At 35.2% G+C, this 72,089-nt stretch overlaps 1 long non-coding RNA gene across 1 annotated transcript; it reads right to left on the bottom strand.

The window, feature by feature from the left end:
• Positions 1 to 19,274: 19,274 nt before the first annotated feature.
• Positions 19,275 to 54,134, bottom strand: LOC129533243 (uncharacterized). Its single transcript, XR_008679315.2, has 3 exons — positions 54,027 to 54,134; positions 20,326 to 20,555; positions 19,275 to 19,515 (listed from the first exon to the last, which is right to left on the bottom strand). It is a non-coding gene; the product is annotated as an uncharacterized lncRNA (long non-coding RNA).
• Between the last annotated feature and the right edge of the window lie 17,955 nt (positions 54,135 to 72,089).

Below are 72,089 nucleotides of genomic sequence, written 5' to 3' on the forward strand. Positions count from 1 at the left end.
TAGTATGTAATGGGAGCTATTGTTAAATCACAAACATATAGCTAAACTGAAAGTAACTAATTGCCACAATTGGGTAGTTGGACTCTTCAAAGGATATTGTCATATCAGAGGTTGAGCATTGGTTTTTGTTGATGGTAGGTTGGATCATGGTGACTGGGAGCTTATGTTCTAGGGTTTATGCAGAGACTTCATCTTCGCCTTTAAGTCTACACTGTTTATGAACCATTTGCCAGCACTAGAATGGCCAACGCCAGAGGCTGGCTGATGTGACTTGTATGGGTCATTCTTTCACTTGGTTATTGAGCATCTTCTATGGTCAATACTTTATGGTAGACATTCATGTCCTGGCTACACTATGCTTTACGTTCACTCCCACAGGTTAATCAATAAGCCTCTTTTCCAGAATTTCCAATTATCCACATAGTGGAATAATGTCAGAGTGTCCAGAATGTTCAGGTCCCCTGGGAATATATTATGACAGAAGTAAAAAAGGGTTAGTATCACCCTCAAGCAAAGCTACAAATATGTATTATTGTACACCCCACATGAAAGCAAACTATCTCTGACCTAGCATCTGTTGGATGAATACAGGCATATAGGGAATGTCTGTAGTCTAGTAATTTCCTGTAGAAGAGATACCATATCTATCCCAGGAGTTGTAGTTAGGACTGTTATCCTGGTTAAATTCATTATAATCTACAGCCACCCACCAAAACCCATCTGAATTTTGTAGGAGCCAAATTGGTAAATCTAAATGGTAGAAGCCATGATCCTGAATTCTTTTACTCTTTAGTTGTCTTTTCATTATTATAATCATTGAGTTTTGAGAATTCTTTATATACTTTGGGTATAATTTATTTGTGAGATAACTGTGACTTGTCTTTTTATTTTAACAGTATATATCAAAGAATAAAAGTTTTACATTTTGATGAAAAAACAGTAGTAGCCCTAATCTTTGTTCTATCCTCATAGATAAGAATGATTTTTTACTTAATGCCTTAGCTGGGACTTTTAATTGCCATTTACCAATAATACAGCTTTCACCTCACAGACCATGGAATTGATACAAGGATCATGGTAATTGTCAAGTGTTTACATTCTAATTGTACGTTTATGTACTGAAGAAAAGTCATTGGGTATGTCCGTAAATCCAATAGATTCATGGTGAACAACAACAGAGACAGGAATCAATTACATGACTCCCAGACCTTTCTCCACTGCACCTGCACCAATCTAACAAGTGGGCTAAGAAGTATCATCTTCTAATTAGAAGATATAGTGATTCAAGTATACAGCCATCACTAAAGTCTTAGGTCCTGTGTCCAATAGCCCTCAAAATGTCGGGGGAGATCTCATGCTCCAGTGTATGGCTTTTCTAATAAGTTGCCAAATATCTCTGTGCAGAATGACTTGGGGAATAGTTACTGCCTAGACTCATTGTGGCATTAATATGTCCTCCCTTATGGGGACTTAGTCTCTCCCTTGCTCAATGTTCATTTCCCACAAATGAACCACTTTTTACAACCAGACCCATTGTCTTGCAAAGCAGAGGCCTCTATACTATCTTCAAGTGATGAGGGAGTTGGGAAGTGGAATGAAGAGTAGGGAGTGTTAGACTTTAACTTGGAGAAGCCAGCCATTTCAAGGCCTCAAGACTCCTGAAATACATTTCCTGTTTGAAGAAAAGACTTTTAAAATCTGAATTTTTCTCAATAAGCACCAACATTTGTGAATAGAAGATCTATTGAGTTGAGAATTCAAGTTTGGAATTTCACTATACTTAGAATTAAATACTGTGTCTAATCCTAAATTCATTAGCCCAATGGTTATAGGAGAGGAAAATCACTTTATATGTTGCCAAGTGCTCTGATTTTACATTTAACATTAAAATGGTGGTTAAGCACCCTAGACTTTACTGGCTTTCTTCAATGAATCTACAGCACTCAGCAATAGGCATTCGATTCTAGTATTTTCAATTTACTACTTTCTCTATAATTCTCAAATGTCTGAGGCATGGCACTGACAGTGCATAATCTTCTATTTATATAACGTCCCTGATTACTAGTGATAAAAGTTTTAACAATTGCACCACCACAGCATACCAGGAATAATCAAAACATTACCAACCACTAGTATGAGTACTCATTACAAGCCAGGCTATGAGTGATCCAACATCAAAATTCTATTTTAAGGTCAATTTCCTAAGACCAATCCTGTACGAATGCTTTCAGATTGAGTTTGACAGAAACAGACTGTTAGAGGAAATTTGCACGCAGGAGACCCTCAAAGACAGCACCATTAACGAGGTTAGGAAAATAGGAATTGGCAAAAGGAGAAATGGAACTCTAGTGAAGTTGCATTTGTAATCTCTGGCTATCTCAACTATAGCTGGAGCTGAGCTGTTTCTTTAAAATTCGCTCAAACTTGGACCTTTTATTGTTTCTTTTAAATCAACTAGTTATTGCCTGTGGGTTAGGAGAGAAATGAAACCTGGGGTGAGGTACCTCTCTTCAGTTCAGGGTAATTCTTCACACACAGGCCCACAATTCTAATAATCAGAAGCTTACCCTACTGGTAGCTGCTGGAATGAAGGAGGAATTTGAACAGAGCCCAGATATTCTGATACAATTATTAGTATTTCAAGAATGTGAGCATAGTTAATTCTACCCTGGATTAATATCAAAAATTATAAATAATTTTTCTGCTATGTTGAAAATCATGTAAAATAGGATAGCTATACTGTGCTATTAACTCTAAAATCTCAGTGGTTTAATACAGATGAAAGTGCATCTACTTCATTCTTTTTAGGACCTGATTTCAAAATTTTAATTATCAGCATATTAGATTGTTATTTCTTAAAATATCTGTGGTAAAAAATGTGGTTATTTTCATTTTGTTTGTTCATTTTCTTTTTTCAAATCTATTGATAGCAGATACTTTTGAAAAATGTGATAGAGTGGCAGTATCAATTTGTTATAAAAAGTTCTAAATGTTAATGTTCAATTTCTGATATATCTCATGTAGACCAGTAATAGTTTATGGACATTCATTTCTCTGAGGACACGCTTTGAGCAACATTCTCTAGGCCTTGTTACCTTCTCTTATGCTTTTTTTTTCCTATCCTTTTGTTTATCCTTGCTTTGGTTTAAATATTTTCTTTTGAGATGCCTCCCAATTTACTAATTCTTTCTCCAGCTGCATCTAATCTACTGTCAAATATATACACTAAGTTCTTTGTTTCTCTTATTGTGTTTTTAAGTTTCACAATTTCAATTTTCCTTATTTTCTTTAAGTTTATACTTCATTGCTGAAATTACAAAATTGTGTCACTTATTTACTGAAACACAATTTTTATAATTATTTTAAAACCTGTGCCATATAATGGAATAATCTGAATCTCTTATCTGGTTATTTCTTTTGGCTTTGTTGTCACTTTTATTTTTATCTACTTGCATACCTGGTTATGCTTGATTATCAGGCTGTATGTATTAAGACTATAAAGGTAAATTGAGTCTCTGGATACTATTCTCTTACTCCAAGATAGAGTTATCTTTGTTATCTTTGCTATCATCTGGTGGCTATTCAAGAATCACTAGCCATCCTAGATTAATGTAATTCTAATAAGGGATTAATATCATCTATCCTGAGCTTTAGAACCCAATAAGACTTCACTACTTCTATTTCACCTTCTTCCTAGGGTACAGACTCTCAGGGTGTTTGCCAGGGCCTTTCTACTTGTAAGCCCAGACTCCAATCTTTATCTCGCCCATCTCTCTGTAGAATGCACTGCTCAGTTGCTCAAACTCCCAGTCTTCTTCACTGGAATTTTCAAGTTAAAAGGTATCATAAATATAAGCCTTATTTCTCTTTATTTTCTTCTAAATCTTAACCTTATAATTATTGAATATCTTTATAATTTTCTAGTTTTCTAATAAAAATATACATTATGTTTTATCCATCTATTCTCCTTGTTTTCTGTTATCTATTATCAATATCCAAACTGAGCTACTGGGATTTTTTTTCTCAAGGTTATATGCTCTTTAGAAAATAACAACTCTTCTTTTAAGAAATAGTTGTCACTCTGTCAGGGCACAGATAGAAACTGAATGCCTGATTATGGGAATCCAGGTGATATTGCGACCTGAGCCACTGAGCAATGAATCAAGGAGGCCGCACAGTAAACTTTCATCAAGTGAAATGACATACACCTAACCATGCTTACTGATTCTGATGGCACAAATAGAGAATCATAATCATGTCAAATATAGCATTATTTCCAATGGTTAAAATTGAAGACAACTTACTTATCCCCTAAAACAAGAATTTATAAAGACATTTTTATATCAAACGCAATGGAATGTGATGAAGCAGCTAAAATGTATGAACTACAATTTCTTATATCCATCTGAATAAATTTTACATTATACAATTATGAGAAAAGTGAGTCTGTTAAGAATCTACACAAACTAATAGAATTTATTTGAATATTAAGATGTACTGAACAATACTTTACATGTAATTACATCTGTATATAGTGTATATAAATATATATAATTGTATATGTATATATTTTATATATTATATATTTATATTAAGTAAAATTCTAAACACATTTCTGGAATTATTAATTGTAAAATTTCCTAGGGATAAAAAGAGGACTAGTTTCAGAGTTATGTAGAGGACTTCAACTGTACATACAATTTTTTAAAAATATGAAACAAACATGAGCAACTTTTTAAAATTAGAAGAAAACTATGTCTTTATACAGAGGTACTTAGTAGAGTGTTCTGTATACTTTCTTGTGTGTTTGAATAATTTTATAATACAAAATATGATTTTCATAATAAAAATCCTTTTTAAGAAAACTTAAAACCTATCCCTTTATATTGGCAATTGTGGAATATATTGTACTTGCTCTATCCCAATCTGCACACTGCCTTTCTCTGCTATGCTTTTCCCTAGGAGGCTAGGTCCTATAGACTGACTCTTCAAATTTCTCTAGCTGTCTTCCGGTTGGGTCAACTCAATGGGAACCCCTGGGAGACTGGAGTAGATGGAGTGAGAGACCAGGGACCATAGGACAGTATTTCTTCCTTGCCTCTTCCCTTGACCAGGGACCATAGAACAGTATTTCTTCCTTGCCTCTTCCCTTGATCAATACACAGTCTCTGGCAGTATCCTGTATGGTAGATGGGCCCTCCTCCAGAGTTCTGGGTCTCAGTGGGCTTTGATAATCCTCTCCTTGCTCCTTCAGCACTAAGAGTGGTAATGGCTTTGCGTTGCTTCTGAGTGTCTCACCATTGCATATTCCATATCCTTGTCTACTCCCTTGTAAGTAGATCTTTCCTAAGTCTGCTCATTGAAATATTTGTTTCCTGCTTGTATCTTAGCTAACACATTGATGGCATGAGAAAGCAAAAATAAAACGTATCTTAGCTAACACATTGATGGAATGAGAAAGCAAAAATAAAACAATAGTACAATAAGTAGTAAAAATCTATTATTAATAAAATATATAACTTAATTTATGCAATATGAGTAAAATAAAGCCATGTATAAGACCATTTAAATTAGTTGATTAGTCTATTAATCGGATTTGTTCACATCAAACTCCAAAATACACGGCCTATTTGGAACACCCCAAGCCATAAATAAACTGGTTTAATAATAGCTGTCAGTTATATTTAGGACAATTAAACTAGTAATATATGCAAATGTAATTTTTGATATATTTAATGCTTATTTTGAAATGGACAACTGTAATAGCTATTATGATAATCCAATGGTCAAGTTCTATTTTGGTTACAGTGATTTGAAATTATAAAGCATAGCAGTCATCTTAAAATTCCTTTTCCAAAGATTATTCACCAGAAATAATGTATCCCATTAGAAACCCAAGGGTTTTTCTTTAATGGAAGGCAGCCATATTCCTTTAGCAAAACTGATTAGTCTGTCCTACTTCAGTGTTTTTATCTATTAAAGCCAAAGCCTAATGAGCAAATTCACTAATGAGGCACTCTATATCTGTTGTAAAGAAAAATCTTTCTTTAGCAAACTTCTTATTAAAATAGTAAGGGAGTGTAGAGCTAAACTTGGCAAAATTCTGTGATCCAAATTGACAAATGCAAGCATGTTTTCTTTTAATACCTGAAATGTTGACTGCTAATAATGGGATCTCAGTTCAAACAAATAATTACAGTTGATGATTAAAGTAACCATAACCCTAATTAATGACTTTGTTAACAGCTGCTCCTTATTTAGGGCATTAATCCAAGTTCATTGTTTAACCTCTTTATATCTACTAACCCATATGAAATATTTAACAATTCACTGACTCATTCCTAAGGCACTACATGATAATATGTGACTGTATCCATGAGGTGCCACTAATGATGATTTTGCTTGTCTACCCTCCATTCTGGCCAGGTTTTCTACTGTCAGATTCCATCTTGAGTTGAGGATTCCATTTCCATATACTCTTTTTGAAGGAACAGATTGCAGGTAGTTTTTAAAACCATGGATCACCTGGAGTCACAGTGAAGAGAATGGCACCTGGATAAAAGACCACCATGTATCTGCTTGCCTATTGTCTGTGAGCAGTGCTTTTGCACAGTATTGGATGGTGATTGCTAAACTAAGTCACCTCCTCCCATTTGGTCTTTGAATTCAAAACATAAAACATTTCTTAGAGATGAGAGATCATAGCCCTTTAAACAGCTGAAACAAGTTTAGTAGGGCAGCAGAAACAGCTAGAGATAAGGCTGAAGATGAAGTTATTACTTAGGTATAAAAAGGCTTGTAAACCAGGATTCCAATTTTTATCATACAGGTTATTGGAACCTCTGGAGGATATAAAACCAGAAAGTAAAATGATCATATTTACATTTTTCCTCTCCTGGTTTATTCTTATATTAAACTCTGACTGATTTAAGTAACTTAAATATGCTTCTCTTATAATCTGAAAGATGAAAGATAAGCCACTTCTCATTTTAATGATAACAAGCTGAGATGATAACCGTGCCTGTGCTCTTGCTGTAGTCTTCCTGTACATGCCACTCATCTATCTACTTTTTTCCTAGAGTAGACATGTTGGCCTCAATATCTGCCTCTATTAGGAATCTTACTTTATTTACTATCCTTGCTTAACTTCTTCCACTCCAGATAGTTTCTTGTAGAACATATATTACCACTGCTTATGGTGCATCGACAAACCTTTTAATTCTCAAATGACATTCATAGTAAGAAATTTGTGTCTTGGCTCTACCCTGTGCTAACTGGAAGAGTTGGCATCATCTCAACTAAGTCCCATCATCTGAATTTATTTTTCTGTAAAGAGATGCTTTGTTTATTATACTTTATAGACTTATTGTGAAGGGAAATTAGGAAGTCTAAATGAGGCTATTCCTAATATCAAATGATGTATGAATATGTTTTATTATGATAAAGTGAATGTAATTCACATACATTGTTGAGACCTGTCAATGATAAGTAGAGTAGCTGCATGAATACAAACCTGGGCTTTAAAGTCATACAGGCTTCAATCAAACCTTTTCTAATTAGCATCTGTAAAACTGCAGGAAAGTTAATTAGCTGCTGTAAACTTCAGCACCTTTATTTATAAAATTGGAACAACAATGTCTACTTCACAAAATTATGATAAAGATTTAATGAGGTAACATGTGAAAATGTATTTGAAAGGTCATTGGAACACAGTAAGTGGTCATTAAAAGGTTGCAATTATTCCATTAAGAAGTAAAATGTTTGATCTTTTAAAATTTGTATTTAATTTTAGGAACCTATTACAATTTATTTAAGAATAATAGCACAAGGAAACTTATATGAATGGATTCATTATCCTGTCTCGCAAATTAGTCTTCTGGAAGTAAAGCTAAAACATAAAGAAGGAGCAATAGGAAGTTAGCAGCTATTCGGGAAAGTGGAAACAGAGTTTTCTCTCTGTCTTCCAAAATCAGCTTTAACTTTACTGTTGAACACAGTATTCTACTTAGTAGGTGTTGAGTGGACAAACGAAGGAATAAATGAATAAATTATAACTGTTTGAAAAGCGTCATAGCTGATTCAGGTCACTTTATGCACCAGAGGATGAGGTTAGAGTCTTTAGGGGAATAGGATAAGACTGTCGCTCTAAAGGCAGTTCCAAAGAGCAGATACATAAGTCGATGGGGCAATAATAAAAAGGATGTTAATGTTGATGATATCTAACAGGTATTGAGTGCTTAATAGTATCAGACATAGTTTCAAATGTTTTACTTATATTATCTTTTTATTCATCCTAAATCCCCTATAAACAGATATTATTATTATCCCTAAACTAAAGCAAAGAGAGGGTAAGAAACGTCCACAAATTTATATATTATTAAGTAATATTCTATATGTTTAACATGAGAGAAAATGGCAAGGTTCAAATCTCCCAGGCTCCAGCCAGGTGGTTCAGGAATCCAATGATCCTCTGTATTAGTCAGGGTTCTCTAGAGGGACAGAACTAATAGCATATATAGAACTAATAGGATATTAGTTCTATATATAGAGAGAGAACTAATATATATATATATATTAGTTCATATATATATATATATATGAGTTTATTGAGTATTAACTCACATGATCACATGTCCCACAATAGGCTGTCTGCAAGCTGAGGAGCAAGAAGAGCCAGTCCAAGTCCCAAAACTGAAAAACTTGGAGTCTGATGTTCAAGGGTAGGAAGCATCCAGCACAGGAGAAAGATGTAGTAGACTGAGAGGCTAGGAGAGTCTACTCTTCATATTTCTCTGCCTGCTTTATATTCTAGCTGCACTGGCAGCTGATTAGATGGTGCCCACCCAGATTGAGGGTGGGTCTGCTTTTCCCAGCCCACTGACTCAAATGTTAATCTCCTTTGGCAACACCCTCACAGACACACCCAGGATCAATACTCAGCATCCTTCAATCCAATCAAAGTAACAGTCAGTATTAACTAACACAAGTCCACCCTTTGTCAACTTGAACCCATATGCAACTCCTGAGATCATAAATAATCTTCAAATAAAGACAATAATATGGTCACAATTATGCCTAACATAATACAACTATCCTTCATACAACTGGAAACACTCCAATCCCCAAACCAAATACCATTACATAAAGTTGACAATACTTAAATGCTGATGTGAAGTCAATAAATCTTATGTCACATGATAAAGAAAAAAGGAAATAAAATGAAGATATTTTCTTAGTGCAAGTATCTACATACACGAACATGTTTTTAACAAAGGAAGGAGGAAATACTCATGACAATTACAGTCCCCATTTCTGCAGCTAGTCACATGGTCATAGCTAGTATAAATGACTACCTTCTTCTACTACCCATTCTGTATTCCCTTTGCCTTCATTAAGCACCTCAGCAGGTGGTGGTTTCTTTCCTGATAGAGTGACCCAAACCTTCATTCCTGAAGGGTCTGGACCATTTGTAGTCCTGCCTGGATTGGGCTGTTGTAGTTTCCCATTGACCTTAATCGCGGAGTATGATAACACTAAGAGATGCCCTAATGAATTTCCTGTATTCCATGCATACTCTTCCTTACCTCCATTGTGGAGTAGTAGAGTGATTTCATCTTGATAGTCCGGGTCAATCACCCCAGCCAACACTGTAACTCCCTTCTTAGCCTGTTGACTTAAAGGTAAGTGGAGCCCAAAGTGTCCAGGTGGCAATTTTAACTTTCAGTGTAATGAAACAGTTGTTGTGTCTCCTGGTGGCAGCGCTGCTCCCTCTGGAACTAAGACCTGTAGGCCAGCAGAACATAATGTCACAGGAAAAGGAAGCCAACATTTAGCTAGTGGATCACTAGGGGTGATGGTGAGTGGTGTCACTTCCACTTCCACTCCTTTATTCCTGGACCTGTGATTCCTGGCTATAGAATAAATGGTACCATATATTGGATGTTGATTCAGAGCATACACGGCCTTCTGGAGAACTTTGCCTCGGCCTTGCAAAATATTGCCACCTAGTTGGCATTGTAATTGTGACTTCAAAAGGCCATTCCACTGTTCTATCAATCCAGCTGCTTCAGGATAACGGGAGACATGGTAAGACCAGAGAATTCCATGAACATGAGTCCACTGCTACACTGCTTTAGCCGTAAAGTGAGTGCCTTGGTCAGAGGCAATGCTGTGTGGAATACCAAGACAGTAGATAAGATATTCTGTGAGACCACTGATGGTAGTCTTGGCAGAAGCATTGCTTGGAGGATAGGCAAACCCATATCCAGAGTAAGTGTCTATTCCAGTGAGGACAAACCTCTGCCTTTTCCATGATGAAAGAGGTACAATATCATCAACCTGCCACCAGATAACTGGCTGATCACCCCAAGGAATGGTGCCATATCAAGGGCTCAGTGTTGGTCTCTGCTGCTGCCAAATTGGGAACTCAGCAGTGGCCATAGCCAGGTCAGCCTTGCTGAGTGGAAGTCAATGTTGCTGAGCCCATGCATAACCTCCATCCCTGCCACCATGGCGACTTTGTTCATGGACCCATTAGGCAATGACAGGGGTGGCTGGGGAAAGAGGCTGAGTGTTGTCCACAGAACAGGTCCTCCTATCCACTTGATTATTAAAATCCTTCTCTGTTCAGGTCACTCGTTGGTGAGCATTCACATAGGATACAAATATTTACAGTCTTTGACCACTCAAAGAAATCCATCCACATACCTCTTCCTCAAATTTCTTTGTCACCAATTTTCCAATCATGGTTCTTCCAAGTCCCAGACCACTCAGTCAAACCATTGGCTACAGCCCATGAATCAGTATATAATAGCATATCTGGCCATTTCTCTTCTCATGCAAAGCTCATGACCAGGTGCACTCCTCAAAGTTCTTTCCACTGTGAGGATTTCCCTTCACTGCTGCCCTTCAGAGATATCCTAGCCCACTTTTGGGTGGTGCCTGCATATCATGCAGAACCATCTGTGAAGCAGGCCCTAGTCTTGTCTTCCTCTGTCAAATGATCATAAGAAACTCCCCATGAGACCATCGGTGTAGGCTAGCGGAGAGAAGGAAGGGTGGCAGGAGTGAAGACCATGGGCATTTGAACCACTTCCTCATGTAACTTACTTGTTCCTTCAGGACCTGCTCAAGCCCAATCACATATATACCACTTCCAGTTGATGATGTAATGCTGCTGTGCATGACCCACTTTATGGCTAGATTGGTCAGAAAGCACCCAGTTCATGATAGGTAGTTCAGGTCGCATGGTGACTTGATGACCCATAGTCAAACGTTCAGTTTCCACCAAAGCCCAGTAACAGGCAAACAGCTGTCTCCCAAAAGGAGAGTAGTTATCTGCAGAAGATGGCAGGGCCTTGCTCCAAAATCCCAGAGGCCTCCACTGTGATTTACCTATGGAGGCCTGCCAAAGTCTCCAAACAGCCTTCCTATCTGCCACTGACACCTCGAGCACCCATTGGATCTGCTGGGTCGTGTTGCCCAAGTGGCAGAACGGTTTGCACGGCAGCCTTGACCTGTTGCAGAGCCTTCTATTTTGGACCTCTTTCAAAACTAGCAGCCTTTTGGGTCACTCAATAAATGGGGCCATATTAACACACCCAAACGAGGAATGTGTTGCTTCCAAAATCCAAATAGGCCCCCTAGGCATTGTGCCTCTTTCTTGGTTGTAGGAGGGGCCAAATGCAGCAACTTATCCTTCACTTTAGAAGGAATATCTCAACAGGCCCCACACCGCTGAACCCCTAGAAATTTTACTGAAGTAGAAGGTCCCTGAATTTTACTTGGATTTATTTCCCATCCTCTGGCGCACAAATGTCTCACCAATAAGTCCAGTGTGTTTTCTACTTTTTGCTCACTGGATTCAGTCAGTATAATGTCATCAATGTAATGGATTAGTGTGATATTTTGCAGAAGTGAAAAGCAAGGTCTCTCTGAATAAGATTATGACACAAAGCCGGAGAGTTGATATACCCCTGTTGTAGGACAGTAAAGGTATATTGCTGGCCTTGCCAGCTGAAGGCAAATGGCTTCTGGTGGGCCTTATGGACAAGAATGGAGAAAAAGGCATTTGCTAAGTCAATGGCTGCATACCAGGTACCAGGAGATGTGTTAATTTGCTCAAACAATGAAACCACATCTGGTACAGCAGCTGCAATTGGAATCACCACTTGGTTAAGCTTACAATAATCCACTGTCATTCTCCAAAATCCATCTCTCTCCTGCCCAGGCCAAATGGGAGAGTTTGATGGTGATGTGGTGTGAATCACCACCCCTGCATCTTTCAAGTCCTCGATGGTGGCACTAATCTCCGCAGTCCCTCCAGGGATGCAATATTGTTTTTGATTTACTATTTTTCTAGGTAGAGACAGCTCTAATGGCTTTCATTTGGCCTTTCCCACTATAACAGCCCTCACCCTACCAGTCAGGAAGCCAATGTGTGGGTTTTGCCAGCTGCTAAGTATGTCTATGCCAATTATGCATTCTGGCACTGGGGAAATTACCACAGGATGAGTCTGGGGATCAACTGGACCCACCGTAAGTCAGACATGAGTTAAAACACCATTAATTACCTGACCTTCACAAGCCCCTACTTTAACTGGAGTACCACAGTGATGTTTTGGGTCTCCTGGAATCAACGTTAGCTCAGAGCCAGTGTCCAGTAGTCCCCAAAATGTCTGATGATTTCCCTTCCCCCAATGCACAGTTACCCTGGTGAATGGCCAGAGGCTTCCTTGGGGAAGAATGGAAGAAAGATTCACTGCATGAATTGTCAATACTGTAGTGTGGTCCTTCCTCTAGGGGACCCAGACTCCCCTTCATTCAAGGGGTTTAGGGACTGTAAACTGGCTTAAGTCTGGAAATATATTGAAAGGCCATGATTCTCTTTTTATAATTCAAATTAGTCTTTTGTCCATTCGACCTGGAAGTTTTCTGCTTATATAAATTAAGTAGGAATGCAGTAGGCTTCCCATCAATTTAACTTCTAGGAGAATCGTGATTAATTAGCCAATGCCAGAGCGCTACACGAGTCAGACTATTCTGATTGCTGCTTTGTTTCTGCTGTCCATTATGGTAGCTATGCCCACCTTGCCTTTGATGGTAGAGTGATCCCACTTGTTTGCCACCTCAGGATCCAATTATTTCCACTGTATTTAAATTTTGTAATTGAGTGACTGTGGTTCCCATTGTTAGATCTGACATATAGAGAAGAGCAATTACAGGGCTCTTCAAAGATGCAGGTGCTGTCCTTATGAATCTATTTCACAAGGCATTGGTCACTGGTATATCTTCTGGATCATTCCAGCTGGGATGAGTAGGACTAAAGTGACTAATCCACTCCACCATCCCAATCTTTTGTTTCTTTTTTTTGAGACGGAGTCTCACTCTGTCGCCCAGGCTGGACTGCAGTGGCATGATCTCGGCTCACTGCAACCTCTACTTCCTGTGTTCAAGCAGTTCTCCTGTCTCAGCCTCCGCCTCCTGGGTTCAAGTAATTCTCCTGCCTCAGCCTCCGTGGTAGTCGGGATTAGAGGCATGCGTCGCCATGCCTGGCTAATTTTTGTATTTTAGTAGAGGTGGAGTTTCACCATGTTTGCCAGGCTGGTCTCGAACTCCTGACCTCAAGCAATCCACCTGTCATGGCCTCCCAAAGTGCTGGGAGTACAGGCATGAACCACTGTGCCAGGCCCATCCTAAGCTTTTTGACCCCTTACTCTACATTAAACCAAGGGAGATTAGGCATTTCCAGCTTGCTCACAGTGGGCCATCTTTTGCAGCTAACCAAGCAAATAAACTGTTAGAACTTTCATAATCCCCCGAGCTGCAACATTAAATGCAGAGTCCCTGCATTTAATCTGCATTTAATACATATATTATTAAACATATATTATATATACTTATTATATTACATATATAATATATATTTAACATATATAAATATATATATTTAACATATAATATATTATAATATTATATTATATATTATATAATATAATATATTATATCATATTATATAATATATTATATAATATTATATATAATATATTATAATATTATATTATATATTATATTATATATAATATATTATATATTATGTAAAATATAATATATATAATATAATATATTATATATTATATATAGTATTTTATATATATAGTATTTTATATATATATAATTTATATATATATTATAATATATATTATTATAATATATATTATTATTATATATATAATATATATAAAATAATATATATATTATTATTATATATAATATATATTATATAATTATATATATTATAATATTATAAACTATATTATATTTTATATAATATATTATATTATATATTATATATAATATTATATATAAGATATAAATAAATTATATATTATATATTTAACATATATAATATTAAATATATATTATATATTATATATTTAATTATATATTATATATTTATATTATATTTACAATTATAATATAAATTATAATATAAATTTATAACATTAAATATATTTTTTATGTATTATATATTAAATATATAATATTAAATATATATATGAAGGGGAATTTATTAACTCACATGATCACAAGGTCCCACAATAGGACATCTGCAAACTGAGGAGCAAGAAGAGCCAGGCTGAGTCCCAGAACTGAAGAACTTGGATTCCGATGTTTGAGGGCAGGAAGCATCCAGCACAGGAGAAAGATATAGGCTGGGAGGCTAGACCAGTCTAGTCTTTTCACATTTTTCTGCCTGCTTTATATTCTAGCCACATTGGCAGCTGATTAGATGGTAACTACCCATATTAAGTGTGAGTCTGCCTTTCCCAGCCCACTGATTCAAATATTAATTTCCTTTGGCACCACTCTCACAGACACACCCAGGATCAAAGTTTTGCAACCTTCAATCCAATCAAGTTGACATTCAGTATTAACCATCACATCCTCCCTCTCCTTTGGTTTTTGTAACTGCACTGGAGAGTCGAAGCCTGGTGCTTAAAATCTCCAGAAGAGTATATAGCCAAGAAAGCTGCATGGCCACTCCATGGAGAAAGCAGCATTGCCTTTTCATGTCATTGCAAAACTGACTGTCATTGCCTTCTCAGATCTAAGGCAACAAGGACAGTTTCTATGCCCTGATATTTCTAAGGATTGAGGTTTTTGGATACTCCTGCAGAGCAAAGCAAAACAGCTATACATTCCTAGCTGTTTCCGTTTTTAACTTCAGCTAAGATTGTCCTAGAAAATAAGAGCTAAGAGTCATGAGTTTTAGGTTTTAAGTGTTAAAGATTTTAAACCTTCTTTCCATATTTTCTAGTTTCTGTTTTTCAATAACAGCACCTTTTTATAAATCCCTATATCAATTTATTGGAATAAATATAGATTCAGGCCCTTATCAGGAAATAATCTGACAGAAAGAGCAAACATATGTATTTTACATTCACACATATACACAGGCATACACACACAAACACAAGCTAAATTTTTCTACTCTGTACTGAGGTAGTGGCAAATTTTCATTATTGTTTGAAAATTTCACTTATTTTCTTCTTGTTCTTACTTTCTTTGTTACCCGTTCCACCAATATCTGGTTTTCTATGCCTCTATTTCTCATGACTGCTTCCTATTTTGGAAGTCCTTTTTGTCATGGATTGTCAATTCTTTTCCTAATATTATAGAATGTGTAAGACATACGAATGTCTCTTTTACTAATATTAGTCACTTTTACAGCATAACTTTAAAGTACAATTATACAGCAAATAACACAGATTCTGGCACAAAAAAATATTCAAGAATTAGTACATACACAAATGCTGAATGGTGGCTAAAAATCTCATCAGCTTCTGTGTATTGTAGACAGGGACAAATTTTGAAGGATACAGACTAGCTTAGCCTGCTCCATAGGTTACTATTATACAAAAGAATAGAATTTTCTTTATTCATTTAAGTTAAAATACAAAAATTGGCTAATAAGCAAATTAAACTTATATTCGTAGAAATTTAAAATTATTACCTTAAGATTGTCTAGGAGTAATTAAAGCTCAAGCAAACTATAATGTTAAATTTTGAGACTCATTATCATATAAAATTCCATCTAAGAAGAACTTGTTCTAGAACCTCTCCTAAGGATGTTATAGTCCATAGTAATGTGAAGATAAAATCAAATTGGCTTACCTACTATATACATTAGTAATGTGGTTCTACAAAAACACAATTGTGACAAATATTCTAAAATGAGTGCAATTTAAAAAATGGTATTTTCTATTTCAAATATTAGATAACAGGTATGAAGCATACTTGCATTTGGGTGCTTAAAATGGCATTTTAAAACTTGATCTATTATCTGAAATACTTCTTGTCTATTTTTCTCAATTTTCATGTTTTAAAATTTATTTTAATAGACAAATAATAATTGATATATTTATGGAGTGCCATGTGATGCTTTGATCTATACATGTAGTAGTAGAAAGAGTCAATAAGCTACTTAACCTAACATCACCTCACCAACTTATTTTCTTGTGGTGAGAGTGTTAAAAGTTTCTTCGTTTGGCAATTTTGTAATCTGTAATACATCTTTATTAACTGTGGTCGCCTGCAGTGCAGTAGATCACTAAAACTTATTCTTCCAGTCTGAGACTCTATATCCTTTGATCAACATCTTCCCTTTCCCTATCCCACCCTCTCCCTGCCAGCCTCTGGAAACCATCTTTCTGCTCTCTGTTTCTATGTGATCAACTGTTTTAGATTTCACATATAAGTGAGATCACGTAGTATCTCGCTGTTTGAGACAACATAGATGGAATTGGGGGAGGTTATGCCAAGTTAAAGAAGCCAGGCTCCACTTTCATTTCTACTATCAGCTTTTCTCCTGCAGTGTTGTCATCTTGAGTTCTCTGTTTAATCAGGATGCTGTTCAGAATTTTGTGCAGAGAGGCTTTCCATTATGCCATGCTTTTTCTTGTTGCTGAATTTATCCTCTTTTCCCTTATTATACTTGGAGCTTCCAAATCTCTCAATTTGGCTTTTTTTTCTTACAAGGTATTTTTATGTCCACTTCCCCAAGAGTCTATTTCTTCTGAAAGATTAAACTATTTTTTTCAATAGTCACAATTTCCAGTAGAACTTGATGATTTTGGTCACTAGCTTGTGCCTAATCATAGGACAGCATCCTAGTCCCTCAGAATAGGGACTTTCATTCAAACTCTAGGAGGAAAATAAATCTATTTTCTAGAAGTCTCTGCAACTGAACTCTAAATACCCAGTGTGTGCAGGAGTTATTAACCTGGCAGTTTCCCTCAATTTAGAGTTTCAATTGCCCACTGCTGACTGTGTCATGACCTCATCATCTCCCTCAATGTTTCTATCTAGTCCTTTTCTTCAAACAACAATTTCTTATTTGCTGCTCTCCCTAGCCACAATGGGAGTGGCTGTATATGGATATGTGGAAAATTTCATTCTTCAAAGTTTCCATACCTATTTGTCTTCTTGCTTATCTCAGAAGATAAACGTGTCTCTTACTTGTTGGTTTTCTCTGCCACCTATAGACTCTTCCCGAAACCCCATAGCTATCCTTGGGAGTCAACCTGGCACTGGGGCATAGCTAAGTGGCACAGTTGTCATAATGCTAAGTACTCTCTCATAACTTTCTGCAAATAAGAAGCAATACTTTTATTTTGTATATCAAGCTGATGTAAAAGGCAGTACAATTTTTTATTCATCCTGAAAAACTAAAATGAAAGTTACACCCTAGAAAAAGATCGACTATCATAACTGCTTTAACCTTTATTCTGTAGCTCATCCTTTCTTAAACTGATTGTATCCCATTACCTAATCTACCTAGCACTGCCCTTACTCTTAACAAATCCTTTCTTCTGCTCTCTGTTCCCATTTCTCAGCAACCTTCTATCATACATATAAAGAAACATAAACACACACACACACACACACACACACACACACAACTTTTCCAATTTGTCTAAAACATATGTACTTTTCAACTCAGTCCTTATAGCACTTTTATATTGAAGCATGGCTTACATTCCAAATCTCCGGAAAAGTCACCATCTCTTCTTTCATGGCATTTCCAAATACACCACCTTTGGTGTGACAAGCCAATCCTCCCACTTGCTTAGCACAGTATTATTAAGTATATATTAAAGGTTTAACAGATTTAAACAAATAGCCTAACCTTACCGAAGCAGGTTTTGTTTGTTTGCTTGCTTTTCAGACACCAACTGGCAGGAAAATTTGGTGTAGATCCTGTGGCTATTTGCCATGACTGGTGGCCAACTTTGGAATGAATTTCTAATATCTATGGAATTTCCTGTAATATGAGCATTAGCTCCTTAAGTTAGAAGCCGGAAACTCACTTTCCAAGTTCTTCCTACTCATGTGAAACAGACTTCACTAATAAGTCACACCACCTCAGTCTGCTCAAGAAGAAAGCAAAGGGAGAATGCAGAAACAGCATGGCTTTTAGCTTCTCACAAAGTGTCTGGCTTTCTGAGGAAGTGGAAGCAGAATTTCTCATATCCAGTGTCCTGCCTCAGTGGTGCAAGCTGCAATGTCTGTGCCAAGTGACAGAGGAATTAGGTTCTTACCAGGGCAGCCATTAGGTACAAATTGGACTTTGTTGGCTATTTCCCATACAAGCCTGAATTATTCCATCTGAAGATTCTTTTATACTTAAATTGGCTAGGGATTATGTTATTTGTATCCTGAAACTCTGACTGACACCTAGCCTCAGAGCCATATAACTCAAAATAACAAACTCACAATAATTAGTCCATACTGATATGCTAGATGGCACTAATTTCTTCTTTTTCTTACTAAATTTCTTAAACTGTTATTTTTTAACATCATATAATTCCTCTTGACCTTTCTTCAACTAAATTGATTTAAAAGTCACTCAAATCTACCTCAAATTATATGTGTGTGTGTGTGTGTGTGTGTGTGTGTGTGTGTTGTGGGAAGAAATGGTGATGTAAAAGATATAGAATCTTATAACTTTTTATCTTGCAGCTGGAACTGAAAACACAGAGGTATTAAGAACAGCTGGAAGTTTTGGAAGATAGTTTCAAATTCATCACAAAGAAAATAGGTCTGTAAATAAAATCATGTTTTTTTCTAAAGAAAAGCTGATATAAATATACTGCTTCTCATTTTTATTCATATAAAATGCATAAGTATTTTAGGCTACTCTATTCCAAGAAATTAATTTTCAAAAGTGTATTTGGCTCTGAGTGTATAGATAAGAGACAGTACTCAAATGATTTTTTTTCTTAAGCATTTATTTCAGGTTTATTTTCGGACACCAGTATGTGGAAAATGGTAATAATAATAAATTTGAGACCCGGCTCAATAATGATTTTTCTCTGCAATGGTGGCAACTTTAATCTTCCCGAATTCCTACTCTCTTCCACTGGATGTTGCAGGTAACATTTGTCTACAAGCAGATTAGGATACTGAGTTTAATGTGCACGTGTTTTCTATGCGAGCCCTTGGGATCAACACCTGTGGATAGCAAAGGAGGGGAAAAGGATTAGGCAGAGGGAAATGTCCTGCTGTAATCCAGAGCCAGCAACGGTCTTAGCCAATCCCACTTGGAGCTTTGGAGTTAAAATGTCTTGTTGCGTTATCTCAAATTGGGCCAGAATTTTTGTTGGTGAGTCAGTTCAGGTTTTTGACTTCACTAACAAAAAGAATTTGAGAGCAAGTCCAAAGTAAGAGTAGGCCAATGAGTTTACTGCAAAGCAAAGGTAGACTCTGAGAGGCTGAGTAGGATGCTTAAAGGGAGAGAAAGCCCTTAGTGCCTTAAGGGGGATTCCTTTTGTGGGAGCTGTACGTATGTATTTATAAAATGCATAAAAGTGAAGTCAAGTAAGCAAAGGTGGACCTGAGGTTGGCGCATGCATTCAGCATCAACATGCTCTAACACACATTCTATAAATCATTAGCATCTAAAATCTCCACCTAGGAGTGTGTATTTTTACTATTAAAATGACGAAAATGTCATTACAATCTAAATCCTGAACCTAGCTGCTCAAGTGGGACCTCCGAGATGTCTCTAGCTCTCCCAAGGCAGGAAATTGTAGCTAAGAGCCTCTTGGGCTTTTGATGCTGATAGGCTGGAAATGAGGGGAGCCTCATCATAAACAAGGGCTTTTGTTTTCTTTCCCTGGCCGTATCAGGAGCTTGTATCCACCTGGCAGCTGGTATCATGTAGCACCGCTTATCTTGCAAAAGAGTTAGGTGCATGGGATGTGAAAGGAGCCCACTGGGCTTCACACAAGGTGACAAGTCGGTATGGCATCCTAAACTTACTTATCCTGCTCCAGAATGGCTTGTCCTGTCTGCCTCTGCTCTGTCAGTCATCCCTCATGGGCTGACTTGGAAAGGATCTTGTACTTGGTCAGGTAGGCTCGTTCTCTGCAGTTGAGGCAAACCCTGAAGGGGCTGAGATTTAAATGCCACCTGCCAATAACATTCCTAGAAGCTAGAACAGTAAATTTTTCCTTGAAGGGGCAGCTGGGCAGCTCATAGTGTCCACAACGCTATATAAATAAATAAATAATAGTGATGTTATAAAGCACTAGCAATACACACACACACACACACACACACAGTGTTTCATTAAATCTTAACCCAATAAAATCCTAATCAGCAGATATTTTCACTTTAAAAATATCTCTACAAAATAAGTGATACATCTCTAAAATTTAAAATTAAAGAATTTTCTAACAGTTTTAATATAAAACCATTTTTAAAGTATTTTTAGAACTATTTTGATTTAATTTTATATTTTATTTAATATACTTATAATTGATTTATAATTTTAATTTTTGATTTCTCCTCAACTTTTGAGGGTCAAATTATAACAATACATGACTTAGACCTAGAAGGAAGCAAGCTCAGCTATTGAGTATCCCAGGAAAGTAAAGCAGGAACTGGTTTCTGAACCTTGCACTCACTGGTGTATAGTTCATCTCCTTGTACTTGAACTGTTACCTGGATTTTCAGCAAGAATAGAACTTTGTTTGCTCTATGGAATTCTGTAAAACTCATGGTGAAAAAAAAAAAAAACATGTGATAAGGCCCTGCTGCCTTATTGCATTTCTGGTTCAATTCCTTCTGAGTATTGGTGCCAGCCAGGCCTATTGTGACCTTGTTAGTCTAATTGCTTACTTGAGCTCAGGTAAGAACTATAGATGAAGTGAACTTGTTACGACCATTGCCATGTTTTATTTACTGATGCTATGAAGTGGTAATCATCTAGTGTTTGATACTTAAATTTATACTATTAGTGGTCATTTTTAGGTGTAAGGTAAAATAAAATAGAATTGTTAAACCTAGTGTCATCTAAATAACCCCTTCCTATATTTAATGTTTTTGAAATGTCACTTTTCAATATTAAAATATTATATATATTTGAGATTGAAACTCTACTTTCTCTTCTGTTCCACAGTTGCATACCAATTCCCAAACACATATTGTATTATTTAAATTAGAATGTCTTTATAATACATTTTAATATCTGGTAGGAACAACCTTTCCTATCTTTATCACATATTTTACAAGATTAAAATAATTTTTATAGGTTTCTACTTTAGGAAGTTGTATTCTTCCAAAAAAAATCCTGGTTGATATTTTTCTTACTGGAACATCATGTAACTTTAAATGCATTGATTAAGAATTAATACTCTTGATATATTGCTGTGTAATTTGTGTATGTGTGTGTGTGTGTGCTATGTCATCAAAGCCTGAACTCAAAGTAATTTTAGCTTAAAAATATATATCTATATATACATATATAAATAAAGAATACTTGGAATATGGATATAAGATGAGAGGCTGAATACAGTTCTAACTAAATTCCTGCCATTAATGTTATGGAAATAGAAATTGTGTTAATTTTTTTATGGTAATACCTAACAGGAAAGCATGAGAATGCATTATTGGTGGACTAGACATTTTCAGAAACTTTCAAAACTGAAATCAAGCAGGGATTGGATACATCAAAAACAAAAAAGAAACACTCCTGAGAAAAGGATTGGAGGATGGACCAAGGCACTTCAGAGTAAAACAAATATTGAAATATTTCAAATTGTGTCCTTATTTCATCTGTTCATCAAGAGGAGTCTTAACTTTATGAGTTTTGTCTGCATTCTGCCTCTTCTTCATTTAAAATGAATAATCGTGTATTTCAAGTGAAATGTCTACATTTTACTGATCTTTGATATAGTGTAAAGAGTTGTGCTTCACAACCTCTTCTAATGTTTACTTATTTTCATATCTGTGGTTTCACTGAATGCTTTACTCTCAGTTTTACTTTGACTTTCTTACCTTTTTTCTTGGTTGGATTTTTCTGAGCTTTATCTATTTTCTTGTGACTTTGAAATAAAAAATTTCTTTGATATTTTAATATTTTCAATAATTTTCTTCTTATTGGTGTCTTTATGTTTATGAATTCCTTCTTTCATATTTCCTTTCTGGAGACTCATTATTATTTCAAATCATTATATTTTTTAATGATGATAACAATTATCATTTTTTAGATGTTAGTTTCTGCAATGCTAAAGCACTTTATAAACATAGCATGTTTACTTTCATTATTTCTTGTTTAATAATAAGGTAGTTCAATCAAATCATTTTCCTTTAAATTTGTCATATCATCAAAGTTCTGAAAATGTAATGTTCTCTTTACTTACCCTTATTCTTCAAATAGTTTGTTCAAAATTATTTTATAAAATTTAATCTGAGGCAAAAATGGGATCTGTTGGAGACCTGATATTCACTCATACTGAATTTAAATAGGCCACATGGGTAGGGATCCTTTGTACTAAAGTTAAGATGCATGCTCTGGGCTGCCTTTTGTGCTTCCTGCAGTTGTATTGTAACAAGACTTAGGTTAAGTCTGTTACCTTTTTTGCCCTTTGGATTCATGCAGCTGGATGTTAGGAGGGCCAGGGCCTTTTTGTCCTTGTGTGATAAGTACTCCCCTTTTCTCTTATAGCATATGAAACTGGGGCATACGAAACTACTCTGCCTTGAACTACAGTCTTATCAGATCCATTTTGGAATGCGACCAAAAATGATCAATTTCTCCAATCTCTTTGAAACTCATGGAAATATTTTAGTTTGTTCTTTCCACTCACTTCAAGGATAAAACCTATTATCCTCATATTTTGGGGTCTCCAATAATTCTTGCCATAGCTATGCCAGACCACTATCTTAAGGAACAAGAGACAATATGATAAAAATCAGAGTTGTGGTGAGGCACATTACCAAGAGTGGCTATTGGCTTTGAGACAAACATATCTAAGCCCTCAATCTGAAACATTAGTGAATGAGATCTTGCTTTGGAATACTGAAGCAGGACTGGGTTGTATGGAAATTAGGGTCATCCTTAAGAAACCTGAGATTTTAAAGATAGCTTCACTTTCCATGGTTACGGTTCAACATGAAAATACTATGTCTTTGTTTGCTGGGCCCAGAAAAAACTCAAGACAGAATAGGCAGAGCTTCAGTATATGGGTTTTATAGGCATTGCTGAGTGGAATGCTTTTCTATAGCCTGTAGTGTATGTGTGTTTAACTATCTATCCCCTCTTTTTTTAATCATCTGGGATATAGGATATCTCCCCTGGGAAAGTAGATTTCCCACCATGAAAGGAAGAATTTTAGGAAATAATTATTTTCTTTAGTTGGAATTCTGAAAAGAGAAATATTTCTCTTTACTGATACTCTGGAATAATTCTGAGTATTCTAGTTTCAAAAATTATAAATGTTTTCTAAGTTCTTCAGAATCAGGCAATTTGTGTTAATTTTTTTCTAACTCATAAAGAATATATTACTTTGGCATAGAATATGAGGTGTACAATCTTTGTATTTAGAAAATGACACATATTGCATTATTTTCTTACATTTTTGGTTCAGAAATGTTTGATGGCAATTTGCTTTTATTTTCCTACTAACAAACTGTCCCTCTCTACATCTTTACACACATATACACATATACAAATGCACGCTCAAGAGCTTCAATTTATTATTAAAATTCAGAAAATTTCCCAACCTCTAAATCTTTTTTAAAAAATAGATCTCCTTTGTTGTTGAATGGTTTTTTTGCCTTAGTTCAGGGAATGTATCTTAAGGTATTTTTAAAAGATAATTGATTAATTATTTGCAATATTTAAACTGCTTTTTATTGTGTTGATTGCATTATATATTTTGGTAATTAAGCTTCATATTTGAAAGCCACATTCGTAACCTTAGATTATTCTGCTTTAAAGATATAATGACTTTTTGAATATTGTTGAGTATATAAATTATAGTTAGTTGACTTTTTAAACTTTCTTATAGCAAATTTGTCCTTCAGGGAAAAAAAGCATTTTTGTTTTATTCTGCCAAAAGCGTCTCTTTTTTTTAGCTACTGAATAGTTTCATATGCTTAGGAATAATCATTTATTTTTCTTCTATTTTATAAGAACATCAATATTTAATTTTAATAGATAAAAACCTCTTTAGTTAGGATGGATTTTTATTGAAATATTGAAGTCTGATTTAAAAAGAGATAGTTGAGTTTCTATTTAATCAGATCAGAGGTTTCACTGTCCAAAACCACAAGAGTGTTTATTTCCAGCTTTATTGAGATATAATTAACAAATAAAAATTGTATATATTCAATGTCTACATGATATAATATTAATGTATGTATAATGTATACATTGTGAAATGATTAACACAATCAAAGTAACTAACCTATCCATCACTACCCATAGTTACTATTGTGTGTGTGTGTGTGTGTGTGTGTGTGTGTGGTGGGATCATGTAAAATCTAAGCAAATTTCAAGTAAACAATACAAAACAATACAGTAGTATTGTTAACTATAGTCACCATGATATACTTCAGATTCCCGAAACTTATCCATCTTTGTTTGTTTGTTTGTGGCGGAATCTTGCTCTGTCGCCCATGCTGGAGTGCAGTGGCATGATCTTGGCTCCCGGCAACCTACGCCTACCGAGTTCAAGCGATTCTCCTGCCTCAGCCTCCCGAGTAGTTGGGGCTTCAGGCGCAAGATACCACACCCAGCTAATTTTTGTATTTTAGTAGAGATAGGGTTTCACTATGTTGGCCAGACTGGTCTCAAACTCCTGACCGAGGTGATACACCTGCCTCATCCTCCTAAACTGTTGGGATTACAAGCGTGAACCACCGTGCCTGGCCAAATTTACTCATCTTACGACCGAAAGTTTACACTCTTTGACCAATCTCTTCATATCCCCCAACCCACAATCCCTAAACAAGCACATTCTACTCTCTGTTTCTATGAGTTTGACTTTTTTAGTTTCCAAATCTAAGTGAGGTTACACAGTATTCATCTTTCTGTGTCTGGCTTATTTCACTTAGCATAATGTCTTCCAGCTATATCCACGTTGTTGCCATGGCAGGATTTTCTTCTTTTTTTGTGGCTGAATGATATTGCATTGTGTGTGTTTGGGTGCCCGTGTGTGTGAACACATTTTCTTTATCCATTTATCTATCAATGAACATGTGGGTTGTTTCCATATCGTGGCTATTATGACTAAAGATGCAATGCACATAGGAGCTAAGAAATCGCTTTGAGATGCAGGCGGCCGGGCGTTGTGGCTCAGACCTGTAATCCCAGCACTTTGGGAGGCCGAGGTTGGCGGATCACGAGGTCAGTAAATCGAGACCATCCTGGCTAACGCGGTGAAACCCCGTCTCTACTAAAAATACAAAACATTAGCCTGGCGTGGTGGAGGGAGCCTGTTGTCCCAGCTACTCGGGAGGCTGAGGTAGGAGAATGGTGTGAACCCGGGAGGTGGAGCTTACAGTGAGCTGAGATCGGGCCACTGCACTCCAGCCTGGGCGACAAAGCGAGACTCCGTCTCAAAAAAAAAAAAAAAAAAAGATGCAAATTTCATTTTTTTTGGGATATATATTCCGAAAAGGGATTGCTGGATCACACTATAGTTATATTATTAGTATTTTGAGGAAATCTATACTATTTTCCATAGTGGCTATATAAACACACAGTTGCACCAAGAGTGCACAAGAGTTTCCTTTTCTCTACATCTTCACCAACAGGTGTTATATCTTAATTTTTTGGAAAACAGTCATCCTAACATATGTGAATTGATAGCTCAGTATGATTTTAACTTGCATTTCCCTAATGATTAATGATGTTGAGACCCTTTTCACATACCTCGTGACTTTTCAATATGTCCTCTTTGAAAAAAAATGTCTATTCAGGTCTTCTAGTCATGTTTAAATTGTTTTTTTTTCTATTGAATAATATGATTTCTTTATATATTTTGGATATTAAAAACTGATTAGATACGTGGTTGGCAAATATTTTCTCCCATTGTGTGTGTTGTCTGTTTGTTTTGTTCATTGTTTCCTTCACTGTGCAGAATCTTTTTAGTTTAATGTAGTTCCACTTATTTATTTTTGCTTTCGTTGCCTGTGCTTTTGGTGTCATGTCCAAAAAATTATTGTGAATATCCATGTCAAAAATTTTCCCCTATGTTTTCTTCTAATAGTTTTACAGATCTCACATTTAAGTCTTGAATCCAACTTGAATTTATTTCTCTATGTGGTATGACTTAAGGACTAATTTCATTTTCTTGCATGTGGATATCCAGGATTTCTGAGATTGTTTATTGAAGAGACAGACAATCCTTACCCTATTGTGTATTCTTGCCACACTTGTTAAAGTTAACCACATATATGTGGTTTATTTCTGGGCCTTCTATTTATTCCATTGTTCTAATTGTCTTTTTTTTTTTTTTTTTAGACAGAGTCTGGCTCTGTCGCTGGCTCTGTCGGCTCACTGCAACCTCCGCCTCACTGCAACTTCTGCCTCCCCGGGTTCAAGCGATTCCCATGTCTCAGCCTCCTGAGTAACTGGGACTACAGACCTTCGCAACCATGCCCGGCTAATTTTTTGTATTTTAGTGGAGACGGGGTTTCAGCATGTTGGCCTGGATGGTCTGGATCTCCTGACCTCGTGATCCACCCGCCTTGGCCTCCCAAAGTGCTGGGATTATAGGGGTGAGCCACTGTGCCAGGGCAAATTGTCTATCTTTATGCCAGCACCATGTATTTTGATTACTCTATAATTAAAAAATGAGGGAGTGTGATATCACCAGCTTTATTCATTTCTCACATGATTCCTTTCATAATTTGGGATTTTTTGTGGTTTATTACAAAGTTCAGGATTATTTTTCTCTTTCTGTGAAAAATGCTATTGGAATGTTAATAAAGATTACACTGAATCTATAAATTGCTTTGGACAATATGAAAATTTTGACAATATTAATTCTTCCATTTCATGAACATGGGATATCTTCCTATTTAAGTCTTTTTCAATTTCTTGTATAGTATCATATAGTTTACAGTGTATAGATCTTTCATCTCCTTGGTTAAATTTATTTCTAAGTATTTTACTTTTTTGGATGCTATTGTATATGGGATTGGCTTCTTGATTTGTTTTTAAATATTTTATTTTTAGTGTATAGAAATACAACTGATTTTTGCATATTCATTTAAGATTTTTTTACCCCACTCTTTATTTATTTATTTTTCTTGTGGATACACAGTAGGTGTTTATATTTATGGGGTACCTGAGATCTTTTGATGCATGTATGCAGTGTGAAATAAGCACATCATAGAGAATGGGGTAGATATTCCCTCAAACATTTATTCTTTGAGTTACATACAATCCAATTACATGCTTTAGGTTATTTTAAAATGTACATTTAAGGTGACTATAGTTACCCTGTTATACTGTCAAATAGCAGGTCTTATTCATTCTCTCTATTTTTTGTACCCATTAACCATTACCACCTCCTCCCTTAGATCCCCACTACACTTACCAGCCTCTGGTAACTATTATTCTACTCTCTATGTGCATGAATTCAATTGCTTTAATTTTTAGAACCCACAAATAAATGAGAATATGTTATGCTTGCCTTTCTGTGCATGGCTTATTTCACTTAACATAATGAACTCCAGTTCCATTTATGTTGTTGCAAATCACTGGATCTCATTCTTTTATGTGGCTGATTAGTACTCCATTGTGTACATGTACCATATTTTCTTTAACCCTTTGTCTGGTGATGGACACTTACATTGCTTCCAAATCTTAGCTATTGTAAACAGTATTGCAACAAGCATAGGGATGTGGATATCTCTTTGAGGTACTGATTTTCTTTTTTGGGGGGGTATACACCCAGCAGTGGGATTGCTGGATCATATGATAGCTCAATTTTTAGATTTTTGAGGAAGCTTCAACCTGTTCTCCATAGTGGTTGTACTAATTTACTTTTCCTCCAACATTGTAGAAGGGTCCCCTTTTCTCCAGATTTTTGCCAGCATTTCTTGTTGCCTGTCTGTTGGATGTAAGTCATTTTAACTGGGGTGAAATATCTCATTATTGTTTTGATTTACATTTATCTGATAATGAATTATGTTGAGCACCTTTTCATATGCCTGTTTGCCATCTGTATATGTCCTCTTTGAGAAATGTCCATTCAAAAGCTTTGCCTTTTTTTTGATAGGATTATTGTATATTTTCCATTAGAGTTGTTTGAGCTCCTTACATATCCTGGTCCCTTCTTAGAAGGATAGTTTGCAAGTATTTTCTCCTATTCTGTCTCTTTGTTGGTTGTGTCCTTTGCTGTGCACAAGCTGTTTAACTTAATGTAATCCCATTTGTCCATTTTAGGTTTGACTGTCTGTGTTTGTGGGGTATTTCTCAAGAAAATTTTGCCCAGACCAATGTCCTGGAGAGTTTCGTTAATGTTTTCTTGTAGTAGTTTTATAGTTTGAGGTTTTAGATTTAAGTCTTTAATCCATTTTCATTTTTTGGTATATGATAAGAGATAGAGGTCTAGTTTCATTCTTCTGCATATGGATATCCAGTTTTTCCAGAACCATTTATTAAAGAGACTGTTCTTTCCCCAATGTTCTTGGCATCTTTGTCAAAAATGAATTCATTTTAGGTGTGTGGACTTGTTTATAGGCTTGCTACTGTTTCATTGGCCTATGTATCTGTTTTTATGCCAGTACCATGCTGTTTTGGTTACTATAGCTCAGTAGAGTAATATGAAGTCAGTTAATGTGATTCCTCCAGTTTTGTTCTTTTTGCTTAGGATACTGGTTATTCTGGGTCTTTTGTGGTTCTACATAAATTTTAGATTTTTTTTTCTGATTCTGTAAAGAATGTCATTAGTATTTTGATAAGGGTTGCACTGAATCTGTAGATTGTTTTGGGTAGTATGGACATTTTAACAATATTGATGCTTCCAATCCATGAACGGAGTTTTTTTTTTTTTTTTTTCATTTTTTGGTGTCCTCTTCAATTTCATTCATCAGTGTTTTACAGATTTCATTAGAGAGATTTTTCACTTTTTAGTTGTTGATTTCTATGTATTTAATTGTATGTGCAATTAATATAAATTGGATTACCTTTTTATTTCTTTTTCACATTGTTCAGTGTTGACAGAAAAGCTATGCATTTTTGTACATCGATTTTGTATCCTGCAACATTACTGAATTTGTTTATCAGTTTTAATGGTTTTCTTGTGGAGTCTTTTTGTTTTTTCAAATATCACATCATATCATTTGCAAACAAAGATAATTTGACTTTGTTTTTCTCCAATTATATCTTTTGTTTGTCTGCCTGTGCTACCTAGGACGTCCAGTACTATGCTGAATAACAGTGGTGCCAGGGGGCATACTTGTCATGTTCTAGATCTTAGAGGAACAGCTTTCAGTTTTTTTCCCATGAAGTATGATACTAGCTGTGGATCTGTTGTGAATCGCTTTTATGTAGAGATATATTCCTTCTGTATTCAGTTTTTTTTTTGAGAGCTTTTATCATGAAGGAATGTTTAATTTTATCAAATGCTTTCTCAGGATGTATTGAAATGATTACATGGCTTTTCCCTTTCATTCTGTTGGTATGATGTATCACATTGATTGATTTGCATATGTAGAAACATTTTTGTAGCCCAGGTATAAATCCTATTTGGTCATGATAAATGATCTTTCTAATATATTGTTGAATTCAGTTTGCTGGTATTTTGATGAGAATGTTGGCATCAATCTTCATCAGAGATACTACCTTGTAGTTTTCTTTTTTTGATGTATATCTGGTTTTGGTATCAGGGTAATACTGGACTCAGAATGAGTTTGGAAGTATTTCTTCCTCTATTTTTCAGAATAGTTTTAGTAGGATTGGTATTATTCTCCTTAAAATGTTTGATAGAATTCAGTAGTGAAGCCATCAGGTCCTGAGCTTTTCTTTACTGGGAGACTTTCTATTACACTTTTGATCTTCTTACTCATTGTTTATTCAGATTTTGGATGTCTTCCTGGTTGAATCTTGGTAGGTTGTATGTAGGAATTTGTCCATTTCATCTAGATTTTCCAATTTATTTGCATAGAGTTGCTCATAGTAGCCACTAATGATCTTTTGAATTTCTGCAGTATCAGTTGTAATGTCTTTTACTATTTCTGATTTTATTTATGTTGGAAGAAAAGCTGAGTGTTGGGAGAGAAGCTGAGTCAGGGCTTGCATGTCTGCTAGACTTGCTGGCTTCTTACTTCTAGCACTCCCATTATCTCAAGTAGCCTTATGTTTCAAAGAAAATGGTAAACTGCCACAGCTGTAGCTCATTTGCTTGATACACCACTTCCTTTTAACCCCCACATCCTCACCAACTGTTTCTTTATTTGATCACCAATAAATAGCGTGGGGTCCCATAGCTTGGGATCTTCGCAACTTCCATACTAGCATTGGCCCCCTGGTTCCACTTTCTCTCTTAACTTGTCTTTTCTCATTCCTTTGACTCTGCCAGACTTCGTAGCCCCCACAGCCTGGTGTTGGGTCCGATCACTCCAACATTCCTGGCACCCAACATGGGGCAATGAAGACTCTGGTGAAGGAACGCTAGAGTGTGTGAAAGCAGAGGATGCATTGTCAGAGGACACCAGAGGATGACTGAAAGAAGCTCGGTGGGAAAACTGAGCACTCAGAAGAACCAGGGTAACAATGGGACAAAGTGAAAGCAAACAATTTGCTTATTTGAATTTCTTAAGGCATATATTATGAAGAGGGGGAATGAAAGTTAGTACTCAGAATTTGTCATCACTCTTTAGTACAGTAAAGCAGTTTTGCCCATGGTTTTCGGAAAAGGGACTATGGAGTTGGATGAATGGGAGAGAACTGGAAGAGATTTTTAAAAGGCTTATAAAGATGGAGCAAAAATTCCAGTTTCCATTTGGTCAATGCGGGTGCTAATAAAGGCAGTTCTTGAGCCATTTCAAACAGATGATGAGGCAGATTCAGATGAGGAAAAGGAGGATGCGTGTAAAAAACTAAACTAACTTCAGACTCTGAGTGTGAGGAACAGCTACCGGAGGAGATTAAAGAAAAGAAAGGAAAACTAAAAAAAGTATGTTTTACTATCCTGTTGGCTCCACCTGCTGAATTAAGTGCATGGCCACCTCCTCTCTCTCCCCTTAATGGGTGAGAGAATGAATTAGCTGAATATATTAAGGCTTGCTATGGCATTGGAGGTAACTTACATAAGGCTACTCTTTTAGCTCAGGCTATGGCCGGATTGAAAGTAGGAAAAAATATACCCCATTTCTCAGGCTCTTGTTTCAATTGTGGCCAATTTGGACACACAAAAAAGGAATGTAGAAAAGGAAATGCTATCTAGTAACGGAAAAACCTCATTTGCAGGACCTCAACAGCAAGTTTTTCAAACTGACTTTTCTTCTGCTCAAAGGGCTGAACTTATGGCTGTGATAACAGTGTTAAAAAGTTTTAAACAGCCAGTAAACATTGTTTCCGACTCAGCCTATGTAGTGCAAGCCATGTAAAATATTGAATGTGCCTTAATTTGAAGTGTGACTGATGAACTACTTAATATTTTATTTCATTCTTTACAGCAAGCAGTGCAACAAAGGCATTCCTCTTTCTATATCACTCATATGAGAGCACATACTAACTTCCCTGGCCCTTTAACTAAACTTAATCAAAGGGCAGATGCATTGGTGTCTACGGTCTTTGCTGATGCACAAACATTCCATTCTTTAACCCATCTTAATGCCACAGACCTTAGAAAAAGACATGGTCTATCACAGAAACAAGCTAAAGAAATGGTACAACACTGTTCTGCCTGCCAAGTCCTGCATCTGCCACATCAAGGAACAGAAGTTAACCCTAGAGGTTTATCTCTAAATTCCATCTGGCAGATGGATGTAACACATATTTCTGCTTTTGGAAAATTGTCCTTTGTTCATGTTCCAGTAGATACCTATTCACTTTTTATCTGGGCCACATGTCAAACAGGGGAAGCCACAGCTCATGTTAAAAGACATCTCTCATCTTGCTTTTCAGTTATGGGAATCCCCAAAAAGAATCAAAACTGATAATGGACCAGGATATTGTAGTAAAGCCACGGCTAGATTTTTTCAACAATGGAATATTACCCATACTACGGGTATTCCATATAACTCACAAGGATAGTCAATAGTGGAAAGAGCAAATCGTACTTTAAAAACTAAAATATGAAAGCAAAAGGGAGGGGATCAGGAATATAAGACACTGCATATGCAATTGCATTTAGCTTTATTAACATTAAATTTTTAAAATTTACAAAAATATCAACCCATGACTGCAGCTGAACAACACCTGACAAGACAAAAGGAAAACAAAAAAGGCTAGACAAGATGTATGGTGGAGGGATGCACATACAAAGAGCTGGGAAAAAGGAAAGATAATTATATGGGGAAGGGGATTTGCTTGTGTCTCTCCAGGTGACAAAAAGGTGCCTGTGTGGGTGCCCACCAAACATCTGAAGACCTATCATGGGCCACCACATCTAGTGGACCCACCTGTACAGTGCACATTGAAGGTTTAAGGATTGCTGTTTTGCTATACTGTTGTACAAGAAGGATAAGCCTCAATTTGCTTTCTCTATGCCTTCTGTTAATCAGAAAAAGCCTGCTTCTTGTTATTAATGGTAAGTTTTACCCTGCGGTAATTAACCAAAGAGGCAGAAGCTGAGTTATTAATGCTTCAGCAATGGCATGCTTCCCAGCTACAGAAAAAAGAAGAAAAAAAAGACAAAAACCTTTGCTTCTGTTTCAGTAGGTTTACTAACACGGGGGTGAGGGTATGCTTGTGTTTTTGCAGGAGATGAACAAACCATGTGGGTGCCCTCAAGATGTGTATGACCATGGTATGGGAGACTGAAGGGACCCATGGATCCCAACCATGGACTGAGTTCCCCCAGTATGAGCCATGAGCCAGTTGAATCTGAATGCGAAGATGGAATGAGGACTGACTGGAGTCACACTGACATCAACCCCCATAACATGGGGACGGATTAAAAAAACCACACAGGAAGCTGAGAAACTGCTGGAGTGCCAGGGTTTTACCTTTTGCTGGGATTCAGAGGTACAATAGATGCTTCACGGACCAATGCTTTCTGACTGAACTCCTCTCTACCCTGAATACAAGAGATCCTAATAGGTAGGCAGGGATATCATTGCCGCCATTCAGCTTGAAGAAGTTACGGAAGACAGACCTTCATCCTTCTGGAACCCTAGAACTAAGGGTCCTCTTGTAAAAGGGAAAGGGGAAATATGTAAGAAGCATTCAAACCACAGCAACTGTATTTTAAATAAGGGCTAAGAAAAATGAAGCTGGATCACCAATCGGCAATTAAGGGCTGCACAGCCTGCAATTGCCTTGCTCAATTAATTTAAGCAAAAAAAAAAAGAGGATCTTTTGGATTCAAAGTTGTGTTATGTTACTCTTAATCGCCATCTGGAGGGCAGAGATGAAAATCTCACCCTCGATACTGAGAAACTAAAAGAGCAGGTTTCTGAAGCCTCTCGGGCTCACTTAGCCCTGCTCCCCGGAACTGATATTTTGAACAAGACAGGCGATGGGTTGTCTACAATCAGTCCTCTTAAGTGGATTAAGGTCATTGGAAGCTCTACACTTGCAGATTTTGTTATAATAATTATGTGCTTGTACTGTCTCCTTTTGGTCTGCGGATGCGGAAGCTGCTGCTGGAGAGAAAGCCACGGTCGAGAACAAACAATGATAGCTGTGGTGGTTTTACAAAAAAGAAAAGGGGGCCATGTTGGGAGAAAAGCTGAGTGTTGGGAGAGAAACTGAGGCAGGGCTTGCATGTCTGCTAGACTTGCTGCCTCCTTACTCCTAGCACTCCCATTATCTCAAGTAGCCATATGTTTCAAAGAAAATGCTAAACCATCACAGCTGTAGCTCATTCACTTGATACACCACTTCCTTTCAACCCACACATCCTTACCACCTGTTTCTTTGTTTGATCACCAATAAATAGCGTGGGCTCCCAGAGCTTGGGGACTTCGCAGCCTCCATACTAGCGTTGGCCCCCTGGTCCCACTTTCTCTCTTGTCTTTTCTCATTCCTTTGACTGTGCTGGACTTCGTCACACCCACGTCCTGGTGTTGGGTTGGATCACCCCAAACATTTACTTGGACCCTCTCTCTTTTTTTCTTAGTCTGGCTAAAGGTTTGTTCAGTTTTGTTTAACTTTTCAAAACACCAATTTCTTTTTTCATTGATACTTTGTATTGTTATTTTCATTTCAATTTTATTTTTTTCTGATCTTATCTTTATTATTTCTTTTCTTCTAGTAATTTTGGGTTTGGTTTGATCCTACTTTTCTAGTTCCTTAAGATGCATTATTAGATTATTTGAAGTTTTTCCTCTTTTATGATATGGCACTTACAGCTGTAAACTTTCCTCTTAGTACTGTTTTGGCTGTATCCCATAGGTTTTAGTTCCTTGTATTTTCATTATCATTTGTTTTAATAAGAAATTTTCAATTTCCTTTTGAATTTCTTCATTGACCCACTTGTCATTTAGAAGCATATGGTTTAATTTTCATGTATTTGTATAGTTTTCAAAATTCCTTCTTGTTACTAATTTCTAGTTAATTTCCGTTGTGATCAAAGAAGATGCTTGATATTACTGCAATATTTTGAATGTTTTAAGACTTGTTTTGTGACCTAACATATGGTCTATCCTTGAGAATAATCCATGTGCTGAGGAAAAGAATGGGTATTCTGCAGCTATTTGATGCAATGTTCTGTAAATATCCATTTGATCCATTTGGCCTATAGTGCAGATTAAGTCTGAGCTTTCTTTGTTGATTCTCTCTCTAGAAGATGTGTCCAATGCATTTATTATTGTACTGAGGCTTATCTCTCTCTTTAGCACTAATCATATTTGCATTGTGTATCTGAGTGCTCCAGTGTTGGTGCATATGTATTTAAAATTGTTATATCCTCTTTCTGTATTGACCCTTTTATCATTATATAGTGAACTTCTTTGTCTCCTCTTGTACTTTTCGTCTTAAAGTCTATGTTCTCTGATATAAGTATAGTGACTCTTACTCCTTTCTGTTTTCCATTGTTATGGAATATTTTTCGATTCCTTTATTTTCAGTTTATGTGTTTCTTTATAGGTAAACTCTTTCTTGTGGGCAACAAATCAAGGGGTCTTCTTTTTTCCTCCTTTCAGCCAGCCTGTCTTTTGATTGGAGAGTTTTGTCCATTTACTTTCAATCTTATTATTGATAAGCAAGGACTTGCTCAAGCTATTTTGTTACTTGTTTTCTGGTCATTTTGTGGTCTCCTCCTCCTTCTTTCTCTCCTCCTGTCTTCCTTTACTGAAGATGATTTTCTCTGGTGATATGATTTAGCTCTTTGCTTTTTATTTTCGGGGTCTCCATTGTATGTTATTTGGTTTCAGTTTACCATGAGGTTTATAAATACTATCTTATGACACATTATTTTAAGCTGATAACAACTTAACACTGTTTGCATAAACAAGCAAATAAGCATGCAAAAAGAAAACTAGTAAAAAAACTCTTTGCCTTAACTTTGTCCCCTCACTTTTTAACTTTTTGTTGTTTCTATTTATATCTGTTGTACTATGTCTTGAAAAGTTATTGTACTTTTTTTTTTATTGGTTCAACATTTAGTCTTTCTACTATGGATAAGAGTAGCTTACACACCACAGTTACAGTGTTATGGTATTCCATGGTTTTCTGTGTACTTACTATTACAAATAAGTTTTGTATTTTCAAGTGATATTATTCCTCATTAATATCCTTTTCTTTCTGATTGAAGTACCCCCTTTAGCATTTCTTGTAGGACAAGTCTGGTATTGATTAAATCCATCAGCTTTTATTTGTCTGCAAAATTCTTTGGTTTTCCTTCATGGTTGAAGGATATTTTTTCTTGATCTACTATTCTAGGGTAAAAGTTGTTTTTTTTTTCTTCAGCACTTTAAATATGTCATGCCACTCTCTCATAGATTGTAAGGTTTTCACTGAAAAGTCTGCTGCCAAATGTATTGGAGCTTCTTTGCATGTTATTTAATTTTTTTCTCCTTCTGCTTTTAGAATCCTTTTATTATCCCTGACCTTTGAGAGTTTGCTTATTAAATGTGTTGAGGTAGTCTTGTTTGATTTAAATCTGCTTGGTGTTCTGTAACCTCCTTATACTTGGATATTGATAACTTTCTCTAGGTTTGGGAAGTTCTGTTATTATTAACCTTTTGAATAAACTTTCTATCCCATCTCATTTTCTATCTCCTCTTTAAGGTCAATACCTTTCAGATTTGTCCTTTTGAGGCTATTTTCTAGACCCTGTAGAAGTGCTTCATTGGTTTTTTTTTTCTTTTGTCTCCTCTGACTGTATATTTTCAGATAACCAATCTTCAAGCTCACTAATTCTTTCTTCTGCTTGATCAATTCTGCTATTAATGGACTCTGATACATTCTTCAGTACACCAATTATATTTTTCAGCCCCAGAATTTCTGCTTGATTCTTTTAAATTATTTCGATGTCTTTGTTAAATTTAACTGATAGAATTCTGAATTTCTTCTGTGTTATCTTGAATTTATTTGAGTTTCCTCAACATAGCTATTTTGAATCCTCTGTCTGAAAAATCACATATCTCTGTTTCTCCAGGATTGGTTGTTATTGCCTCATTTAGTTCACTTGGTGAGGTCATGTTTTTCTGGATGGTGTTGATGCTAGTAGATGTTCTTTGGCATCTAACCAAGCATTGAAGAGTTAGGTATTTATTGTAGTATTCACTGTATGGGCATATTTGTAACCACTCTGCTTGGGAAGGTTTTCACATATCTGAAACAACTTGGGTGTTGTGTTCTTAGCTATATCTGCTTTAGGGGACACCTCAAGCCCAGCAACACTGTGGTTCTTTAAGCTTTGATAGTCTTGAGATACTGCCTTGATGGTTTTGCACAAGATTCAGCTGAATTCTCTGGATTACCAAACAGAGCCTCTTGTTCTCTTCTCTTACATTCTCCCAAACAAACAGACTCTTTCCCTCTCTTTTGAGCCACATAAAGCTGGGAGTGGAGTGACACAAGCACTCCTGTGGCCACTACCACTATGACTATGCTGGGTGAGACCAGAAGACAGCACATCACTGAGTCTCACCCAAGGTCTGCTGTCATCACTTCCTGCCTACTACCTATGTTCATTCAAGGCCCTGGGACTCTATAATCAGCCAGTGGCAAAGCCAGCCAGGCCTGTGTTCTTCTGTTTAGGGCAACAAGGTCCCTCAGGCCCCAGGTGGGTCCAGAGGTGTCATCCAGGAGATAGGGACTAGGGTCAAAAACTTTAAAAGTCTACCTGGTATTCTATTGTACTGCAGCTGAGCTGGAACTCAGACCACAAGTCACTGTACTTCCTACTCTCCCTTCCCTTTTTGAAATGTGGGAAAGCCTCAAACAGGCCAAGAGGAGTACTGCCAGACCACCATAATATTCCCTTAAGATCCAAGGACTCTTAAGTCAGCTTGTAGTGAATGCTGCCTGGCTTGCTGCTCACCCTTCAGGGCAATAGGCACTCCTCTGGTTCAGAGAAGGTCCAGAAATGCTATCACAGAATCAAGTCCTGGTATCAGGGACCTCAAGAGTCTGTTGATCGCTCTACTCCCTTGTGGCTGTGCTGGTATCTAAGGTGCAAGACAAACTTCTCTTTCCTTTTCCCTCTCCTTTTCTTAAGCAGAAGCTTTGCCTTATAGTCAACACAGCTGACAATGTATTGAGTTCACCTGAAGCCAGCAAGTCTCAAGGTCAACAAAAGCCCGCCATGTAATACCTGGGTTTTTCTGCTGATTATTCATGGCCCAAGGACTTGCCAATTAGCAGTAATGAATGCTGCTATGCTTGGGTCCTTTTCTTCAAGGCTGTGGGTTTCCTTCTGGCCCAGGGTGTTTAGCTAAGACCGAGAATGGTGGCCTCAGGATGCTGACTGGTGCCCTACCCTGTTGTGGCTGACCTGGTATCCAAGATGCAAGACAAAGTCCTTCCCGCTCTTCCCTCTCCTCTTTTAAAGGGGAAGCAAGAGGTCTTTTTTGAAACTAGTGAATGTGCAGCCTGTGTTTAGTGGAGGGGCTCATGCCAGCACTCCCTTGGCATCCCCAGCCAGCATCTTAGTATGTCATGGGCTCTTATCATCTATTGTCTCTGGGCCTAGTTCAACACTAGGACATGGCCTGAGAATTGCAGTCCTAATGGTCTAGACTGCCTTTCAAGTTTACTTTGGGACAGAGCACTGTAGCCCTAGGTGGTAAGATTTGTGGGAACTCAAGTTATGACCACTGGGATCCATGATTCCCTTCTGGCTAGGGCTGTTTCTGGGTAGGTTTTAGGTGAGTTTCGTTCATTTTTTCTTTCTGCTGTAATAGGACAGTACTGAGTTCAATGCCTCACAATTGCTGTTTTTTCCCTCCTGCAGCATGCAGAGACTATACACAACACACAGTTGCTGCTAAGGTGTCAGGGAGAGGTTCATGTCAGTGATTCAGGATTGTTTTTTCCATCTTTTCGGTGGCTCTTTCAGTGATATAAAGTTGAAACTAGGTACCATGAAGGCTCATCTAGATTTGTTTTTTATGAATGTATTTTTTTTTCTGTGTAGATAGTTATTAAATCGGTGTCTTTGTGGGGTGGGGAAAACTAGAGCATTCTATCCTGCCATCTTCCTCTGCCTTTCTCCTGCATGTTGATTTTTGTATCCTGTATTTTCTAAAAATTATTTCTAACAGAGTTTTGGTTAAGTCCTGATAATTTTCTGTATATAAGACTATGTCATCTCAAAACAGAAACAATTTAACTATTTAAAAAATACATTTGGATGATTTTTAATTCTATTTCTTGCCTAATTGCTCTGGATAGGATTTCCAGTACTCTGTTAACAGAAGTCATGGTGAGAGCAGGCACTCTTGTCTTGTTCCTTATCTTAGAGGAAAAGCTTTCAACTTTTCACAGTTGGACATGGTATTAATAGCAAATTTGTCATAAATGGCCTTTGTTATGTTGAGGTACATTTCTTGTCTACCTTATCTTCTGAGAGTTTTTATTATGAAACCATCTTAAATTTTGTCAAATGATTTCTCAGCATCTATTAAGATGATTATATAATTCACACTCCTTATGCTATTGATGTAGTATATGACATTTGTTGATTTGGCATTGTTGAATCATCCTTGCATCCCATGGATCATTAGGAATATTGGTGTGTAATTTTCTTTTTGTATAGTGTACTTATCTCACTTTGGTATGAGGGTAATCCTGGCCCCATAAAATGAATTTAGAAGGGTTCCTATGCTGCAAATTTTAGGAAGAGTTTGAGAAAAATTTGTACTAACTATTCTTTAAATGTGTGGTAGAATTCACCCATGAAGCCATCTGGTTCTTGGCTTTTCTTGGTTGGTAGGTTTTTTATTCTATATCTGTCTCCTTACTTATTTTTCTGTTTAGGTTTGCTATTTTGTTGCGATTCAGTCTTGATGTATTGCATGTTTCTAGGAATTTATCGATTTCCTCTAGGTTATCCAATTTGTTGGCATGTAATTGTTTATAATTGTCTCTTATAATCCTTTGCATTTCTGTGGCGTCTGTTGTATTATCTCCTCTTTTATTATATTTTTATTTGAGTTTTTTGTATTTATCTTGTATTTATCTTCCTTAGTCTAGCTAAATGTTTGTAAATTTCATTCATGGTTTTAAAAATAAACTCCTAGTTTCATTGATATTTTTACTTTTTCTAGTCTTTATTTCTGCTCTAATCACTATTTTATTTTTTCTGCTAACTTTAGGCTTAGTTTGTTTTTCTTTTTATAATCCCCTTAGGTTAAAGTTAGGTTGTGTATTTGAGATTTTTTTTTAATGTAGGCATTTATCTCTATAAATTTTAACCTTACAACTTCTCTTGCTGCATCCCATAAACTTTGATATATTGTGTTTCCATTTTTGTTTGTCTCAAGTTACATTTTGGTTTCTCTTTTGATTCCAGAAATGTATTTTTTAAAATATCTCATGAGTTAGATAATCAAACTGATAATTTATCATTTTAGCTTAATGATATTTTAACTATAATTCTTTTTAAAATTGGTTTTGAAGATCATTAATATGAAAAAAGAAAAATACAAATTAGTTGTCAGAGTATATACATAATAAAGAATATATACCTATATAGTATGTACACATATATAAACACACACATATATTAATTAAAAGAATAGTAATAAAGACCTTGAAATTAAGAATACAATTATTTATAAGCCACTGTGTTTTAAAAAGAATCGTTAACAGAAACTGCATAGTCACGTCTCTGCTACTGGGCATATGTATGCTTAGCAGTAATCAGATTGAATTTTACAATGGATTGGTACAGGAAAGGGATCCTGATTGAGACTCCCAAAAGAGGGTACTTGGATCTCATGCAAAAAAAAAAAAAATTGAGGGTGAGTCTTCTGAGTAAAGTGAAAGCAAGTTTATTAAGAAAGTAAAGGAATAAAAGAATGGCTACTCCATAGACAGAGCAGCCCCAAGGGCTGGTTGCCCGTTTTTATGGGTATTTCTTGATAGTTATTTCATGCTAAACAAGTGGTGGATTATTCGGACCTCCTCTTTTTAGGCCATATATGGTAACTTCCTGACATTGCCATGGCAGTTGTAAACTGTCATGGCACTGGTTGGAGTGTAGCAGTGAGGATGATGAGAGGTCACTCTCAATGCCATCTTAGTTTTGGTGGGATTTGGCCAGATTCTTTACTGCAATCTGTTTTATCAGCAAGGTCTTTATGACCTATATCTTGTGCAGACCTCCTATCTCATCCTGTAACTAAGAATGCCTTAACCTACTGGGAATGAAACCCAGTAGGCCTTTGCCTTATTTTATCCAGCCCCTCTTCAAGATGGAGTTGCTCTCGTTCAAACACCTCTGACATTTTGGCTTAAGGAGCCTAAACAAATGCAGCTAAAAGAAGCCTTATTTAATTTAACAGCCCTTCAATTTGATGATATATCCCCAAATCATGTGAAAACTTTCAAAATGTCATTACATTCTTATTTTTGTTAGACTAATTTTTCTTCCTTAATCCAAGCTTATGGGAACAAGAGAACTGACAGTCTTTAAAAAATATTTTTCTAACAATGAGGTAGGTGTAAGTAGCAGCAAATGAACTCAACAAAAAATACTACTCTGATATTGGTGAAAAATTTACCATTTAATATTAATATTTCTTCTACTAATTACAAGAAATTAGAGTTAACAGTGTTTTAGAGCCTTTTCACATGTTGGGAACCCAGTGAAGATTTACTGAGTAGGTGAAGATGACAATCTAGTTGATCCACAATCTAGTTGATCAACAATCTGTTGATCCACAATCCCCTTTCTCCCAAAATGAATGGCCACTGGTCACTATAATGGATGTTACTCACATGCATAACAATGCTGGAAAAACATTCATATTTTAATGAAGCCAAAATTATTTTTAACAAAATAAAGCTCCTTCATAATCTATATTCAATGTAACAATTAAGTCCTTGAAATCTTTTGTAGGGCTGAGGCTGAAAAAAAGGCAGGTTATAGTGTGCTGAATTCCAAGCACATTATCCATTACTTCATGTCCTTTTCACCTACACAGGCAAAAAGATTTAACAATGAAAATGACTGAGTTATTACAAGGATAATATTGAATTTTCTCTAATTCATCAAAGCAGATGAATTATTGTGAAAAAGTCTATATTTTGATGTTCAATGTACTAGGTTTAGCTAGTTCTATTATACCATTAGGTTGAACTCTACCATGGAGAAAGCTTAATTGTTTAATCCTGTAATGTAAGAAAGAAAAAGATGCATGAGCAGTTATAAAAAGTTTGACAAATTTTAAAGGCATATACTACATATATTATTAGTACCATTATTTTAATCTGTCTTATAAAATATTGAAAAGTAAAGATCATAAATTTATAAACTTCTATTTTATAAGACCTTGTTTACTTAAAAGGTTAATGCCATAGCGGATAATTCTCTTTACATACTATACAATAAAGGGCTTTATTCCTCTTTTTTATTATTTTTATTTTTTACAAGAGATCTTTCAGTGTTCAATTTGTTTTTCTTTTCAGTTAATAAAAATTAAGGAGAAATTTTTTTGTATTTTTCCTCTAGAAAAGAGACATCATAGTTGTTGTTTATTTATTTATGCAAGCACATGGAAGGTTAGTGAATGAAAATGGCCCAAATTATTGTCTAACAAGTTTTAGAAAAGGACAAAAACAAAACAGTGAAGAACCTGAGAGATTCTCATTCCACCTAGTAATGACAGAAGGGTGGCATTGGCACGTGTACAAACATTTAACCTTTCAGGTTGTCTTTTTTCTAGAAATATAAGATGAAGTTTTTTTTAAAAAAAACTACACAAATTTCTATTACTTATGCCTTTGTATATCCTCTGAACTCCTCCAATTTTAATGGCAATTGTAATCTGTGACTAAAGGAGACAGGCGGATAATCACCCTTGAAAGAGAGCTGTTCCATGCTTAGTAGGGATTTGATTCCACTAAGAAGAAGCAGCTTGAGATAGGTGATTGGGGAGATGCGGCAAGTTTTAAGAGTGGGCTTGACAGTGGTAATGGGAGGTGTTGGACTTCTTTACTGTGTTAGAGAAAAACTTAAGCTATGTATTCTGGTATAATCAAATGGGACATTTTTTGCTCATATTTAGAAACTTTGTTCAGTGCAGATTTGTAGGTTGTTTTGGGGAAGACTAGGAAAAAGAAATATAGTATTAACAGGTTTGTCTATGTTTCTGCTTCTCTCTGTGTTGGCCTTATTCTTTCCTAATGTAAGTGGGCTGTCTTAATGTAGTGAGTAACACAACAGAACCCCTGCTCATATTCTTCCAACTATCAATCACAGATAAAAAGGGAAGCAGGTAGTTTGGCCCTTCATGGGCCTTGTGCCCTTATCTTAAATCAGCCACAGAGTCAAGATGTTACTCCTTACATTAGATCTAATTTGAGACACTTACCACTTACTTGTGTGACAAAAATAGGACCTTTTCTCAGAAGAGAAAAAGCACAGACCTGAGGACCCTGTAAGCCAGTTACAAAGGCATTACCTAAGAAGAGGTTTTCTTTCTAAGGGAGCCAAGTTAAAGATTACACAATGTTTCTCTGTTCAAAAAGCACCGAAGATACTGTCAAATAAAAATGCATTGCTACACTATGAGAGAACAGCTACATCTGTAAGTCACCCAGATTCTCTACTTGTCATAGCTCAAATTCTCATTAGTTCTCTACTGGCCTATCTAAATAAACTCCCTAATCAAGTGTCTCTCTTCTCTTCTCTCACTCTTGTCCATTCTTATATTCTTGGCAGACTCACTCTTGTAAATTACAAAGCCTAACTGGTGTCCTTTTTTCTTTTAAAATATGGCCATATCTTAGTGTTCGTCTCTCTTTCTTAAAAGCAAGTTATCACTAATTTGTTCTGTGCTTGTTTATGCATTCTTCAGAATTCAGCTCAAATGACATCTGATTCAGTATTTCCAAACCTGGTTGATTAGCGTAACCTGGGTGATTAGCATAACCAATTGGAAGACACATTAAAAGATAAATGTCAGGACTTGCTACCACAGTCTGATTCCTGGGTCTGGATAATTCCGGGATAACTCTGATGTCCCAGAAATTTTGATAATCAGTGATCCAAGTATAGAAGCCTTCCAAAATCCATCTCTCCTTCAATCTTTGGTGCTAATTACTCCACATTTGTAATCCCACAGCACTAAATGTTTGCACCACATCCTCAATGCTCTTATGACAATGGGATATAACTGATTTGAGAAATACTAAAAGGAAAATTTTTCTTACATTGATGTTTATCTATTTCAGGGATTAAACTTCCCACCTTAGCAAGTGTCTCTAAAATAGCAGATAAATTTCTTAGTTAATGGCAACTTATGTAATTCTGAAACATTATAATACATGAATCATAAGAAATAAACTACTTGTATTTCTTTTTTCATTATTTAAAAACAATTTGCTCAATATATATTTTTAATTTATAGAAACTAGTTTAACTTTAAACATTGGCATGTACTGAGACAAGTATTTCTGATAGTAGTTGAGTTCTCTTTAGAAGGTTGGTAAAATATATATATTATATATAGAATTATATATATATAAATATGTAGAGATAGTAATTTAAGAGGGTACTTGTGAGGTTTTAAAAGTCTGTTTATCGAAAGCTTTAAATACATTAAGTTTAAAATTTAGAAAAAAATCTCAGAGTACAGATTTTGTTCAGTTTGAATTATTTTAATGTTATTGTTTTTTTCAGAATAATTTATTATTTTTATTTATTTAGTTAGTTTATTGGGGAGGGTGTTCCTGAAGCCATTAGCCCTTAAAATATCTTCCCAGGCATATACATTTGTGCACTAACCCTTCTAGCTAAGATATGGAACTATGTGAAAATCTTTTGCTACTGCGTTAACAACTTGAAAAACATGGAGAGGAAAATTCCCATTTTCTTTAGGCTTAGCAAATAATAATGGATGTAAATAAAATATGAATAAATTATGAATTCTAGAAATGAAAAATAAAATACCTGACATTTTAAAAAGTATTGCATTGGGGTAAAAGCACATTGCAGAAAAAAAAATCAATAAACTAACATAAAATTTATCTAAATTAAAACAGGAAGACAGAGGGTAAAAAGAATAAAAAGTGTAAAGTGAGTATCACTAACCTATAAGAAAATATCAACAAATCTATCTTAAGTGTAATTAAAGGCTTAGAAGAAAAGAATGGGAGAATAAAAAATCTCAACCTACTGATGTAACAACAAATACTTAGTGGAAATATAACAAGGAAAACCCCAACAAGGCCATTATAGTTAAATCACTGGAAACCAAAAGAACGTGTTAATGGCATCCAGGAGAAAAAATACATAGTATGAAGAGGAATAATTATAAGAATGATAATAGTCTTATTATCAAAAAATATGTAAGTCAGAAGGCAGAAAACAACAAATTTTAAACATGGAATTTTATATCTATTAAGATTATATTTTAAAAATCAGGACCAAATAAACGTATTTTTAGATAAATGAAAGGTATGAAGGTATATAGCCAGCAGACATGTACTAAAACAGACACTAAGGAAAATTGTTCAGGGATGAAGAAAAAGAATACAAGAAGGAAATGCAAATGTAGAAGAAGGAATAAAGAGCACCAGATATGGTAAATATGCAGGCTCGCGTTAAAGACTACTTTGTGTTTTCTTAATTTATTTTATAAAATAATTGTCAGTTTAAATAAATAAAAATATTCATATACACAATAGATTATTATTCAGCTATAAAAAAGAATGAGTTCCTGTCATTTGCAACAACATAGATGAAACTGGAGGACAATATGTTAGGCAAAAACATGCCAGGCAGAGAAGCACAAATTTTGCATGTTCTTATTTATTTGTCGGAGTTAAAAATTAAAACAATTAAACTCATGGAAATAGAGAGCAGAATAATGATTACCAGAGGCTGGAAAGTGTAATGGGTGGGGTGGGGTGGGTGGTTAATGGGTGTGAAAATATAGTTACATAGAATGCATAAGATGTAGTACTTGATAGCACAATAGGGTGACTACAATCAACAATAATTTACTGTCGAGTTTTAAATAATGAAAAGGATATAATTGGATTGTTTGTAACACAAAGAAAAGAACAATCCTCAAAGTGATGGGAAAAATAATGAAAAATAAATAAATAAATAAATAAAATATTCTATAATGTATTTTGGGTTTTTTTAATGCATAGGAGAAACAAAATATGTAACATCAATAATCAAAACAACTGAGTAGTCAATGGAATTATATTGTTGCATGTTTCCTAGATAATATGTTAAGTGGCATAATATTAGTCTCAGGTAGAATTTGATAAGTTAGGGATATGTATTACAATTTCAAGAAAATACACTTATGACTAAACAATAAAATGAAGATATGATGAAAAACGACAGAAGTGGAGAACAGTGTTATGGATGGAATTGTGACCACCAAAATTCATATTCATATATTGATGCCCTAAACTCTAAATTGTCTATATTTGGAGAATGGGACCTTAGAAAATGCAATGAAGGTCAAATGAGATCATGAGTGGTGTCTTAATCCAATATGATGGGTATACTTATAAGAGGAGGAAGAGATACCAGGGAGACACTGACACAGAGAAGAGGACACATGAGGACATTTAATTCCATTAAATGTAAATGGATTAAGCACTCTAATTTAAAGGCAGTGTACTAGTCTGTTCTCATGCTGCTATGAAGAAATACCTGAGACTGGGTGATTTATAGAGCCTGTTAATCAGTTCCAAAGTCACTTCCACATTTTCGAGTGTCTTTATAGCAGCACCCACTCTTTGCGGTACCAATTTATTATATTCGTTCATTCTCACACTGCTAATAAAGACATACTCGAGACTGGATAATTTATAAAGAAAAGAGGTTTAACTGACTCAGTTCAGCATGGTTGGAGAGGCCTCACGAAACTTACAATTATGGCTAAAGGGGAAGCAAACACTCCGTCTTCACAGGGCAGCAGGAAGGAGAATGAGTGCTTGGGAAAACCATCAGAGTTCATGAAAACGAACTCACTATCATGAGAACAGGATGTGGGAAACCACCCCCATGATTCAATTATCTCCACCTGGTCCCTCTTGTTAACACGTGGGGATTATGGGAACTACAATTCAAGATGAGATTTGGGTGTGGACTCGGCAAAATTATATCATGCATTGATTGCCAGGCTGAATAAATTTAATACTAAATTTTATGGTCTTTAGAAGAGATGTTATTTAAATATAAATACACAGATTGAAAGCCATGCATATTTTTATTCCCCAATTTTTAAGTTGTTTTCTACTAAGAGTTTAGATACATAACTCCGTAATGCATCTGGAGTTGATTATAATATATAGTGATGATAGGATTTAATGCTATGTTCTTTAAGAAAACCATTTTTTTCCAACTCCACTAATTGAAAAGTTTTTCTTTTAGCGCTTATCTGAACTGACAGTTCTAACATATACAAAAGTTTCCTACATGGGTAGGTCAGTTAATTGGCTCCTCTCTCTTTCTCTCTCTCTTTTCAGTCAACTTATAAACTATATCTTCACAGAAAAGCTTAAAATCTTATATGACAATTCCCCTTTGGTTATTCTTTGGATGTATTCTGTTTTCTTAGAATTATAGCTCTTCATGTAAATTTTATAATAATTCTAAAATTCATTAAAAGATATGATTTTTCTTGGAATTTCATGAAATGTACAGGTCAATTTGTAGCAAATTGATATCTTTATGATAATAAGTCTTCTAAAATTTCTACATTTAGGATAATATGTGTATCAGGTTTATGCTGGCTTCTTGGAATGAATTGAAGAAAATTTCCTTTTTATCCTACTCTCTGGAAAAGTTTAAATAGAATTGGGATAATCTGTTCCTTGAAAGGTTAATAGAATTTTCTTATGAAACTTTCTGGGCCTGATGTTTTCTATGCAGAAAAACTTTATCCTGACATCAGTTTCTTTAATTATTATAGAAATCTTCAATCTTTTCATTCTTGTAGAGCCTTTTTAGTAGAAAGAATTTCTCAAGAAATTTGTGCCTTTTATCTACATTTTAAAACCATTTGGTATACTGTTATTGATGTTCTATTATTATTGTCTAATATCTTTTGCCTATATATGTATCTATTTTTATTCAAAATAGTTTTTATTACTTTTTTTCTCTTCTCTTGAGAAGCACTGCCATAGATTTGTTGATATTGTCAGCTTTTACAATGAAGAAGCTTTTGGCTTTGTTGTTTTTTGTATAGTATCTTTATTTTGTAGCTTATTAATCTCTGGTAATATTCTTAAATCTATCATTCCATTCATTTGGGTTCATTCTGGATTTTTTCTACTAATTAATGATGGACACTAAGCTCATTATATTAATTTTTGTCTTTTCAATATAGTCATGCAAGACTACAAATTTCTCCATAATGCACAACTATTATTACATCTCAAACCCCACATATGTGCTGTTTACAGTGTAATTTTAATGCATTCTACTATTTGCTCCATTTTTTACATTATTTAATTATGATTTATTCTTTAGTTATGTAACATGTATTTTTTCTTTCCAAATATATGATTTAAAATTTATCTTTTTGCTAATTATAACTGCTGTATTATAGTGAAAGATTATATTTTTGGCAACTATTATTTATGTTTTGAGGAATTTTATCTTGTAAATAACCCATTATTGTAAATGTTCCATGAGTGTTAATAAAGATGCATATTCACTCTAATTGCTGGACAGAGAACTCTAAATATTTTCTTTTTTTTCACATTATATAGTATTCTACTATATTGCTAGATACTTAACATACATAACCACATTTAACCCCCACAAAAGTCCTGCTGCATGTATATAACAAGCCTCACTTAACAGAAGAAAGTGTTGAAACTAAGAGTTAAGTGAATTGCAGAACATCCTTTGCTGCTAATTGTAAGCAGCAGGATTTGCCCCTGGGCTGTTTAATTCCAGAGCCCATGCATTTATATTATGCCATTTGAGATAGCTTTAGTTATATAGATGTTTACCAACCTATGTGTGCACACAAATACAGTCACACATATATACATATTTTCTCTGGAGAGAAATACAGCAAGCTCTGCTATCTGGCCTGTTCACATGTTGACACTTTTGCCTGAACATACTATTTCTGTGACTTTCAGCATAGTTGGATTCTTGTCATCTAATGGGTCTCAGCTTAAATGTTACCTCCTGACTTTCTTTTTTTATTATTACTATAGTTTAAGTTCTGGGATACATGTGCAGAACATGCAAGTTTGATATATAGGTATATGTGTGCCATGGTAGTTTGCTACACCCATCAACCCATCATCTACATTAGGTATTTCTCCTAATGCTATCCTTCCCCCAGCCCTGTACCCACTAAAAGGCCCAGGTGTGTGATGTTCCCCTCCAGGTGTCCATGTGTTCTCATTGTTCAACTCCCACTTATAAGTGAGAACATGCAGTGTTTGGCTTTCTGTTCCTGTGTTAGTTTGCTAAGAATGATGGTTTCTAGCTTCATGCATGTTCCTGCAAAGGACATGAACTCATTCTTTTTTATGGCTGCATAGTATTCCATGGTGTATATGTGCCACATTTTCTTTATCCAGTCTATCATTGATGGGTATTTGGTTTGGTTCCAAGTCTTTGTTATTGTGAATAGTGCTGTGAGAAACATATGTGTGCACGTGTCTTTATAGTAGCATGATTTATAATCCTTTGTGTATATATCCAGTAATGGATTGCTGGGTCAAATGGTATCTCTGGTTGTAGATCACAGGGAATCGTCACACTGTCTTCCACAATGGTTGAACTAATTTATACTCCCAGCAACAGTGCAAAAGCATTCCTATTTCTACACATCCTCTCCAGCATCTGTTGTTTCCTGACTTTTTAATGATCACCGTTCTAACTGGCATGAGATTGTATCTCATTGTGGTTTTGATTTACATTTCTCTAATGAACAGTGATGATGAGCTTTTTCCATGTTTATTGGCCGTATACATGTCTTCTTTTAAGAAGTGTCTGTTCATATCCTTTACCCAGTTTTGATGGGTTGTTTTTTATTTTTCTTGTAAATTTGTTTAAGTTCCTTGTAGATTCTGGATATTAGCCCTTTATCAGATAGATAGATTGCAAAAATTTTCTCCCATTCTGTAGGTTGCCTGTTCACTCTGATGATAGCTTCTTTTGCTGTGCAGAAGCTCTTTAGTTTAATTAAGAATCAGTATCATGAAAATGGCCATACTGCCCAAAGTAATTTATAGATTCAAGCTTATCCCCATCAAGCTACCACTGACTTTCTTCACAGAATTAGAAAAAACTACTTTAAATTTCACATGGAACTAAAAAAGAGCCCGTGTATCCAAGACAATCCTAAGCAAAAAGAATAAAGCTGGAGGCATCACACTACTTGACTTCAAACTATACTATAAAGCTACAGTAAACAAAACAGCATGGTTCTGGTACCAAAACAGATATATAGACCACTGGAACAGAACAGATGCCTCAGAAATAACACCACACATCTACAACCATCTGATCTTTGACAAACCTGACAAAAACAAGCAATAGGGAAAGGATTACCTATTTAATAAATGGTGTTGGGAAAACTGACTAGCCATATGTGGAAAACTGAAACTGGATCCCTTCCTTACACTTTATACAAAAATTAACTCAAGATGGATTATAGACTTAAATGTAAGACCTAAAACCATAAAAAACCTAGAAGAAAACCTAGGCAATACCATTCAGGATATAGGCATGACTAAATGTTTTCATTAGATTAAATTGTCACTTTGTTTTTATATATTCTACGCCCTTGCTATATTATTGCTAAATTTTTGACTTATGAATAATAGAGAAATAATTTATAATGGTAGATTTGTCAGTTTTTCTCTATAGTTCTATCAAGTCTTGCTTCATGTTTTGAGCTTATTGCATAAGTAGTTTACAGTATAAAATTGATTTTTCTTTATAATTAACATCTTAGTGTCATTTCTGTAGGTTTATATCTTTACCTTTTAATCTTATTGTTATTGTATATGATACTAAACTGAAACATTATCTTGGAGTTAACATTTGCTTCATGTGTCTTTTCCCAGTTCTTTAAAATTTTTTGATTTTATGCTTTTTCATGCCTCTTGTAAACAGTGAATTTCTGGAATTTGCATTCATTTTATCCAATTTGTGAATTTTTATCTTTTAACTTTTAAATTTAGTCCATTTGCATTCATCATAATAATGTATATATTTGGACGTTGTTTCATCATTTTAACTTATTATTTCATTTTATATCACACTATAAAAGTGTATTTAAATATTTTAATTTTTAATTGATAAACATTTTCACATGGTTTTACCTCTTTTGTTCTCTTCTATGTCCCAAATTAACTAGCTATTACCTAAAATTTTTATTCTAGAGTATTATGGATATTTTTCTTTACTCTTCTGCTATTAGCTATTTCTAGGACAGTACTACATTTTCTCAAATCTTCACCAAAACTTCATATATGTCTTGCAGCACCATCTCTTTGATATATCACTTTATAATTCAAGAACTGCTTAAAGAGAAAAGGTCAATTAATGTATTTCTTATCTTACCTGTGCTTAGGAAATTATTGCACTGAAGCAATTATGACTCATTCATAATTAAATTTGTAACAATGTTATTAGGTTAGCATTCTTTCTGATAATTTACTCTACTTATCATATTTTACATTTCTATTGAGTAGTTTCCCTATGGGATATCTGTTCTCTTCTTACATATTTTGCCACCAAAACTGTTAGCCACACTTACGTGTTGTCTAGAATAATTAGGGGGGATGCTAAAAAAGAAACAGTTTTTTAAATGAATTTAAAAAATCTATGGAAAATGTATACTATATAGACATTCTGTCATAGTTGAATCAGTGAACATGGGAAAAGCTCTCATACTGTTGCTGGAAGAGAAGTCAAAAAAGGCTTTCACTCAAACAAGGCTTTATTTCAATCAACTCTTAAAATTTTCACTGTACATTTTTTCTCCATTGAAAAATTAATATTCCCAAAGGCATATATAAAAAATTATGTACATAAAAATATAAATAAAAGCCTAAAAATGAGAAAATGTACATACAAATTTTCTCCAACAAATCAGGATAAGAAATAATAGTGTAGCATGCCTTTGTCAAAAATTTTACTTTCATTAAATATTAAAAAATGGACATATTAGTTTAAGAAAATATTTATTTGGCATATATGATGATATACTTTATTGAGAGGATTTTAAAAGACATTGAAGAAATATACATAGACGGTTGGAGTGGTGAAAAAAAGTATTTATAAAGCATTTTGGAAAAATAAGTATGAAGTACAAGACCTAGTGGAACTTTCTTGTGGCATTTACCATTTTATTTCATCAGAGATATTCAAGTGACTTCATAACGTATGCAAGCTGTTGTGTCAGAAATTTTGTTTTTGAAAGTCTTTTTAGCATATATGTTATTGAAAAAGCACTAAGTTTTCATGTTCTGTTAAAATATTGATCTACCACTTAGCAGCTGTGTGTCCTTCCACAAGCCATGTTAACTCTCTATGGTTCTATTTATTCACTTTTAAAATGAGGGATTTTGACTGGAGGATTCTAAAACCGCTTTCTAACACTAAATGCTCTTGGTCTATGGCTGCAGTTCTTAGTCTTACATCCAGTCTCAATGAAATTGAATATATCGTATTTTAAGATATTTGCGGCTGGGCGCGATGGCTCACGCTTGTAATCCCAGCACTTTGGGAGGCAGAGGTGGGCGGATCACGAGGTCAGGAGATCGAGACCACGGTGAAACCCCGTCTCTACTGAAAATACAAAAAATTAGCCCGGCATGGTGGCGGCCGCCTGTGGTCCCATCTACTCTGAGAGGCCAGGCCGAGGCAGGATGGCGTGAACCCGGGAGGCGGAGCTTGCAGTGAGCAGAGCTCGCGCCAATGCACTCCAGCCTGGGCGACAGAGCGAGACTCCGTCTGAAAAAAAAAAAAAAAAAAGATATTTGCTTAAACACATTTTGCAGGAAATAATTTTTATAGTTTTATTAACTCTAAGATATTTTGTTACCCAAAAAGTTAAATCTCATTGTTATAGGGGAATATTATAATGATAGAATTGACCATTTCTTCCAGGGCTGAATTCTGCAAAACAATATCATTCCAGTGACATTGTAAAATACCTTATAATGTGTATTTGTTAGTCATTTATGTTATATTTTACGTATAACACATCCTGTTTGCTTCCTAAAAATCTTATATTGAGAAGCCAACTTATTTGAAAAGATTCTGAATAGTAATGTCTAAGCTAATTAATAATCCTTTTATTATTAACTAGGTGAATATTTTCAAGAGAGAAAATAGCAGATGTTTTGTTTAGATGAATTCATTAATTCATTTGCTCATCAAATATATATTGAGTCAATATTATGGACCAAACATTGCTCTAAACACAGCAGTGAATAACCTTACCTGCCTTTATGGCATATGAATTTCAGGGGGAGAGACCAGTGATAAATGATAAATGAATACAACAGAGATATAAATAATGTATTGTCAGACTGTCGAATGCTATACATGAAAAAGAAAGGACTGCAAGTTTTGGAGGCTGGTGGGTGGAGATGTAGGTTCTTACTTAAATATCTGTCGTTCAGATAAGTGTTTAAAGGAGGTGATTTTTCAGCAGATGCCTGAATAAAGTAAAGGTGAGGGAGACCTCTGTGAATTCTGGGGAAGGAGAGATCCAGGCAGAAGGAAGAGCAAGTACAAATACCCTGCATCAGATTTATGATTAGCATGTTGGAGGAAAAAAAATAGATGAATATCATAAGATCACAAGGAAAGGAAAGTCTGGTTCCTAACTTTCTAATGTCATATTGTCTATTTCAGTTTGGGCTGTTAAAACAAATGACCATAGACTGGATGAATTATAAACAACAGCAAATTATTTCTCACAGTACTGGGAACTGGAAATCTGAGATCAGGATCAGGATGTAGCACAGTTGGGTTATAGTGAGTGTCCTCTTCTGGGATGCAGAATGCTAACTTCTTGTTGTATTCTCACATGGCAGAAAAAGATCTAGTTAGCTCTCTGGCCTGTTTTCATAAGTGCATTAATTCCATTCATGAGGTATCCACCTTTATGACCTAATTACCTTTCAATTGTCCCATCTCCAAAACACATTTAATCCACACATACACACATATAATGTGTATGTGTTCCAAACATATATATTATAAGGTATATATGTGTGTATGTGTGTGTGTATGTGTGTACACACACACATACATACATAAACACACAGATATATAATACCTTACTGCCTGTAACATAAATTCCATGTAAACATTCTATAACTTTCATTTTAAAAGAAAGGCTGCCTATTGGTTGGAGACTATAGAGGCAAGAATAGCAATTTTTATGTCTTAGATTAAGAGATTCCTGAGAAAGGAGCCATTTTTTGTAAACCTGAACTATTTATGTAGTAGGTTAAATCACCAGTTATTTAAATTTCTGGATTGCAGCCTGATTTAAAGCTGTTTGTCTGAATTGAAAAATTCATGATTTTCCTGCAACTGTTTGTAATTATATCTAGAACAGATTGATATTTTAGGGATTCTTGTCTTAAAAATATGTGATCTTAGAGCTTGTGGTAGTAATAATAATGTCCATATTTTAGATTCAACTTTGAAGCAAGCTTGTAAAGGTATTGTCTGATTTAAGCTTTTCTACTTCAGGAAAAATAGAGGGAGCTGGGAATTAATGAAATGTAATAGATGTTGAATTGTTAACTTTTCAAGCAGGGAGGAAGTTAAGGTTAGATGAGGTAATGCCCTGGAGAGCACTTTGATCTCTTTAGAGGAAAGTTGTCATACAAATTATTATGTTTTTGTTGTTGTTCCTCATTTTATGCTGTTTATACATGTAAGCACTCCACTTATGTTTTTATAAGTACATTTTTTTTCTAGAAGCAGAATTATTTCCTCAATGCCAGACAATCTAAGATTGGCTTTTTCCCAATATTTTAATTTTGGTGTATGTTGGTTTTTGTAGCTATGTATAGCATCAGTAATCCCAGCACTTTGGGAGGCCAAGGTGGGTGGATCATGAGGTCAGTAGTTCGAGACCAGCCTGGCCAACATGGTGAAACCCAGTCTCTACTAAAAATTAGCTGGATGTGATGGCAGGTGCCTGTAATCCCAGCTACTTGGGAGGCTGAGGCAGGAGAAGAGCTTGAAACTGGAAGGTGGAGGTTGCAGTGAGCTGAGATCATGCCACTGCATTCCAGCCTAGACAAAAAAGCGAAACTTCATTCTCAAAAGAAAAAATAAAAAAAAAAGAGAGAGAAAAACATGTGCTCACGGAGGATATTTGAATATACATGATTTTCTTATCTTAAGAAAATTCAACATACTAGTAGTAAATTGAGTTGACTATTAATTTTCCAAGAGAATTCGCCAAAGAAATTCATTCATTCTGTAAGCTCCCTTAATGAATTTATAATAAATCCAAGTATGAAAACATTCAATTGAAAAACATATTTATAGATATTTCAGAGAGATCATTCATTTAATAAGTTATTATATTTATGGATTACTCTGGCACATGCACTGAAGTTTTCTTTATAGAATGGTTTTAATCTCTGCTTCTTATCTTTACTGCCAAAGAAATATTATACAACACACTTCAAGGATAGAAATAAAACAAGACAAAATTATATTCATACTCTCTAATGTGAGTGAGGTAACATGATTCGCTCTGTCAGCTGTTATTGTGCATAAATGTCAGAGATTCCCAATCCTGTGTCATCTGCGAAGCTTGATTTCTCACTGATTCCCACTGAAATTTATCTCCCTCTAATTCAACTTAAATATCTTAAGATATAATTTAATGATACTATTTTTAAAATCTGTACTTTAAAACCCAATAGCATAACTAACAGTATTACTATGCTATATAATTTTTGGTCATGAATCTATCCATCCATATTCATTCACCTACTAAAATAGAAAGAGACCAGTAATGGGAAATGATCAGTCATAAATAATATGTGCAGATATAAATTAGACAGGCAAAATAGTTTCACCCATGTTGGGGAAAAATTGAAGTTGTACTCAAGCAGTTGTTAAGTTAGGTGTTTTGGTAAGCATATTTTGTTTTGGAAAAATAGTATTTCATTCTTCAAATGCAATAATGTCGTTGGAAAAACATTTGAATTTAATTCCTGAGCTGATTGGATTCTCTGGGCGCTAGAAGCTTAGAAGTAGTAAGCAATGCAAAAGATTCACAGGAATTACTAACTGTGAAGAGAAAGAAAAAGAAATATAATTAGGCAAGGAGAGCCATCAGATCAAGATGCAGACCTGACCAAAAATGTTAAAGCATGATAAAGCTCTAGAGCAAAGCCTGCCTGCTAGAAAAGTCCCACATTGGATGGAAACCACTAGGATCTTAAACTAATAATACCTGTGTAGTAATCGCATAGGGATTGTCCCAAGAATATCATGACCTTGAAGGCTGAGGTGGATCCTGTAGAATCGACATTCGGAGGCATCCTATTGACCTACCTTCGCTGCAACTGAACAGCAGTTATTTGTTTTTTGGAGAAGATATGAGTGGCTTATATCTATAACCGCCATAGTTCCTACTTTAGATTATTTTTTTCTGATTTGTGTTTCCTTTGCCATTTTATTCTAGCAGTGACAGAATGCAGTGAACATATAAGAAAGTTTCATAAATATTGATCTTGAAACTTTAAAACAAAGACATCAAGAAATTTTCTAGTAGTCAACATAAAATATTAGCTAGAAATTTTTGCCATTTGACAAACATAAAACAATACATTATTTAATAACCTTGATTCCTGATGGTAATTTTTAAGAATCTAACATATTTAATTTATTGAGATAATTAATTTTTATGACATTCTCCAAGTATACATTCTATTTATTTAATTTTTATACCCCATATAACATTCTGGCAACACCGAATCAATCACATTTTTATGCTTCAAGTGCAACAGCAATAAATCTTTGAATAATTTATAAAATGTATCTCTTAATTTTCTGGTTAGATGACATGAAATGAGTGTAGAAAAAAGCACAAATGAAAAAATAACTATGGCAGAAAAATATTTTGAGACAAACATTCAAAACTAAACATTTGGATTACATATGTATTTAATAGCATTAAGCCAGTAAACATTTTAAAAATGACTTTTTAATTCCATTTGCTAGATAGTTTTGTGGTTTGGGATATTTCTAAACAGTACTAAAAGAAATAGACATGTAGGTAATGGAAAAACAAACTTTAACACTTTCTTGGTGAAAAATCCTCTAAGTCCCAGGGTTTGCCATTTCTTTATTCTGATTATCTGATCTTAGAATACTCCTGATTTTTAATTCTCTTTTTAATAAATATTATGTTTTGCTAATTTTATATTAGAATTGATAAAATAATATTTATAACAAAATATTGTTTCCTTCAAAATTTCTTCAGTTTTCAAACAGAGCCATATTTTAGCAAAAATATTCTAAAATGCTAGTAAATATTTTTATTCATTTTTGACTAGATGTCTTGAAAGCATATTATTAACATCAGTTTGTATTAATATATACTGTGCCACACTTTGCAACTCAGTACTTAACACATGTTCTCTTATTTAATCATTCCACTAATGCTATGATATTAGTCTTATTTTCATTTTATCAGTGAAGACACTATGGCACATAAAGTTAGGCAACTTGCACCAATTCACTATGTAGTAAATAATAGAGTTAGTAGGTAAACCAAGATTTCTCTAACCTGTAGCCTAAGCTCTCTCAGCAACACTATCTAATTATATTGCAAACATTTTTTCATGTATTCAACCACATACACATGAAATCACACTTGCTAACTGAAAGTGAAAGGAGAAGCAAACAGCAGCCCTGATGCTTAAAAAGGAGTAATGAAGTGACCAAGGAGCATAAAGGTGGTAGTCTGACATCTAGAAGCAGGAAAAATAATATCAACATCATACTTTTTTTGGTGAAGATTAAATGAGAGTAACAGGTAAAATAAGCAGAAGTGCTTCTCAATATTCCTGATGTGGAGTAGTCATTCAAAATGGTAGTTTTATTCCTATCAATGTTCTTTTTGTGTAGGCAAAGGCACAAAAGACAGATCTTTAGTTGTAGCTTAAAAGATACCAAGTTAGATTTTAGACAAAAAACATGGGAGTTTAGAAGAAAGGTAAATCTTTATCTACTATGCTATAGATTAAAATTAGGAAATAAGCACTAGACTACAAAATTATACTGAAGAGGTACTATCTTTGTGAAGTAGGTAAAATTGCGGAGTCAGCCAAAAAAATTTAATTCTAAAGAAGTTGCTCACTTGATATTTGAGATAAAAGATTAACCCAAATGCTTATAAATTTCAGAATCTTTAACTTTACCATTTTCTTATAACACTTAAAATTTTGAGAGGTTTCCTAAGTGCTTCCCTATTGGAATAATGAATTCAGAGAGTGTTCATGTACAAATATGCTTTTTCTGAAATATCAAAATACTGGAAAAACTTGATTAAGACTCTTGGTGACAAAATAAGACTCATATTTCAGCCTAAGAAATAAGAGAGAAAAAATATGTATCAATATGAGAAATAAAAATCAAAATTATAAGTATTTGCAAAAAAAAGTTTACTTACAAAATATGATCCTGAAATGAGAAATTGTTAGAACCTAAATGACAGTATAGCACAAAGAGTTTAGACTATAGAGACAGATATACTTGGATCTGAATTGTATACCCTCTGCTGCTGGTTGTCAGAAAACAATCACTTCAGCCTCAGTTTGCCATTTGTTAAAATGGAGATAATAATATTACAGTTTTTTGGTAAGATTTAAACGAAAGAATACAAGAAAAGAATATGACTCATTATAGAACAGAATAATGGGTTCTTGGTAAATGTAAATACATGTACTCACAAAGTAGGTGTATGATCATCAGTCCAAATTAATTCTTTTCTTATATGCTATTATTATTCTATGAGAAAATGTAATTTGAAAGTTTAAAATGTTCACATCACACAAAAAATTTGAAACATACGTGAATACAATTTTACAACTTTTTCACAGCCTGAACAGTTTATCAAACCTAAGCGCATGCATATTACAACAAATGTATTTATTAGTATACTTATTGCAGTATTGTTATGGAAAAATAGAAACAATCTCATATCTATCAATAGGTGAAGTATTTTCGATATATGCGTAATACAGAATTATATGCATGGCATGGGATTGTCTAAAAATATATTGTTGAATACAAATTCATAATTTATCATAGTAGAAAAATTGAGATTACACAAATGTCTAAAATAAGAAAATCATTATTAACCTTTATATATTGATGTTATAGAAATATATATGCCATGACATGAAAAAGTTTAAGATATACTGTTTTTATAAAAAGATTGTGAAATAATATGCATGAAATAACACTATTTTTTGTTTTTATTTTTGTTAAATGTATACACACACACACACACACACACGCCTCCTTAATAGTGATTCCACCATGGGTTAGAATATTGGGAGAGGTTGGAAACAGAGAGGGACCTTCAGGCTTTTACTTTATATTATTTGGTATTACTTGATTATTTTTCAAAAATGACTTTCTGCTGTTATTTAGGGTTAAGAAAAATAATAGCTGCTATAAACATTTCTCTCACAAGTCAGTGCTTTAAGTCTTCTGTCTCTCTTGCTCAACTTTTTCTAAAGACTGGTTTTTTAGAACAGTTTTAGAATCACAACAAAATCTAGAGGCAGGTAGAGATTGCCCACATACTACCCTATAGGAACATCTCCCACATTATCAACATCCCCCACCAGAATAATATATTTATTACAATCCATGAACCTACATTGACATATCCTTATCATACAAAATCCATAGTTTACCTTAGAGTTCACTCTTGGTGTTGTACATTCTGTGGGTTTGGTCATATGTATAATGACATGTATCCACCATTGCAGTATTATACAGGGTATTTTCACTGCCCTAAAAATCCTCTTTCCTACCCTCAACCCCTGGCCACCACTGATCTTTTTACTTTATCCATAGTTTTGCCTTTTCCACAATGTCATATAGTTGGAATCATACAGTACATAGCCTTTCAGACTGGCTTATTTCACTGTATTTATATTAGTCTGTTTTCATGCTGCTGATAAAGCATACCCGAGACTGGGAAGAAAGAGGTTTAATTGTACTTACAGTTATTATACATGGCTGGGGAGGCCTCAGAATTATGGCGGGAGGCAAAAGGCACTTCTTACATGACAGCTGCAAGAGAAATATGAGGAAGAAGCAAAAGCGGAAATCTCTGATAAACCCATCAGATCTTGTGAGACTTAATTGACTATCATGAGACTAGCACAGGAAAGACCAGCCCCCATGATTCAATTACCTCCCCCTGGGTCCCTCCCACAACATGTGGGAATTCTGGGAGATATAATTGAAGTTGAGATTTGGGTGGGGGCACAGCCAAACCATATCCATATTTTACGTGTTTAACTTTCTTTGATGTTGTTTCATAGCTTCATAGCTCATTTCTTTTTAATATTGAATAATATTCCATTATCTATATGTGCCAGTTTACTTATCTGCTCACCTACTGAAGGTTGCTTCCAAGTTTTGGCCATTATGAATAAAGCTGCTATAAATATCAACGTGCAGGTGTTTGTGCAGATGTAAGTTTTTCAGCTCCTTTGGATAAATACCAAAGAGATGATCAACATTTAGACTGTTCTTTATCAAACTACATTCTCAGAGATGTTTAATGAATTGAATCAGATTTTCCTTTCAAGAAAACAGAATATTGGTATTTTTCCCTAAGTTCATAGGAAAATTAAAGTTACTAAATATATGTTTCTCAATTTTGTGTTAGTTCTGATTATACTAGCAAATCAGTGTTGGAAGTAGAGTTCCCAGATGGAACCTTGGATTAGGGTTCAAATTTAACTGTGTTGTAAAATTTGTTAAGAAGTTACATCATGTAATTACTGCATGGCTTTATTCATAGAAATGCTTAATAAAGAATAGGTATAAGTATTATTTTTAATCGTATGAGAATTACCTTTGATCTTACACAAAACAGTGACATGAAGGCAATGAGATTTGTAGCAAAATTTCTGTTTCCTTTTCCAGAGTGTAGAGCTACCACTGGAAGGAGGCTGTTCAGCCAGAGGCTCTGCTTTCTCTAGCACCTGGGCATCTGTGCCTAGGTGACATGTTCTTGCCAATAAAATATGTAATAGTTTTGTGTTTCACTTATTGCCTGAATCTTTGAAGAAATGCTTTCACCGGTCTCTCTTCCTCTTCCTGCTAACTCAAGGAGATTCCAAGAGAGGCTTTCTCAGCTGGGGCTCTTGGCTAAACCATAGAACACAGTAAGTAATTTGATTGACTATTTTCTCAGTTCTCCTTGGGATCCACATAACTTTTGCTGTTAGAGGTCTAGGAGAGAAGTTAATTCATTACATACAATGGATGCCTTAGAACATTCTGGCTTAATTGCCTGGAGAATTTCTTCCCTAGTGAGACACGCTGAGGGGTGTGGAAACACAAGATGGAAGTAATGTGGGCACCTGAATCACAATATAGATGAAAAAAGCTCACCGCCAACCAGGATCTGTTTTAGATGCTTACATAAAAGAAAAATAAATTTCTAGTTTATTAAACCATTGGAAAACTGGTGTTTTTTATAGCAACAAGTATTATCTAAATTAATACAAACAATATATTCTTTGACCACAGTTCTGTATAATTGCTTACAAAATCAATAAGCAGAGATTGAAAATGTGTATAATCCCAGCTTTGAAATTAGAACTGGGATTAAAATATAAGTAAGACACAGTTATATTCGAAGTGAAATTTGAGATATTTATGAGAGAGATAGCAGAAATATATACATTAAAATGATTCTTTTTTATATTATTATTATACTTTAAGTTTTAGGGTACATGTGCACAATGTGCAGGTTTGTTACATATGTATACATGTGCCGTGTTGGTGTGCTGCACCCATTAACTCGTCATTTAGCATTAGGTATATCTCCTAATGCTATCTACTTTACTATTTCTCAAGAAAAGATAATATAGTTTAGAGGCTGAATAAATATTAGTAAGTGAATATATACTAATAATCATGTGTAGCAATTACACATTGCAATAAAACTGTAATAAAGATAAATACGTACATGTATTATACAATTAAAGAGATTACTGAAATTCTCAATAAAGGAAGATGCATATGTCCCATTAAACTTCAAGGTGAACTGCTATTAGAACGCAGACCATTTCTCATAAACATTCATGGCCATTACAGAAAACATAATCACTATCTGTGCTCAGAGATAATTTTATCTTTGTATTAGAAGGATAATACATTTACTCATTCATTTAAAACATTTAAAAATGTTTTTAACATTTTAGTATTCTCATTGCTTTAACCACAAAGTAATTCTTTAACTTAGGTATTCCATTTGATTTTATTGAAGAATGTTACAATATTGTCTTATAAAACCAATACAATGATAATTAAGAATAATTCTGTTATGTGTCATGAGAACCTCTTTTATAAGAATGTGCAGAGAATATTGTTTTTTTGTCTTAGCAGAAGAAAGCCCTACCTTTGAGAAACTGATTTGTTTTACCTTACAAAACCTATGAAGCTTGCGGGTGATCCCATTTTCCATGAAAGTCCTACCTTTGAGCAACTGATTTGTTTTGTGTTATGAAACCTATAAGGCTTGCAGGAGATTCCATTTCCCATTTTTTCTTATTTCTCTAGGAAGCCCAGAGTCAAACTGTGGTCAATCTCTAGCAGCAGGTACAGAAACTTGATATATTTCTAAACAGTTTTGCCAAATATTCTCTTTTCAATATGCTTGTTCAATTTTATTATGTATTTGCTTGTAAAGTGCTTAAATGTTTTTGGGGGTATACATGGAATCAGCACAAATGTAAATTATCTAAAAATTAATAACATATCCTGCTTTGCCTTGTATTTATCTTTTCTTTTTAAAGTGCATTTATTTAATTAAGTTTTTAATAAATTCTTCAATAAATGTCTCTGAGTCCCTGTTTTGGGGATACAATGGAAAAGAAACAATATTCTTCGACGTGACAGAATCTAGGACCTAGTGGCAGAGATATTAAACAAACAATTACATAAATAAATACATAATTATAAGTTTTGGTAAAATATTAAGTAAAATTTATGACTTTATGAACACCTTACAGAAAAGCAAGATGTTAATTAACTGCCTTTCATTAAGGATATGGAGCATATTTTCAGAATGGTATGACTGTTTACCTTTTCAGAATTCTTAACCTCTCTAAATCTAATAGTTTATAACATATTCCTTCTCTAACATGAATTGGAAATGGTTCATTGTATTGACAATAACAAATTTAAAAAGCTATCATATATAAGGTGACTATAACATTTATCATCCAAATTGAAATAAAATTAAGTGGGACTCTTCCATCAATCTGTATTATCAGCCTCTACGACAGACTGATTATATACTTCCCTTAGCTGAAAACATACAAAAAACGTTAAGTTCAAGGAGCTAACTTTATTCTGATTTCTGGATTTTGCCAATAAATGTTTCCTAAGGCAGGAGCTGCTAATTACTCCTACAAATTCTTTCTTTCTCCTTTAGTAATAAGAAACCCAACTTTTATAACATATATTTTAAATAACACATTGATTATAATATAAGAAGTCCGCTAACTTTTTCATCAAATGGGTTCTGCTTATGGGTAAAATTGAGCCATGAAATATGGTAGAAAATGCCTGTACTAATGCAATATACAGAACAACAGTTGGACACCTCCAAATTACTCTGCAAACTTCACTCATCTTCCCCATTAACTTTTCTACTGCACCTTCTGAAATTTTTAAGCTGGGATCACAACTATCGTGGTGTATCATTCCTCCTGGCTTAATGTCTTTCCTACCATCCTAAACTCTGGCAGCATCCTTGGTTACTTTGTTATCTGAATCAATGACGCATGTTACATTTTGACCTCAAGGTCACTGACTCACCCATCTCCAAGATGATTTTCTTTCACTCATCCTGATCTATAATGATGCTGAACTTTGCCATTATCAACAACTTCACCTTATGAATATTAGCCAGCCATGAAATTCCACTTTTCAAACACTGACCACTCAGGGAGTCAATGGAGCTCCTCATTTCCAGCCATTTCCTGAATTACTGCCATTACCACACTTAGATGTCACCCAAACCCTCATATGCATCTATTTCACTACTTTCTCACCCAGTTTCCCTTTATTTCTATTCACTTTACTAGATTTAATGGTTCATTACTATAAGAATTTCTTCATGAGTACCTTCATTCCCTTTAATCCTCTCTTTCTTTGTTGAATCTGTTTTCAAAACTCCAACATGAATAGTGTGTAACAGCTGCACTTTCAACGTGTAAGTAAAACCAGCCTGAATAGCTGAAGGAAATCATGTAATTGAGTTGAGTAGTTTCAGTTAAATTAATCATTATCATCAATAGAGGCCACAAACTGGTACTTAATAGTATCAAGCATGCCTATTGTATTTCTCTTCCTACTTGCTTGAGAAATCTACACGTGCTGCCTCCACTTTCCCACTCCCTATTCCCCAGTCAGTTTCTCTCTGGCTTCCTCATTCACCCACTGACAGTTTTTTACCATAGTCAGTAAGTCTGTTCATGGTTCCAAGTCCATAGAATTACTTTGTGTACTCACATCACTAAAATTCTCAATAAAAGTTGATAATGTTGAAGACTCCCTCTTTTTAACTTTTTTCATTCCTTTTTTTCATGATGTCATTTTCTCCTGAATTTTATCCTACCTTCTTGGCCACTCCCTTATAAACTCCTTTACCCCATATTATCCCATACTTAACACAATTCCATTCTGAGTCCACTTCATTTCTCTGTCTTATTAGGCAGGTATATCCATTACACATTTTTACATAATATTTACATAGCTATGACCTCCTAATATGGACTTCCTGCCAAAACTCTCATTCTAGCCCCATATTCATATTTTCAGTTGCCCGAACAGATAGCTTCAACTAGATGTATCACAGATGTCACAACTTTATTTAAAAATGCCTTTTCATTATTATTCAACCTTGTATTAGAGCTATCTTCTTTCCCCATCAAAGAGCATTGTCACTCATCTTTGAACCATCTTTGATTCCTCACTTACATTCATCTTCCACATATAATTCATAGCAAACCTTGTCAGTTCTTTATCGGATTTCTTCAATTATTTCCATGTGCCTTGGCACTCCCCATGTTTGGGCTCTAAAATGTTCTTGTCTGAACTATTGCCCCAGACTTGCAACTGGTATCTATAATCCAAATTTATGCCATTTCTTTTTTCACACAAATTATTCCAAAATATCTGTTGAAAATGTAAATAGAGTTGTGTAACTTCCTGTCTAAAATTTTTATTGGGTTGTCACTGCACTTAAAATGAAATTAAAACTCTGTATCAGGACCTAAAAGGTCATGCATGATCCAATTCCTCTCTATCTGAGGCTACTTTTTTACCATGTGGCTTTATAAAAAGAATTCATTTGCAGGGGAGATCATTATTTCTTCCATCTTCATGTAACTGAATCCTTTAGACGTCAATTTAGTTTTTGTTTATAAAAATTCTATTATTAGCCTCTCTAATCTAGAAACTCCTTCCTCTAATATTATACTTATCTTGAACTCATGTTTTTCCTTAATAGCTTTAATTATTTTATATATTTTATTGCTTACAGTGTTTTTGATTGTTCCCTCACAAGAATGTAAAACAAATAAGGACAAAGACTATATTTGACTTGTTCATAGAACTACCTCCTCAGCTAGCCCAATATATGGCAGGAAGAAGGTAATTAATTTATACTTTCTGAATTAAAATTATATTTTTGCTAAAGCAGAATTCCTAAGTTTCTTCTTGTCCTACTTAATTAACAGCAATATAGAGTCCACCTTATTCACAGAGCTATTTATAATAATCTTGAAGAGGTTATTATACATATTATGGAATATGTATATTCCATAATATGTATAATATTATGTATATTATTGTATACATATATTCCATAATATATGGATATATTATGTATATTATTGTATACATATATTCCACAATATGTATAATATTATACATATTATGTATTCCAAGGTATACATAACTTGGAAATTTACAGAGACCACAAAATAATGTACCAAGAGTGACTCACACTCTCTGATGATAACAAGTTATGTACAATTGATTCTATAGATTACATAGAACAAATTTAAAATGAGCCTAGGTGCGGTGGCTCATGCCTGTAATCCCAGCACTTTGGGAGGCCGAGGTGGGCAGATCACTTGAGGTCAGGAGTTCGAGACCAGCCTGGCCAACATGGTGAAATCCTATCTCTACTAAAAATACAAAAATTAGCCGGGCATGGTGGCGGATGGCTGTAATCCCAGCTACTCGGAGGCTGAGGAAGGAGAATCGCTTGACCCCTGGAAGCAGAGATTGCAGTGAGCCGAGATCGAGCCACTGCACTCCAGCCTGAGTGACAGAGTGAGACTCTGTCTCAGAAAAATAAAAATAATAAAAATAAAAGTATACCAAGATTTCTATTATAAAATTGCAGCGATATGCTTTCAAAGAGACTGGTGAATACCCCTAAATAATAGGGTTGGATTTTTTTCAGGTAGAGCAAGGGTTCTGTTCTAAACTATTTGCCATTATTCCATTCTAAGATACCAACGCTGGAATATTCACTTACTGCTTAAAGGAGCTCATTACTAACTTCAGCAAGTCATTTATCATGTCTGAGTTCTATTTTTATAGAAGAACTTGTTTCTTTTTAAATAAATGTTGCTTAAAACTAGCTACTTATTGTACTTTTCTTTTTCTTTTTCTTTTTTTTTTTTTTTGAGACGAGTCTCGTTCTGTCGCCCAAGCTGGAGTGCAGCGGTGTGATCTCGGCTCACTGCAAGCTCCGCCTCCCACGTTCAAGCAATTCTCTGCCTCAGCCTCCCGAGTGGCTGGGATTACAGGCACCCGCCACCACGCCTAGCTAATTTTTTTGTGTTTTTAGTAGAGATGGGGTTTCACCATCTTGGCCAGGCATGTTTTGAACTCCTGACCTCGTGATCCACCCGCCTCAGTCTCCCAAAGTGCTGGGATTACAGGCGTAAGCCACCACGCCCGGCCTCGTTTTACTTTTTAATGAAAGTGGCTGTGTGACAGGAAGCTCTTGTTTTCTCTAACATGAGCATTGCATGTGTGTATCTGTGTGTGTGTGTTTCCTACTGTAATATTTCAGCCTATGCTATTGGGTCATAGAAGTGTTTTCAGTATCTTTGATGTAACGAATCATTTTCTGCTTGGTCTCAAGCTTACAACGGATTCCCCATTGTGCAGCAGCAAAACACCATCATGTATATTGCATAACACTGTTAAATTTCCCTCTAAAAGCAGCAGTTCAGAGAAACATATTTATTCACTATATCACAAATATTATGTGGGTTATTCTAGTATTAACTTACTTTAGGAACCAGTTGATGGGTGCAGCAAACCAACATGGCACATGTATACCTATGTAACAAACCTGCACGTTGTGCACGTGTACCCTAGAACTTAAAGTATAATAAAGAAAAAAAACAGAAAGATATTTTAGGTAAAAACACTTATATACGAGAGTAATTAAGAACTTAATAGGGGTAGACTGAACATTTTTACTTGTACTTCATCTCAAATAGCTGTGATTTTTAGACATAAACAATACTAAATAATTTGTAACCACATGACTGGTTATAATATGAATATTATGGTCACCAACATGTAACTGAAGAAGTGTACAAATCAAGAGATTTCTAAAACGCTGCATAACCATCCAGTGAAAATTCCTAAAAGGAGAAGCAATTAGGTTTTTAGTTGAGTAATAACAAACACGGTGCTAGAGCTTTCAGGGAAAAATGTGAAAAAACAAACTAGACAGCTTTTCTTCATAGCAACTATATAAATAAAAGGTGTAAATAAGAGCTAATCTCAAAATTTATTCTAGGTATTAAATAAGCTGCAGCAAATTCCCTAACTTATTTCCCTATAGAACTAACATTAATTAAGCAAAAAGATTAATACTTACATAGTCACTCCTTTCTGGGAAAATAGCAGAAACACGGCTCACTAGTACACAGGTTAGAAACTAGGTGGACAGCTGATTATGGATATAGAAACAGAGAAATCAGCATATTCTAGTTCAGTGGTTCTAACACTTTATTCTATCAGTTACCTAAATGGGTAGTTACAGTTCAGGCTGTGGGGTTCCATGTCCAGAGTTTCTGATTTAGTGGGTCTGGGATGGGGGACATACCAAAATCCTAAGTGATGCTGTTGCTGTTGATGAGGGGCGCATGCTTTGAGAAATGCTGCAAATCTAAAGAGAAGAATTAAACACAACATGAACTAATATTAGCACAACACCAGGATCAGTGGCATTATATTCAATGTGTGACAGGACACAGTGAATGAGGTCCAAAGCCGGGAGATAAGGAACAGCTGAAGAAACAAAATTTACCATGAAGTAAGTATCCAGGGTTTGGTTTGTTGAACAAACTGGGAACTATTATTTAAATATGTACCCTCCAAAATTCAGATGTTGCTAATGTGATAGTATTAAGGTGGAACCTTTAAGAGGCGATTAGGCTATGAGGGCTCCTCCATTGTGAATTGAATTAGCTACCCTTATAAAAGAGCTTGCCAAAGGGAATACTTCCTTTTTGCCTTTCCTCATCTGCCATGTGAGGACAGAACATTCAAGGTGTCCTCTTGGAAGCAGAGTACTGACCCTCATCAGACATGGAACCTCTTAGCCACTTGATCTTTGACTTCCCAGCCTCTAGAATTGTGAAAAATAAATTTTTGTTATTTATAAATTACCCAGGATGTGCTAGTTTATTATAGTAGTACAAACGAACTAAGATATGAGGGATTCAAAACTCTCAAAGAGTGACAGCCCAGCTTAGACATTGAGGTAGATTCTTACTGTCTAAAGCCATAGGCTTATTATGAAAAATTCTAATCAAAAATCAGATTATTGGAATATTGGGATTTAAAGATCATCTGCTCCTTCATTTAACTAATAGAAAAATGTTCATAAAATTCACAGGTAGTTTACACAGGTATCTATCATACAATTGTAATTTTGAGGGTGCTATGGTCTGAATGTTTGTGTCCCTCCAAAATATTTATGTTGAAATCTAACCCCAATAAGTTGGTAATAAGAGGCGGGGCCTCTGGTATGTGACTAAGACATGAGGGTAGAGCTCTCATGAATAGGATTAACTCCCTTATAAAAGAGACTTGAGAAATGTTGTTCACTCCTTTTACCTTTACACTATGTGAGGAGAGAGTGAGAAGTCATCATCTATAAGAAATGGGCCCCCACTAGTCACTGTATCTGCTGGCACCTTGATCGTGGACTTCTCAGCCTCTAGAGTTATGAGAAAAACATTTGTGTTATTTATAAATTACCCAATATAAGTTATCTTTGATAGCAGACTGAACAGTCTTAGACATGGGGTGTGTAAAAGATTGGCTGGATGCTCACAAACCTATTTATTCTTTAGTCCAGAGGTAGTTCAAATGTCCTATTTTCCCTTTCAGTGAGGTATAATTATGTGACTGAATTTTTGCTGATATGTGATTTATGTGACTTTTAGGACTGGCATTTTTAAACACTTTCTTCACCATCTTACATGCTTACTGTCTTTCCCCAGGTATTAGCTGACAGTAGAAGAGGATCAAGTCCAAGAATATGTCATAATTACATGGAAGAAGGAATGTGTGTTTATGATATTCTGGAGCAAGCCCCTCCTCCAACTCTCACTAACTGGCACTGGACTGTGACATGTATTAAGAAATAAATACACTTAGTGAGTTAGTGCATTAAGATTTTGTTTTTTGTTTTGTTTTGCCTTTTATATGTGTATGTATATGTGCATGCATGTACTATATATATGTATATATATATAATTTATTTATCTATTTTTACAAGTATATCCCCATTCATTTGGGTAGCTTGGTGGTAGATTAACAGTAGTTGCAAATACTTTTACATTTTTTCCATAGAGAGGTAAAGTTTATGTTCCCTCTTTCTGAATCTGGCCAAGTTTAGTGAACAGTAGAGTAGAGTCAAAGTGATGCACTAGTTTCCAGGACAAGTCTTTAAGGAACTTACAGCTTCAACTTCATGGATCCTGGAATGCTCTCTGAAATTCATCCACCATGCCATGAGGAAAATGAGGCAGTCCCATGAAGAGTCTTACTAATTTTCCAGCCACTGAGTAAGCCTCCTATAAACGAATTTTCTTGCCTGGATTGAGTTCCAATTGGTGTGTGCAGCCACAAAGATCCATTGCTGATGTTGTTGATTTATTACCTAGTGTATTAGTTCATTTTCATGATTCTGATAAAGACATACTCAAGACTGGGTAATTTATAAAGAAAAAGCAGTTTAATGTAATCAGTTTCAAGTGGCTAGGGAAGACTCATAATTATATCGGAAGGCGAAAGTCATGTCTCACATGGCAGCAGACAAAGAAAGAATGAGAATCAAGTGCAAAGGGTTTCTCCTTATAAAACCATAAGATCTCCTGAGACTTATTCACTACAAAGATTGCAATGTGGGGGAAACCACCCCCATGATTCAATTAGCTCCCATAAGTCCCTCTAACAACATGTGGGAATTATAGGAGCTACAACTCAAGATGAGATTTGGGTGGGAACAGCCCTGACCCCTCCCAAATCTCATGTCCTCACATTTCACAACAATCATGCCTTCCCAACAGTCCCCCAAAGTCTTAACCCATTTCAACGTTAACTCAAATGCCCAAGTCCAAAGTTTCATCTGAGACCAGGCAAGTCCCTTCTGCCTAGGAGCCTGTAAAATCAAAATCAAGTTAGTTACTTCCAAGATAAATGGTGGTACAGGTATTGGATAAATATACCCATCCCAAAAGGGAGAAATGGGCCAAAAGGAAGGGGCTGAAGGCCCCATGCCTGTCCAAAATTGAGCAGGGAAGTCAAATCTTAAAGCTCTAAAATGATCTCATTTGACTCCAAGTCTCACATCCAAGTCACACTGATGCAAGAGGTGGGTTCCCCACCTCTTTGGCACCTCTGCTTCTGTGGCTTTGCAGGCTACAACCTCCCTCCTGGCTTTATTCACAGGCTGGCATTGATTATCTGCAGCTTTTCCAGGTGCACAGTGCAAGCTGTCAGTGGAGCTACCATTCTGGGGTTTGGAGGATGGTGACCCTCCTCTCACAGCTCCACTAGTCCCAGTGGGGACTCTGTTTGGGGTCTTCAAACCCACAGTTCCCTTTCACATCACCCTAGCAGAGGTTCTCCATCACGGCCCCACCCCTGCAGCAAACTTCTGACTGGACATCCAGGTGTTTCCACACATCCCCTAAACTCTAGGTGGAGGTTGCCAAACCTCAATTCTTGACTTCTGTGCACCTGCAGGCTCAACACCATGTGGAAGCTGTCAAGGCTTGGAACTTCCACCATCTGAAGCCATGGCCTGAGCTGTACATTGGTCCATTTTAGCCAAAGCTGGAGTGGCTGGTACAAAGGGCACCAAAACCCTAGGCTGCACACAGCAGGTGGACCCTGGGTCTGACCCATGAAACCATTTTTTTCCTCCTATGCCTCCTGGCCTGAGTTGAGAGGGGCTACTGTGAAGGTCTCTGACATGCCCTTGAGACATTTTCCCTATTGTCTTGGTGATTAACATTTGTTTCCTCATCCTTATTACTTAGGCAAATTTCTGCAGCCAGCTGAATTTCTCCTCAGAAAATGGCGTTGTTCTTTTCTATCAAATCATCAGGCTGCAAATTTTCCAAACTTTTATGCTCGTTTTCCTTTTAAAACTGAATGCTTTTAAGGGCACCCAAGTCACCT

Source organism: Gorilla gorilla, chromosome 3 (genome assembly GCF_029281585.2).
Source record: "Gorilla gorilla gorilla isolate KB3781 chromosome 3, NHGRI_mGorGor1-v2.1_pri, whole genome shotgun sequence".
NCBI lineage: Eukaryota > Metazoa > Chordata > Mammalia > Primates > Hominidae > Gorilla > Gorilla gorilla.